Source organism: Cryptomeria japonica, chromosome 11 (genome assembly GCF_030272615.1).
Source record: "Cryptomeria japonica chromosome 11, Sugi_1.0, whole genome shotgun sequence".
In the NCBI taxonomy this organism is placed as follows: domain Eukaryota; kingdom Viridiplantae; phylum Streptophyta; class Pinopsida; order Cupressales; family Cupressaceae; genus Cryptomeria; species Cryptomeria japonica.
Window position 1 is genome coordinate 516053459 of NC_081415.1, and position 72089 is coordinate 516125547.

A 72089-nucleotide genomic window follows, 5' to 3' on the forward strand; every position below is an offset into this window, starting at 1 on the left:
GTGAACTGGTGTTAGGGTTTCACTGTGTGACTACTAGTTGATAGTCTCAGCTCTAGGGTTTCCAGTTTGGCAATCTCACTTGTGCGATCCAACCAATGACATTTTGTGATGAGTTAGCTAAGAGATGAAGATGAGATCATGATGCCACATCATCTTTGTGCACATGAAGGATTTCCTTCAGGATCCTGCATGTGAAGATTGATTGCATTAAATGTCTACCTCGGGAATGAACATTCTTCTTAGCAGTATAAGAAGAAAGAGTGATGAGTTACTAATTTCTATGTGCAGTGAACAATGGACAATGCAGATTGTCTTGTGATCTGTTTGAAATTGTATTGCTCTATGCAAAGTGTTTGGACGGTCAAGATTGGACCGCTTGTATTGTAAACCTAAAATGCTTAGGGTTTAGGGTTTATGCTACCAACCTAATTGTTGTCTATAAGGTCGATGATGTTTGTTATTGTAGTTGTTGGAAAATGTTGTGTGTGTATCCAAGTGATGAGATACTTGCTAGACTAGAGAGAAAAAACCTGCAGAGTGAGATTACAGAGTAGAGGAAGTGAAAAGGATCTGCCTTAGCATATAGTGTTGTTATCAGATCAAAGCTTTACCTATTTTCTTCTAACCATTTCAACAGAAGGAAAATCCCTTTGTTAGGTAGCTTTAACAGGATTACTATAAATCCTCTAACTAGGTGACTCAAGTTTATTGAGTTCTTTAATTCCTCTAGCAAGGTAACCTTTAACAGGGTATATAGCCATCCCTTAATCGGGTGATCTTTAATAGAATCGGGTCCTAGCAGAACCTTATTGTAAAGTCTTTAACCAGACTAGGCTCCTAACAGAGCGGGCTTCAAAAGACTTCAAAAACAAGCTTGTGGGTATTCATCCCCATCATGGTTTTTCCCATTTGGGTTTCCACATGAAAAATTTGTGTGTCATGAGTTGTGCATTTTTTTTATGATTAAGTATTCTTTGTTTAAGTGATTATGCATGCAGAGCTAATGGTTATGGTATTGTTGACACACCACATGCATATGTTTATGGGTGAAGTAGTTATCAAGTATTGAATGTATCTGAAGGGTTTAGTTTTACCGGTTTATGTTGTCTAAGATCTTACTGTGTTTAATCGGTATTGTTATGGTTAAGTTCAGTAATGAAGACAACTAGTTAGCCTTGTTTTAACTTGATAAGTTGGAAAGAAGTTTTTGAATGTACTAATTCACCCCCCCCCCCTCTCAATACTAGTTAGGGTATCTGTTGTTCATCATTATTCATCAATTGGTATCAAAGCAACTCCGGGTCCTTAGTGATATAAGCTTAACTGCTTGAGGTAAAAGATCATGCCTTAATGATGAAGAGGGAAGGTCCTAAGTTCAATAGAGATAACTTCAAAATATGGAAGGATAGAATGAAGATCTACATCAAGAGTTTGGGTGCTCAACACTGGAGCTATGTTGAGAATGTCTATGTAATTCCTAGTGGCACTTTAACCGATGATCAGAAAAGAGAGATTCAAGAAAATGGGCAAGTCATGGAAGCCCTTATTAGCAGTTTGTCTGATATGGAGTTCATTGATGTACAAGATAAGAACACTCCTAAAGATGTATGAGACACATTGGAAACTATTTATGGTGGTGATGAGCATGTAAAGCAAGCTAAGGAAGAGAGCCTTAGAGGAAAATTTGAGGACATGAGGATGGTTGAAGGTGAGACCATTTAGCAATATGGCATAAGAATCAAGATTGTTGTTGGAGATATCAAGAGCACTGGTGGAACAATTGATGATGCCACCATTGTCAATAAAGTCTTGAGATCATTGTTGTCGGTCTATGAAATCAGAGTTGCTTCTATTCAGGAACTAAGGTCTATTGACAAAACCAAGGTATCCTTAGACTCTATCATTGCAAAGTTAACTGCATATGAGTTGAATAGCTATGATGGCAATGTTCAGAAGACTGGGTCAGCTTTTAGAGCATTTGTTGCAACAACCAGAAAAGGAAAAGAAGCAAGTACCAGTTATGAATCCATGCAAAGTAGAGGTATGGATGATGAAGAGATTCTAATCTATTTTGAAGCTCTTCTTGCCAAAAGACTTCCAAAAGGTACTAGAAAATACAGAGGTAAGCTTCCTTTAAAATGTTTTTCCTACAATAAGATAAGACATATAGTTGTTAAATGTCCTAACAATGAGAATAAGGATAAACCAAAGAGGTTTAGAAAATATAAAGGAGGAAATAGAAGAAATTGTCTTGTTGCAGTGGATGAAGGTGTTACTGATGAAGAATTTGAGGATGAAGAGAATGAGGACATAGTGTTTGTAGCTGTAAAGGAAGAAGTGTCTGACAAGAAATAACTTATCTCTCACATTGACAACTCTAATGAGTGGATAATTGATAGTAGTTGTTCTCACAACATGATTGGTGATCGGAAAAAGTTTTTGTCTCTAGAAGAATATGATGGAGGTGTTGTTAGGTTTGGGAATGATGCACCATGCTTGGTAAAAGGAAAAGGGATCCATCTCACTGAATGGAAAGAGTAGTGTGGATGATGTCTACTGGGTAGAAGGTCTTAAGCATAACCTGTTGAGTGTTGCTCAGCTAAATGACAAAGGACTCATTCTAGAGTTCAAAGGTGGAGTCTACAGTATAATTGGAAAAGGTGGAAAACTTATTGCTACCGGTAAGAAGCCCAGAGGTAACTTGTTTCAGTTGAATGCCAAGATAATTCGATGTCTGATGGCAAAATTTGATCACAGTTGGATATGGCATAGGAGACTTTATCATATGAACTTTGATAATATTGTAAAGGCTAGTAAGATCAAGGTAGTAAGAAGATTGCCCTTGCTGAACAAACCAAAGAACTCTTTGTGCAGAGAATGTCAACTTGGGAAGATGTCTTCCTCAACTTTCAAAGGTAAGTCTTTTTCAGCAGAAAACTTGCTTGATCTTGTGCATACTAATTTGTGTGGTCCTATGAAAACTAGAAGTATTCAGGGAAATAGGTATTTCATGATTCTTGTTGATGATTGCTCAAGAATGATGTGGGTCACATTTTTGAAAGACAAGTCTGAGGTGTTTGGAAAGTTCAAAGCCTTTAGAGCATTAGTAGAGAAGGAAAGTGGTCAAAAGATAAAATGCCTAAGAACTGATCAAGGAGGTGAATTCACTTCTGCTGAATTTTGTTAGGATTCCCAAAGATACTCAGAGGTGGGGGTGAATCGGTATCTGACCGATTGATGAATTTTCTGAACTTATTATATGAAAAGCGTTCCAAAATTGTGTACCGGTAAACCAAAATTAATGTAGTAAATAAGAACAATAAGCACAACATGAAAGACACACCATAACACAATATTTTTAATGAGGAAACCCGGTGTGGGAAAAACCTCAGTGGGATTTGTGACCCACAATATTCGCTTACTGGCCAATAAGAGAATATTATTCTTACAATAGGGGCCTGCACATGCAGGAAGGCCAAGTGCCTAGAGCTCACTGCTCAGTTACAAAAGAAGTCTCACTAACTTACAAAAATGGATTATACAAATCCAATGTCATATACTACTTTAGATCAACATCTGCTATGCTAGGTTCAGTATCAGTTTAAGCTTTGTAATAATCATAAACCCTTATCCAAAATCTACCTTACAATTCGCACAATAGATCTGCAATAATCTAACCATATCCACTTTCTAAATGATCTACAAGATCTCATACTTATATGAGCCTTATTACAATCTGCCATGTCAGCTTACAAAAAGATTTCTACAATCAAATACAAAATATAATTAAACCAAATTCTTGTCGGTCATGGTGCCAGTAATCAATCTTTTCAATGTCGGTGAACTGTATGTCGGTGTAGAGTCTGTCGATGTCGGTGCCTATCGGTATCATATGATTGTAAGGTTTCCATCAATGATAATGCCTTCAATCACCTACAATTTCTCATTGGAGTGTGCATTTTCCAACAACCTCCCCCTTTGGCATTGATGGCAACACTCATGAGAAAAATCCAAAAAGTGTCCAAAAAAGAATCTGCCAAAACTTGTCAAAACTGTGTTACCAAAATGTGTGCTCCCCCTGAGTTGATGATGTCTTTTTTCTGATCATTTTTCTCATCTGGTTGTCATTCACTATTAGTGGAGTGTAGTTCCTACCTAGATCCTTGTAACCAATGGGTTACAATCTGATAGATGCCCGCCAATGCAAAATTTAGACTATCATTGAACTTCTCATTGTCCTTTAATGTCGCTTCTATTCTCTGAATTGTATCGATGAGTATGTGCATTTTCTCTTCTAGTGTCTTAAGTCCTAGAACCAAAGCCTCTAAAATTTCTTTTCTCAAATAAATGAGGTAATCCAGTTTAAGGCCTAGTTTGCATTTTAAATCCTTTGCCTTAAACTTTAACTTTTCTTTATCTTTTTCTAACTTTTCAATTTTCTCCTCAAGAACTGCAATATTCTTTTCAACTTCCAAAAATGAATCTGATGTTCCTATTAAATTGTCAGCAATATTGTTGATTTCTTTTTGTTCTTTGTTGATCTCTGAATCTATGTCTTCTGTCAAAATGTCAGTTTTGCAGGTATCTCTATACAGTTTCTTGAAATCCAAAATTGTTTCTCCTAGTACCGGTAATAAGGTTTCCATTTGTTCCTTGTTCTTCTTCACTATTTCCTCAAAGAATTTTTCTTTCTCCTTATTCATTTTCTCTTTGAATGTATCTTCATTTATCTAGTCTAGTGTTATTAGGTTGTCGGTTATATACTTAGACAATGTGTCTAATTGGCTCAAAGAATCTTTATTTTCTATGCTAGATTTTGGAGCTATGATCTTCAAAATTGGTATTGTCTCATCTATAGCCTTATAAGCTTGTGCATTACACTTTGTTATTTTCTTTATTGAATCCAAGAGTACATCTGTTACATTTGTTGGCCTAAATTCAGTCATTGATGTGCCAGATGACTATCCAACTGACTTTAAATCTGTAGTCCATCGGTTGTAGTGATAGCTTTGTTTTCCTCTTTCTCTAGAGGATCTGTTTGAGTTTGCATTTCTACTACCAAAGGCTTGGGATTTTTAGATGTAGTCGATGACACTGTCTGACAAGGAGCCTGTTACTCTACCTGTTTCTCTGTTTGTGCTTTAGATGATTTCATTGTAGTGTTCACTGCCGATTTTTCTTTGTTTACCTCTATGTTGTCTACTGCCGGTGACTCAGTTGGTTTTTTAGTTTCAGTAGTTGTCGGTGGCTCAATAGATGCATTAGTATGCACATCTGTGGTTTTTTCCTTTCTAGTGTCCGGGGGTTCATTTGATCCTTTAGTTTGTTGTTGTTCCCCAATTCCAATGTTTTCAGTTCCAATATTTCCTGTCGGTGGCTCTGTTGCCACATCTGTCTTCTCAGTTGATTCCTTATCCACCACAATATTGACTTTCTGTGTGTCAATGTTCATTGTGTACAACACATGAGGAATCAAGATTAGTATCCTCATGTGGTGTTTCCATACTCTCTATTTCTGGTTGTGTGTCAGCAGTTTGTACCAGTGGAGTATCTAAAGGAGGTGGGGGAAAGTTATCAGTTATCTTTAGACTTGGAGGACCACCTACTTTACCTTTCCCCTTATCCTTATCTTTTTGGTAGACTCTGATAGTCTTTGGTCTTTTGAGCTCTTCTTGTTTTTATTTTTCAACAAAAAATATATCCCACAGATTAGCAGTCTCTTCTGATATTTCATTTATTCTGCCTGCCATTAGTACTATATGTCGGTGACCGGTTAAAAATACTGTCTGGTTGACCTCACTGATTAATTCATCTATCTCTTATGTGGCGTTCATTGGGTGAACTGCAAGTAATTTCTCTATTTTTATCTTTTTACCTAGTTCTACAATAGCTACCCTTCTAGCTTCTAGCCTTCTATATAAGTCATTTGGTATGTCATCTACAATCTCCATCAAAAATTTCTTGTATATGTCTAAGTGTAAAATTTCACTATTTTCTATGCTTTCTTTATCATCATTGGAAAGTGTGTTATACAACTTGCTAATATTTTTCAATTTTCCATCCTCAGTTATTTCATTCAGAAGTTTGTCTAGTGGAGCAATAGCTTGTTTTTCTTTTCTTTTCTTGGGTGTTAATTTCTTAGCCGGAGGCCTAACTGCCTGTTGCTTTTTTCTTGCCTTCTTTGGTGTAGGAGAGGGTGCCAGTGATGGTTTTCTTTTCCTTTCTACCCTTTTGAATACCATCGGTATATCACTGTCAGAAGAAGTTGCAACCGATGAAAGATGTGTTTCCGGTTGAAGTCCTTCTAGTTCACTTTCCTTAATACCAGTTTTCTTTAATACATTTTTTATTTCTTTTGTTTGTCTTTTACCTTTCCTCACTATCTATTCAATTTTCTTAACTCTTTTCTAAGATTGAATGCCACTTTCAATTGTTTCAGCATTTCCAAATACTTTTTCTGTCGGTTCCTTAGGGGCTTCTAAGAGGGATTTTGCATAAGTTTCAATTATGTTGTCATCTATCTCATATCCCATCTCGGTGACCCAAATAGTCCTAGGGACAACTGCCTCCATCCAGATTTCATCTTTCTTGATCATAAAGCATATCTCCTTTTGATACTTATCAACGATTGCTTGAGATAGCCTTATTCTTGTCTTCATTCTAGCCTTCAGTGCTTGAAAATGTTCATTTATATTTTTCTCCCTGTCATCTCCCATGTTGTTTAGTATTTCTAACAGTTGCTTTCCTACCGGTATATCAAAACCAAAGTCTTTCCTACCAATACCGGGTACTTCCTTGGTAACGTAGAGCATTAAGCACACAAGCAAGTTACCAAATCTGAAATTTCCCTTCTTATCACATTTGATTTTCTTCAAGTTGTCTATCAGTTCATCTTTAAGTCATTCACATACATCAATTCTTGCATTATCATTCACCATGTCATATGTACTTTTAATACATAAGTTGGATACTGAGTTTAATCTATTTCCATGTGTAGCCTTATAACCAAGAATCATGTTGACAAATATAACATTGATGTCCTTTACATCATTGACTCTTAGGGATCTCTTATCAAATGTTGCATCGGTTAGGGTCATCACAGTATCATTTGGAACTTTCTTAGTTCTGTCAAGCCTGCTACCGGTGGAAGGTAAGCCTGTTACTGCCCTAACTGCCTCTTTAGTGATCTTATGGATGGAATCCAACCAAAATAATTCACCATGGACTCTGCTTAGGACTATCCTTATCACACCTTTTGGAAAATCAGGGATACTAAGACTGTCCACAAAACCTAGGGTTTCCACTACCTTGTGTTCTGGTTTAACATTACCACTTTCATCACAAATTACAGTCCTATACATGTTCTTAATTTCATCATCTCCTAGTTCCTCAATAAGACAATGTATATATATTCTAGGATCCTCTACATAAACTACTCCCTTAGGTATTATCAAAAATGCTCCTAGGGTATCATCTTTCTTCGCAATTTCGGGAATAAGTTTGAACACGGGTCTAGGGTGCTTAATAACCTCAATCACAATAGGGTTTGCAATAAATTCAGGTGTAGATGAGGAAGCCATAGTTATAAATACCTTAATCTGCCTTTAGGATGAGTGCTTGGATGGTTTTCTTCACTTCCATTATGAGTGCCTTCGCTCAGGATTTTCGCGCTCTCTGGAGATTTGAATGCTCGGTGAATGAAAAAGAGCCAAAACACTTGCTTTATAATGTTATTTCCTTCAACTGCCACATTTAATGTATGTCAGTTAAGTCAAAACTTAACTCATCTATCGGTAAAGAAGTAATCCAACTTCTTACCATCAACCGAGGGTAAATTAGGATGTTTTTCAATTGGTTGCCATACCCCCAAAGGATTTTCTTCAGTTAGATGAATAATCTCCTGTCGGTAGAGTGATACTTTGTTCTGTCGGTGGAGGAGTATTCCCATCAACATTCTGATTTGAATTTCTATTCCATTTCTTTGAAAATTCTTGCTTTACCTCTTCAATTTTTTCTTTACCTTTCAAGCTGGGTCCTTTGTTATTTGTCGGTGATGTCTTACTTCTACAAAATTTAGCAATATGTCCAATCTTGTTACAAGCATAACAAGTCACATTGTTTTTCTGAATAGCTTTCCCATATCCTATGTCGGTATGTGTTCTGCATCAATTAGATAAGTGTCCAAATCTTCCACAAATATAACATCTTACATTCATTCTGCAGTTTTCTAAGTTATGACCAACTTTGTTGCATTTAGAACATTGACCAGTGGGTGCATTAGTGCTCTGATAATTTCTAGATCTACATTGATTTTCTTTATGACCATACTTATTATAGTTAAAGCAGTTCCCATTAAATTTGTAAGCATTAGGTTGTCTTACTGGTTTGTTGTGATCATGATTGTTTGCAGTACCAGAGCTTTCACCAACTTCAAAGCCAAGGCCATTTGTATCTCCATTAGGTTTCTGATTCTTCAACATGTTATCATTTATGTCATTTTGTGTATGGATCAAAGTTGTCTTCAACATATCATTTTCATGACTGAGTCATGTGTTTTCATTTCTAGTATCATTTAGTCTTCTAACCAAGTCATCTTCATTCTTCTTCCTATCTTCAATGTCTTTATAAAACCTCATAGTCATATCTTGCATCTCATTCTTCATTCTACTATTTTCTTGTCTCAGTTTGTTCACAAGGTCATTAAGTGTTTCTTTCTCGTCATCATTACTCTGCATCTTTTTAGAAAGTTCTCTTCTTTTTTTCCTTGCAAGTGTGAGATTTTATTGAAGTCCTTGAATGATTTCTTGTGCAACCTTTAGATCATCTTCAAGTTTGATATTCTTCAACTTTTTTGCATCATAGTCTGAAAGAGTTGTTTCCAATTGCTTTCTCAAGTTTTCCATCTCTACCGGTGTCAGAATCTTCCTCAAGTTTTTAGGCTTTTGAAAATAGAAGACCAGGCTCTAATACCAATTGTTAAGATTCCCAAAGATACTGAGAGGGGGGGGTGAATCAGTATCTAACCGGTTGATGAATTTTCTGAACCTATTATATGAAAAGCATTCCAAAACTGTGTACCAGTAAACCAAAATTAATACAGTAAATAAGAACAATAAGAACAACATGAAAGACACACCATAACACAATATTTTTAATGAGGAAACCCGATGTGGGAAAAAATTCGGTGGGATTTGTGACCCACAATATTCGCTTACTGGTCAATAAGAGAATATTACTATTACAATAGGGGCCTACACATGCAAGAAGGCCAAGTGCCTAGAGCTCACTACTCAGTTACAAAAGAAGTCTCACTGACTTACAAAAATGGATTATACAAAACCAATGTCATGTACTGCTTTAGACCAGCATCTGCTATGCCAGGTTCAGTACCGGTTTAAGCTCTACAATAATCATAAACCCTTATCCAAAATCTGCCTTACAATTCCCACAATAGATCTGCAATAATCTAACCATATCCACTTTCTAAATGATCTACAAGATCTCATACTTATATGAGTCTTATTACAATCCGCCATGTCGGCTTACAAAAATATTTTACAATTAAATACAAAATACAATTAAACCGAATTCCTATCAGCCATGGTGTTGGTAATCAATCTTTTCAGTGCCGGTGAACTGTATGCTGGTGTAGAGTCTGCTGGTGTTGGTGCTTGCCAGTATCATATGATTTTAAGGTTGCCATCAATGACAATACCTTCAATCACCTACAATTTCTCATTGGAGTGTGCATTTGCCAACAAATTCAACAAGTACTGTGAAGATAGCGGTATTAAGAGGCAACTGTCTACCCCAAGGACACCACAATAGAATGGCATAGCAGAAAGGAATAACAGGACTGTAGTTGAAGCAGCTAGAACAATGTTGATCCAAGGAAAGGTTGCTCACACTTTTAGGAGAGAAGCAGTGAGCACTATAGTCTATACTATGAACCGGGTACTCATCAAGAAAGGTAGAGTTAAAACCCCTTTTGAGTATTGGACCGGGAAAACTCCCATTGTGAGTTATTTTAAAGTGTTTTGTAGTAAGTGTTACATCAAGAGAGGTGAGCATCTAAGCAAGTTTGATGCTAAATGTGATGAAGGAATATTTCTAGGATATTCCACTAAGAGCAAATCTCTCAAGTGCTACAACAATAGAACACAAAAATTTGTTGAGAGTATCAATGTTAGGGTTGATGAATCCCCTAAGAAACCTAAGGAAACCTGTAGCGGGGAAGTGGAAGATGAACCGGGTATAGCCTTTTGGGAACCGGTTAAGATTGAAACAAGCACTTAGGGCATGGTATGAACGGTTACACTCTCATCTTGTGAAGATTGGATTTGAGAGAACAAGTAAAGATAGCAACATCTACCTAAAATATGAAGGTGATCAGATTTTGATCTGTGAAGTATTTGTAGATGGCATAATCTTTGGAGGAGATGATAAAATTAGTCATGCTTTTGCAAATTAAATGAAGAAATAGTTTGAGATGTGTCTAATTGGAGAGATAAAATTCTTCATTGGTTTACATATTCAGCAAATGAAAGAGGGTATCTTTATTACCCAATCCAAGTATGTCAAAGAGGTATTGAAGACCTTTGGCATGGAGGAGAGAAAACCGGTTGGTACACCGATGGTAACCGGTTGTAAACTGACTAAGGAAGATGATTCAGCATTGGTGAATGAGAAAGAGTACCGATCAATGATCGGTAAGATGCACTATATGGTGCACAGCAGACCAGATATTGCTCATGCAGTGGGCATAGTAGCTCATTTTCAGAAAAGTCCAAGAGAATCCCACTTGGTAGCTGTCAAGTGGATTCTTAGATATCTAAAAGGAACAGTTGACTATGGATTGTGGTATCCATATAATGGTGACTTTAATCTCAAAGTATATACTGATGCCAATTGGGAAGGTAATGTAGACGACGGAAAGAGCACAACCGATGGAGCATTCTTTCTTGGTGGAAGACTAGTCTCTTGGATAGGCAAGGAGAAGGGTTGTACTTCTTAGTCTACAGCTAAAGAAAAATATGTGGTAGCATTTATGAACTACACTCAAGCAATCTTGATGAAACATGTATTGGAAGGTTTCAAAGTACCTATATCTGAACCAGTGAGTATATTTTGTGACAATACTAGTGCAATAAATATTTCCAAGAATCTGGTATTGCATGCTAGAAATAAGCACATTGAGCTCAAGTACCATTTCTTGAGAGAGAAGGTTTAGAATAAGGAGGTTGTACTAGAACATGTTTCCAGTAAGGAGCAGCTAGCAGATATATTCACTAAAACCTTACCGAAGACTACATTTACCTATTTGAGAGGTGAATTAGGGATTCTGTCCATTCATGAAGTCAACTAAAGTTGTGTGCTCCACATCAGTCAGGTACTATAGTGTCAAAATCTTTCAGGATTGATGTGTTGAAGGATGATACTCCATAGGGGGAGCACCATAGTGGAGAATAGAAGCTTGCGCCTCCACTTTGGCATTGTTGTCAAAGGGGGAGAAGATATCTAATGTATGGGGAAAAGATATCTAATGTATGGGGAGAAGATATCTGATGATGCAGAATACACTGGTCTATGATGTTTATAGTTGCAATGCTACACTGAGTATTGCCATCAATGCCAAAGGGGGAGATTGTTGGCATATGATGAACCGGCATGTTGATATGATGATAATGTATGTTGTCATTGATGTCAATAAGTGCAAGTGAACCAGTATGTAGATTGGAAGAAGTTGGTGAACCGATGTCTGGGTTTCACTAAGTGGGACTATCAATTGGTAGTCTCAAATCTAGGGTTTCCGGTTTGGCAATCTCGCTTGTGCGATGCAATCGATGACATTCTGTGATGAATCGCTTGTGCACGTGAAGGATTTCCTTGAGGATCCTGCATGTGAAGATCGACTGCATTAAATGTCTACCTCGGGAATGAACATTCTTCTTCGCAGTATAAGAAGAAAGTGTGATGGGTTACTGATTTCTATGTGCGGTGAAGAATGGATGATGCAAATTGTCTTGTGATATGTTTGAAATTGTATTTCTCTATGCAAAGTGTTTGGACGGTCAGGATTGGACCGCTTGTATTGTAAACCTAAAATTATTAGGGTTTAGGTTTTATGCTACCGACCTAATTGTTGTCTATAAGGTCGATGATGTTTGTTATTGTAGTTGTTGGCAAATGTTGTGTGTGTATCCGAGTGATGAGATAATTGCCAAACCAGAGAGAGAAAAATTGCAGAGTGTGATTGCAAAGTAGAGGAATTGAAAAGGATTTACCTTAGCATATAATATTGTTATCAAATCAAAGCTTTACCTGTTGTCTTCTAACCATTTCAACAGAAGGAAAATCCCTTTATCGAGTAGCTTTCACAGGTTTACTGTAAATCCTCTAACCAGGTGACTCAAGTTTATTAAGCTCTTTAAATCCTCTAGCAAGCTAACCTTTAACAAGGTTTCAACCATTAACAGGGTATATAGCCATCCCTTAACTGGGTGATCTTTAACAGGATCAGTTCCTAGCAGAACCTTATTGTAAAGTCTTTAACTGGACTCGGCTCCTAATAGAGTGAGCTTCAAAAGAGTTCAAAAACAAGGTTGTGGGTATTCATTCCCATCGCGGCTTTTTCCCATTTGGGTTTCCACGTGAAAAATCTATGTCATGAGTTCTGCATTTTTTTTTATGATTAAGTATTCTTTGTTTAAGTGATTATGCATGCAGAGATAATGGTTATGGTATTGTTGACACACCACATGCATATGTTTATGGGTGAAGTAGTTATCAAGTATTGAATGTATCTGAAGGGTTCAATTTTACCGATTTATGTTGTCTGAGATCTTACTGTGTTTAACTGGTATTGCTATGGTTAAGTTCAGTAATGAAGACAACCGGTTAGCCTTGTTTTAACTTGATAAGTTGGAAAGAAGTTTTTGAATGTATTGATTCACCCCCCCCCTCTTAGTACCAGTTAGGGTATCTGTTGTTCATCATTATTCATCAAATATATTATATATTATATCAAATATATTATAAACTATTATATACATATTTATATAAATATTATATATTATATATTTATATATTATATAAATACACATATTATATATATAATATGATATTATATATAAATTATATATTATATAAATACACATATTATATATATAATATGATATTATACACACTCCCAAATTTTAAACAAAAGTAGCACATACGTGTTGTTTATAGTAAAAATAACGCATATGCGTTGTTTATAGTAAAGAGAGAGCGTAAGCGCTTCTTACACCATAGGTACCCCGTACGCGCTTCTTATACCATAGGTACCCTATATGCTCTTTTGACTATTTAGGCTTAGAAATAGGCCTGGATGGCAAAGCTATGGGTTGGAAGTTTGATTCTGTCACAACCCTCCTTTATCACCTTTTTTTGATTTAAAATACAAAACTTTATTTATACTCTTTGGATGAATTATTGAATGAATATTGTAAGGGAATGAATTAATAAACCACACACACATGGAAAATGCTTATATATTTTAAATTGTTATTTAATTTCCCTCACCCAAATTAAGGCACATGTTGTAGGAGGAATAAGAAGCTTCTAGAGGCTTCTCCACCTCCTTGCATGTAACTCCTCCCACTAAGCCTAATTAATTTGCATGGAGGCCAAATTGGGAGAAGAATATCTTTTTTGAATTAAAAAAATAGGTAGTGGGAAATTGTAATTTCTTTTATAAAATGGGAACAAGTTTCAAAGGAAAAGCTAGCTAATCTTGATAAGAAATTTCTGCAAGTTGAATTCTCTTTGGTAGTCCACTTCATTGGCAGCTAGGATTTTGTTGGAGGATTTTTCTTCAAATTGGAGGATCAAGGAAGACTCCACACCATCTTCAAGCATCCAGGTTCCTCCAACTTAGTTCATGCATCTCATTTTTATGGTAGATTAGATTTGATTGGATTAATTATGAGTATGAAATTTTAATTGTATTTTGTTAAAGAATTAGTTTAGATTTTGTAGAAAATGAGAATCCTGGTTTTAATAAGATTCATTGTTAAATTTCTTGATATGAATTTAGTTTTTAGATTTTGTAAAGAATGAGATTTATTGTAAAATAAGATTCATTGTTAAATTTTTAGTTTCAGATTTTAGAGAATAAAATTCATTGTTTTTGTCTTAAATTTTGTAGAATGAAATTCATTTCTTTTGAAAATAAGATACATTAGTTTCAGATTTTAGAGAATAAAATTCATTGTTTTGTCTTAGATTTTGTAGAATGAAATTCATTTCTTTTGAAAATAAGATACATTAGTTTCAGATTTTAGAGAATAAAATTCATTATTTTGTCTCAGATTTGTAGAATGAAATCCATTCTTTCTTGAAAATAAGATTCATTGTTTTAATTCTGATAAGAAATTAGTTTCAGAGTAAATGGAAATTAGATTATTATCTTCAGTTTATTTTGATAAAAATTAGATCTCCCTGTGTGTATAAATAAATCTCCTCCCTCTGTGAATGAATTTTCCCTGTGAAAAATAAAAATAAAAATGGATAACTCTCTCTGTGAATGAAATTTTTTCTTCCTGTGTAAAGGAATGAATTCCTTTCTCTGTGAATAAGTTTTCCCTGTGTAGGAAACAGAAGAAACGAAGAAAAGAAATAAACTCCCTCTATCTGTGAATGAATTTCCCTGTAGAAAACAAAGAAATGGGAAAAAAAAGGAATCCCTCTGGTTATTGCTTCATTTTGTCCCTGAGACAAACCTGCAACATTATTAATTACCTATTAATCTTCAAAATTTTTTTTAGTTATAATACTCCTGTATAAAAATGATAATATCAATACTATAACAAATATATATATATATATATATATATATATATATATATATATATATATATATATATATATATATAAGTAACCCAAAAATTAAAGAAAATTAAAAAAAAATGAAAATAAAACATTCGAACTTCACCCTCGCCCGTAACGCACGGCGTTTTGCATTGATAGTAGCCCGCATGCAGAGACGGTTACGTAGTAACCGTTGCAGGGTACGGAGGGGCCCGCGGGGTCCCCTCATCCCTGCGGACCTGCGCATGCAGGGCCGCAGGGGTGATGGGACCCGTGGTCCCCACCCCGCAACCCTCCTTATTATTATAAAACGATGCAAGCCCTTTTTGCCATTAAGTTTAGAATTTAGTTTTTTTTTATTATTATTTAAGTTTTCGAAATTTGAAATTGTAAATTGGTTATTTTTTTTATTTTTTTTTAGAAAAAAGAAAACAAAAAAAACAATAATCTAAGTTAATTTCTATTTAGTCATTTTTTTTTCTTTAGTTGATAATAATGACATTAGGAAATGATGATTTTTTTTTTTTTCCCTTAGTATAAATTTAAGGATATCGACTTTCAATTGAAAATGGGATTAATGTGTAGCAAGATTGTAATTAAACTATCCTAAATAAACTTTAAAATTGTAGACTATATTCTTCAAAAATTAAAGATCGTTAAGACACTCGATTGAGATTAACTTACCTTATTACAAGTACTTAGATTTAATCGTTATTTTGGATTCGTTAAGTCATCTTTCATCATAGATTAATTGCTTTCGTTAATGGTTCATAGCATGCGAATTTTTTTTGGATAATTATATCTTCCATGCAATTACTATTATGCAAGTTTCATTTGCTATGCAAATTACACTTCAAGTAGTTACTCCAATTATTTACGCTTTCATTTTTTTCGTTATTCGTAGTTAGATAACTAAATAAAGGAAGTTGGAAACCAAAACTAGCAGCGTTCGGTATATACGGTGCCTCTGGGTCACGCTTACGGGTAATGCCGTCGTGTTGAACTACTGCACTTAACGCCTAATAAAGCTGCATTAACGACGTCTGTGGCATCGTCCCTATAAATCGTCGAGGAGTAATAAGGGACATTGGAAGTTAAAAATCCAAGGGGCGGGTAATCCCTCTTGGATCGATAATTTAATAAGATAACTTTTAATTGAATTCCACATCCGTTGAGATAAACCATAGTAAACCCCTCTTAGGGATGGTCAAGTTAAAGGCTCTCGTGGAATTTACCTTCCTATTTATTTTACTTATTTATCTCGAAGGGATATTGGTGATTTGCAATTGGGTGACGCTCATGATAAGTATTAGGATCTAGTTATTTTGTTTAGGCCACAAGCAATAGGCCATCTTGAGCCTTCGCTTAAGTGCTACCTTCGTGGGTAGCAACCGCAGAGAAACTGTCTGGGACACTGACCCTAGAAAGGGTTGCGTACCCACAAAATCAGTTTACATCAAACCATAGATCAGAAAATAGAACTACATACTTTACGCCTTGATCCCGCGCCGAAGCGGGTATGTAGGCAGTCTTGGGACGGAGTTGTCCCTCGTACTCAGGCGTTCGTGGGTGGGGTCTAGGCTTGGTTGAGTAAGAATCCTAATCGAAAGATAAGATAATCAAACTCAATTCAATGCATACTCAGAAGGAATCCCGTATGGATTCGCTTGACTTCCCGAGGCTTTAAGCCAAATTCCGAGGCGGAATTCAAGCTTGTCTTATTTTCTTATTACTCCTAAGGACGGCGACCTCGGTGCATTCTTGTTAGAAGAATGTAGTACTTAGTGAGTGGCTCAGGACCCGAATGGTCCCGATGAGTCTAAGTCTCTGGCCAGAGCATCTCCTATCCCGTTTGGATGGATGCCTACCCCGTATGGGTAGATGCCTATCCCGTATTGGATAGATGAAATTTACGTCCCGTATGGACAATTGCCAACCCGTATGGTTAGGAGCTCATCCCGAATGGATGAATGCCCAATCCTATTTGGATGGATGCCCAGAGTATGCAATTGAATAAAACATAATAAAGAAAAAAATATATATATATATACTCAATTTTGTTGGATGAATTATGGTGGGTTGTTACAGATTCCCCTCCATTTCCCTCATTTTTCATGTGTTTTATTTATCAACTTGGTTTCTCAGCTTTGTCATCATCAAGTTTACACTTCATCAAGTGGGTATTTCTAAAATTGCAACCATATTTTCACCCATCTTCTGAGCTTTCTAACCATATAATTTTTAAAAAATTTGAACAACAATAACATATTGTTATTGAATTTTTTTTACCAGTGTCTCCATAGTTCTCACGGACATACGTGTACCATTTTTTTAATAACTTTTGATCTACTTATCGAAATTTTAAAAAAATATATATATTATTGTAGTGCACTTGATTCTTTACAATTTTAAAAAAAATGTATTTTCAATTTTTTTAGTGCAAGTTATGCTTCGAGCACGAACAGGTACCTAATTTTCAGAATGTGCTTGATTGGAAAAATCATAAAAAAAAACAAAATACTTAACAAAAATTTACAAAAAAATACACATCTTCTAGCTCTCACTCTTAACTATCTTTCTGCCAAAGGATTTGTCAAAATACTAAATCTAACTATGACTTTTTTGATGCGCATGTCAGACACTATGTTATATTTTTCAGAAAAAATCAGGGTCTATTTTTTGTGCATGAAGGATTTGACCCCCTTATTTCTATCCAATTTTGAAAAAGTTTAGTAGTTTGGAAACTAGATTCACATTAATACAATATTTTTTCTTTGATTATCTTCATATCTTGAGTGGATGACTTTCAAAATTTGCCTCCAAGTTCAAGTTCACTTGATTTCAGAAAAAAAGTGTCCACTTATACCCCCTTTTTTGACCACCATCTTTCTGCGCTTACCCATATATTGAACATCTACCTGCAAGTTCATGTTGGCAAAGTGCTCGCTTCACACAAAAACTTTATGTTACATCTAGCATGTTGTTGTGATAATCAATTAAATGATTTTGCAAACTTAAATTGTCCTATGAAGTTACCATCAAATCCAAAAGAAAACCAAATATTAGTTTAAAAAACTAAATATGTACACACACACACATACATATATATATGATATCTTTTTTTTGGCAATTGACACTCTATTGGTTGGTTTCACTATGTTGTCATTGATGGCAACATGATTTTGGGTTCCAGCTTCATATGGTGTACTGGTAGGCACTTCACAGATTCTACACCGACACTGGCACCGGCACCGGCAGGTCAAAAAGTCTTCTTTGGTCACCGGCAATGCAGGCCGACATGGTATAGCAAAGGCTATCAATATTGGAGGCTGACTTATCTTGGATACGACATCAGCAACTTGTTTTAATGTTTATTCATTTATGTTATATGGCCGACGTGTATTCTGATATTGTGTGTATCTTTGTAAGCCGACATAAGGCATAAATTTGTATAGGGTATATAGGGTAGATTGATTAGATCATTTAGAAAATGAAGGATAGGAATATGGTGATGGATATGCGAATGTAATTATTCAGAGAGATTATGTATGTGAGGAATTTATTGTAAGGGTTATTTTGAAAAAGGGGTTTAGGGTTTCAACCAGAACAGACAGAACTTAAACCGGAACTATATTCTGGCATAAGAAGATGCTATCTTAGAAGTTCACACTTCTCCAGATTGTTATCTGGAATTTTATGTAGTTAGTGAGGCTCCTATTGTGATTGAGCAGTGTGCTCTAGGCTATAAGCCTTCCTACAAGTGCAAGCCCATTATATATTGTAATCTCTCTTCATATGGCTAGTGGATTGATATTGTGGGTCACAAATCCCACCGCGGTTTTTCCTCATTGAGGTTTTCCACATATAAATTTGTGTGTTATGATTCTCATTTATGTGTTTGGCTTATTGTTTTCTTTACTTCTTTCAATTTTGTTTATACCAGTATGCAGGTTGGTGCATGAATGTTTTGTTAAGGCTAAAGTCTACTATTCTGGTATAACACGGATTCACCCCTCCCCCTCTCAGTGTTATTGGTTTCCAACACTTTTGATGTGTCAAACTTGTTTCTTTGATAGCAAAACAATGTATTAAATTGCAATATTTTGAATAATTTATCCTATTTTGTATCATATCTTCAAAAAATATTCCAAAACAATGGGCCGCATAGCTCCTATCATGATGTGTATTATCACTGATATAAAAATGAACCTCCTTGATGATAATGCATTCATTTGTGCCACTCTATACACCATCCAAATGAAACATGGCATGACTATCGCAAACTTGTACAAATATTGCAACCTACTCTGAATGATAATATTGACTTTGAGTCTCTATGTGAGGACTAAATGGATAGTTCTCAAAGAAATGTACAATTGAAAGAATGCAACCTAGTGGAAAACATTTTTTTGAATCATGAAATTGTTTAGCTTGCCATCTTGCACCATGACAATTTTGAATATGTGGATCTATGATATTCTAAAATCTATGCATAAACTCATTGCAAGGAAATTTACTCTCTTTCAACACAATTATTTTGGATTCAACTCTTGACTTTGTTTGGTATTTCTCATATTCAAATCTTTTCTACATAACTTGCATTGAAAGATCAATATACTCAATTTGTAAAAATTTCTTCAAATATCCACAATCATTGCATGCATTTTTTATACACTTTATATTGAACTCATCTAAATCTTTTGATTTTTCATATAAAACAAACTTCACAAATTGTGTTGTACTTCTGGGGATGGCTACATTTGGATTAGTTATTGTCATGGATTTTTATATGATTGTAGGTGCAAATGAAATTCAACATGATTTCAGCAACAAAAAGTTTCACGTACCTTACTTCTATGTACAAAACATGGCCGTAATCTCAAACATCCTATGACAAATCTTCACATCTAAAAAGTCTTGATTGAATGCTTCAAAAAGTTCACTTTGTGTTGTATCTATAAAAAAATTTGAATATGCAATTTTTATACGATCTTCATTTGTGATTTGTATAGTATCTCTTCTATTGGAAGAAACATGAGAGTGGTTGGTCTAGTATTCAATTATCAGTCTTTTTATATCTTCTAAAATTATGTCTTTTCTAGGAACCCTACATATATTTACCCATTTTTTTTAAATATTTTCATCTAACATGTTTTCCTTCCTGATATATATTTGAACAATTCTCCTATATACATTTAATAACTGGGAAATTGCATGAACCTGTCTTCTATGGGATAATTTCTTACTAGAAATCATATTCATCAATGCTCTATGTGTAGCACTTAAATCAATACCTCAACTTGTGCTCTCAATAGAGTTCAATGCTTCTTGCAATTTTTCAATGATTGTTTGTTTTACTAATTTATCTGATGTTTTTTTTTCTTATTATCAACACCCAACAACTCCAAAACAAGAGTCATTTCTCTTCTCCTAAATAACTTTGTACATATTTGTGCTCTTCCAATTAGAGATTTATTCTAAAAAATTAATCCCAATTTTTTTTACAGTGTAATTTTAATGTGCTTTTAGGTATCATATCTTGAGCTAAAATCTCATTGAAAAGTGAATCTTCATCCATTTCCATCAAATTTTCCATACCATAGAAAAAAATTCTAGATTGAATAGGACCAATTTCTTCTCGTACTTTAGTTGCAATAACTTTGTCATCAATGGGTTGTTCTTTAGTAGGTATTGTATATCTTTTCTTGTCTCTCTTTTCAAGTGATACAACCTTGATCTAGTCCCTTTATTCCCCATTTCACAAATTATCCTTAAAAAATAACAAAAACCCAATTAAAAATCAATAAAAATATTCAAAATCAAGATATTGCAAAAATATTGAAGCTTACCTTTTTGAAATATTATTGAAATATTGTAGATTTAATTTAAAAATAAATAAATATTTTATTTTTTTTGTAGGAGCTCAGTCAAAGTACGGTCGTTTAGGGAACCATTACCAGTCAACTAAAACATATTCGGTCAATAGGTTTCTGACCAAAAGGGTTTTGACCGAACAGGTTTCAGCCAAAAGCACTTGCGTGGCATCCTAAGTGGCAACCATGTCATCATTTTTCAGTGAATTTTGAAACTTTTCACTTCTACTATATTTTTTTGCAGTCAAAATAATATTTTTTAAAAATCTAAAAAATACCTTTTTGTAGACCTCAAAGTCAAGAATCTAGACATATGATTTTTTTTAATGTTTTTATTAATTTTAATATGTTTTATTTTTTAAATATTCCAAGTAGGTTGTTCAAATTTGAGAAGAGGTTGATTCAAAATTAAAAGAAAAATATTCAATCACATTCAAATATTTTACAAAATATATAGTTCATCAGAGGAGAGAACCTTCTCCAAAAGGATATAATTTTTTTTTTGATAAAGATAATTTAAATAGACAAAAAGTGATGGCAAATTAAAACTATCAAATTCAACAATGTTGAACTTTAAAATGTTACTACAAGGAAATTATACATCAAAAATTAATTTATTTTTTTCCATGCACTGCATATGTATGTCGTCAGCTTGCACTCGATAGTTGCTAGCCCTACCCCCGGCCGAATTGTAGGGGCTTGACTGGAGCTAGCCCTATCCCCTTATAAATAGTAGGGGCTTGAATGGGACTAGCATGAGTAGTCCATAGAATTTAAGGGCGAGCAACCCTCGATAAATTAATTAACCTGCTAGAGTAAGGGCCATCCCTCCAGCCAAATTGTAGGGGAGTGTATTCTAGCATATTCTAGCAGGTTTATTAATTTTGAATTAATTAATAGCATTCTAAAGGGCTAGCATATTCTAGCTTCATCTAGCAAGCACATTAATCTATTTGGAAAATTGAAATCAGGAAAAAAAAAAGTTCATTTTCATTGTTTTTGGTGACAACAACTAGAACCCCTAATTTTTCAGTATTTTCCAGCAATAAATATTCTACTTTTAAATATATATACAAAAAAATCAAGTGTTTTTAAAAAAATTTAAAAAAACAGGCATAAAATTCATGAATATTTCTACATTTCATCAATTTACATCATTATGAAATTCAAAATAGAAATGTCACTTTTATGCAGTCAAAGTTGAACAGTTTTTGTTGTGTTGGCCATTTCTTTTATCAAAGTGTGACATAGGTTTGTACTTTTACAATAGGATAGGGCAGCCTTATTTTCCTCCAAAAATGGCAAAAAGCATAAGACCAAGATGCATTTTCTATTATCATTCCTCGATTTATCTTTTCCTTTTGTGTTTCTATAGACTATTTTGTCATAGCATAGACTATCTTGTGATGCTTGGATTAGACTATTGTGGGATTACATGTGATTTAGATGCCTTATCATGGATTTTGGACATATTATATTACATTTGACATATAATTACTATTTCATGCGGATGATGACATTATGGATTGCTATATGGGTTATTTTGATGGTAGGTGCTTATTTGATGACTTATATGTACCCATTCTATGTGTTGTTTATACTCTCTTATGATGATTTGAGGATAATTTATGATGTACTAACCCTAATACATGATGTGAGATCTATTATGATATTGCTTGATTGTATGCAAGTGTCTTCTACTATCTTCATGATAGGGACAATTTCACATCACTCACTATGAGCGCGATGTGCCATTGTGATTCTCTATCACTTGCTTGTATTATATATTATATATGTCGTATCGTGGCTTTGTGGATGCAGGAGTTGCAGGTACCAGACACCGATTCCACCTGGCTTCATAGGTCTAAGCGTGTCTTATCCCAATGGCAAGTTGATCGGAGATGACATGAAAACCCATTCTACACTCTAGGTTTAAGATTGATTACCCTCATCAGTCCTTGTGCGAGTTGTAGTTCAATGTTGACTGATCTCTTGAGTTGTCTCTTGGTTGTGTGCTTGGAGTGTTGTATGTATTGACTGATTTAATTATTAATTTATTAAGTAATTTATATAGTTTAATAATGTTAAATTAAATTAATAGATTAGATAGTTTATAATTGTAGACATATAAAAATGACCATATTCCTAAATGAATATTTTATGTTTATTTCTCTATTTGATTAAATCCAATTTAATTAAATTATCCACATTCTTCTATTTTATTAAGTAAATTACTCAATTTATTTAAATAAAATTTACTATATTCATTTAATGAATAAATCATTTTATTCAATTAAATCCCCCCTGTCCACTTTTAATTAAATTCAAATTTAATTAAATAGTTATCCTAAAATTGAATAAATCTAATTTATTTAATTTCCCCAAATTGCAACCAAATTGAATTAAAATACTTTATTTCAATTAAATCCTATTATCCCTCCATCCACTTGCAAAATCCTAAACCCCTTTCTAATCCCTTCTAGAATCTTCTAATCGCTTCTAATTAACCTAACCCCTCCTCTAAACTTTGTCACATTCCTAAGCAAAGGGAAGTCACTTCTCAAAACCTCAAAGTCTTTGATAACCATTAAAGGCTTCAAGTCTTCAACCACTTAATTCCTCAAAGTCTTTGATAATCATTAAAGGCTTCCAACTTTCAACCACTTAATCCCCCAAAGTCTCCAATAACCATTAATGGTTAACTCAAACCCTCCTACATGGTTAAATTATTTGTTTTAACTCAACCTTTACCCAACCCAAGGGTCTCATCAGGCCTTTAATGTTTTGAACATGATTATCTCTTAATCATTTGCACAAAGGTTTATCCTTGGATTAACTCTTAATCTAGTGGGTAATCCTAACTTAAGCTTGACCCTTACCCTCTAGATAACCATGAGGTCTTCTCAGGCATTTAATGTTTCCAACCCCTTCTCTCAACCCAACCCTATGTTGACACTTGTCACCATTTCATTGGTGCCAATTACAAACATGGATCCCCAACTTTCAAACTCAACCATTGATTAAACCATTCAATCTTGACCATCCATTTCCCTATTCTTGCTATAAATAGAGCTCTCATTCCTCCATAACAATCATCCTCCAAAATTTGTAGCATCACACTTATGCTCAAATACATTCAAGCTTTCATTTCATATATGCTCATCATTTTAGCCTCTTTGAAATCAGGAATTAGTCTAAATATGCATGTTTAGAATATTTTCTTTATCATTTAGCTCAATCATAGACTAAATATATCATGTTAGGATAGTATTCATACTAACCTTGTCATCTTATCATCTAGTTTATTGCATTTCTAGAATCATACATAGCTTATAACACATCTCATACTAAAATCTATAAAAGCATCCCTCGTTCTTGCATTTGCCATCCCTAAACCATTTTGCTCAGTGATCTGAGAGCAAAAACATTGGTTTGAGGGACATTGTGAGATAGAGAACCATGGGACCTACCTTGGGAAGCTGAGTAATACGTCGTTACTTCATAGCTTGCATCAAGAAGTCATATGTGTGTGTGTGTGGACAAATCATTTAGCAATATTTTCACATATTGAATTCTATCATCCCACTTTTCCCGCATACATTCCATGAGACCCACCTTGGGAAGCTGAGTAATACGTCGTTACTCCATAGCTTGCATCAAGAAGTCTTGTGTGTGTGTGTGGACAAGTCATTTAGCAATATTTTCACATATTGAATTCTATCAGCCCACTTTTCCCGCATACATTTTTGGCGCCCACCGTGGGGCCTGACCCCAAATATCATATCAGTTTTTGAAACTAACCTCTTTTGCAGGCACGCGGGAAAAATTAATTAGCGCATTCAAATCACTGTTTAGTGCATCCAGTAACCAGAGTAGCGCATCCAGCCCACTGTTCAGCACGTGGGGTCTCTAATCTAGCGCGTAAAGTCCATTCTTTAGCGCATAACACACACAAAAACTTTTCCTGTAGGTCTCAGCGCGGACGAAAAATAGAGTAGCGCTTGTGAAAAATATATTGGCGCTTCGGGTCTGTCAGATAGCGCATCTAGCTAACAATATAGCGCTTAAAGCCCATCATCCAACGCATGAAGGCCATATTTTAGCGCATCAAATCAGCATTTTTTCTGCAAGTCTCAACGCTGGAGGAAAAAAGCAGAGCAGCGCTTTCAACGCACTATTTAGCACATCCAGCAAACAGTTTAGCGCTTTTCGACATAATTTTAGCGCATCTAAGTTGTAGTGTAGCGCATACAGTCCTTTCTGTAGCGCATCACAGACAGAGAGCAAAAATTTAAAATTGTAACCGAACTAAAATTTAGACTTGTAGAAGTCCGCCAAAATCTAGATTTTCTAACTATTCCATTGACTTTTGGCAGGACTCTAACAATTTTCTTGCAGGTGGAGCAGGCCATTTTCTTTTAAGCGATTTCTTTTGTTGACCAAAACATCGAATTTATTTTGCTGACCAAATTTATTTTCATAGATCAGAAAATTATTGCTTTGAAATGATAAAATAAACACCATGTTTTTGTGGAGCAACATCTCCACATAGATTTTAGCAAATCACTGAATTGAAAGGATAAAATAAACCAACTTGATTGCTGTCTCAAAAGTAGAAGGAATATGCTCTCCCCTTAACTGGGTGATCAAAAATTCAGACCACTCTTACAGCTTTCTTTACTTCAAGCAATAAAACCTTTAGCAGGCCTACCTTCCCGAGGAGTTGGAATCAACTCTTAAAATCATTTATGGCCGGTGTGAAGGGAACAACCTAAGTGGGGAACGGATTTGATGCCAAGAATTCCAACCCACTATAATCAAATGTGGAAAATGACGAAAGTCTTTTTCAACGGTTGCGCGCAGTGATTAGCCTTCCCTCAATATCCTTGAGATATGTAAAGCCTTTGTTCTAAAGGTTGGGAAGCCTCCTAAGGGATTTTATCACTGACAGCCGAACAGGAAGCCTGATTACGAACCATAGAAATAGAAACTTTGAGTCGAGTCAGTAACCGAAAATTTATAACATCATAGTGCAAGGGTGGGGAAGAATCCGCCCCCAAGATTACTCACCATATATCTCCCAAGATAACTACTCAACTGTGAAGCAATTCACTTTGAGTTAATTTCTGGCAAAAGGCAAAAAAACGGGCACCCTCTAGGGGGTGACATGGTTGTTTGAGCTGACAGAGTATCGAGACTAGTGGTTTATGATGTTATTTATGACCCTTCACTAAAGAGTCTTTCTGAAGTGTATTATTTGTATCCAAACCTGTTAAAACATTGGGGATTTGAACACATCCTCGTAGAACATACACTTTTTCTTAGATTAGGCAAAATGGTTGTACTTTTTGTGCCGTGTTTACCTTTATTACTTCAGAAAATCATTCATCGAACTTGAAAAATTCGCAACAAAAATTCAAAATTCACAAAAACCAAACCAAAGAAAAAATCAGGGCAGTTTAGCACATAAGAGCAACTTCTTAGCGCGTAGGGTACTTCTGTTAGCGCATCCAAACCTCAAGTTAGCGCATTGGTTCCAAACAATAGCGTTTTATCCCAAGACAAATCAGTGTTGAAACGTTTTAGTGCATCAAAAAAACAAACTAGCGCATGGAAGCAACAGCTTAGCGCATGGAAACCAAACATTAGCGCATAAAGTCCAAAAGATAGCGCGTGACAGACCCAGAATAGCGCATAGGTTTTTCAACTGTTAGACAACAATTTTTTAAACAGTCAAAACTTTAGCGCGTGTGGTTATTATTTTAGCGCATAGAGGAATTTCAGTAGCGCATGTAGACTCTGTTCTAGCGCGTGATCCAAAACAGAAAAACAGAGAGCAAAACCGGGAAGATTTTTGAAATTCTCAAAAATATTTTTAGAAGCCTTTTTCTATCAACACCATTTTTCATCAAAACAGAGTGACAAACAAACCATTAAAACTATTTCTTGAGCTAAATTTGTGTCAAAACGAACGTTGCCAGAATCCTAAACGAATCGCGTGATAGAGGATGTCTCTCCTATCATAATCCGGAAACTTCATCATTAGTATCAACAGAATCCTTTACCACCTTATGGATTTTTATCTCAAAACACTTGTTTAAAATTTTTAAATTGTCAAATCAAGTTTCCATATCGGGAGGCTTTTATCCATATCATTTGACATGCTTTGTCATGAAGGGACATCTAAACCTTCACTTTGATAGAGTAAGATTTGAAATTTTCAAAAACAAGAATCAACTGAAGCCAAACCAATCAAAGGAAACCATTGATCACTCATGCATGACTAATCCCCTTATTCTGAGAAGAAAGAACCTTTATCGTAACATCACGTTGAAGAAACAACAACCTAGTTTTTCCAAATTCATCAAGAGAAATAAGTTTTTATACATCAATCGTCAACTCTTCAAATCTCATCGGGTATTCCTTCATCACGTCAAACGTTATATCCAAAACAAATCTAGCGAATTTGACAAAGAACCTTTGAAAACAAGAGCATACTGTCAAAAGTCTGCTTTTAATCAAACCATAAACCGCGGAGGAAAGATCAATCCAGCATTCTTGCCCGACGACTGCATCACATATAACACATCTCGACCAGAACCAGCAACACCCAAGCAACATATCAACGAGGCTTTTGTCCCCTTCATCACTGAAAGTTTCTACTAAAATGCGTGTTACTCACTCTCAAAGAGACAAACAAAGTGAGGCACACGCTGAGTCCAGTATGAATCGAAGATTATCAAATCCTTTTGAGGTTCCACCCTTAGAAGAACCTAAAATTACTGAAGCACTTCTTCGGGAATGTCAGGAAAACCCTTCATTCCAAAAGCTTGTAGAAAAGCTCATGGAAAATGATAAGGAAAAATATTTGCTCATGCTTACAAGCAAAGGAGTTAAACTTCCTGAAGATTTAGACCCAAACATCTTTAAAACTGGATCTCGACAATATGCATATCAAAAACAACAAAGAGAAGAAGAAACCTGTAACTTTGAACAACATATACCTGAGCAACACATTCCAGAACAACGCATACCAAAAATGCATATACCTGAGCTAGAAACACCAGAACAAAATATACCATTTACTACACCTTTTCAACTGAGAACCAATACAAGGCAAGAACTTTTCCCTCGACAAGACAATATACCTTTGGCAGCCCTTACTCAACAAATGCAAATGTTGCAAAGGCAAAAACAGGATATGCAACAAAGGACGACAGTGCGGTACTCTTTAAACGAAATCTGTCCTTATCCATTCGATAGAAGATTGAACATGGTGCCTTTTCCTCCAAACTCAGACATTCCCAAATTTGATAAATATGATGGAAAAAGTGATCCCCGAGATCATGTTCGAGAATTTTGCACACTAAGCCTTGAATTTGCTCATGATGACACCTATTTGATGAGGTTATTCCCCAGAAGCTTGGGAGGGCAAACCATGGAATGGTTATCCAAAATTTCACCACCTGTCAGATCATTTGATGAATTGGTTAACAAATTCATAACCCACTATTCCTACAACATCCAACATGCCATAACCATGCTAAATGTTTGCAACACCAAACAAAAGAACAACGAAACATTCATGGTGTTCCTTCAACGTTGGCGATGCATGGTATCACGATATCCTTGAGATATTCCCGAAAAGGAGAAAAAGGAAATCTTCATTGATAACTTGAATGGCGAAATGAGTTACAGACTAAAACTTCAATGCATACCATCTTTTGCTAAATTGATTGAAAATGGCATTCAAGTAGAAGAAGCATGTGTCAAAAAGGGAACACTCAAATTCTACAAGGAAGGAACAAACTCATCAAACTACAATAACCAAAACAACACCAACCTTGACAAATCTCGATTTTGGACTCTAAACAAAAACGAAGGCAACAATGAATCATATGATCCCAAATCTAAGCAACCAGTGCTTGCATTATCCAGAAATCCTCAAAATACGAAAAATCCTAAAAATGCTACTCCCAGTGCTAACACATATGCACCAAACACCGATCAAGGACAACTCAACACAAACAACACCAATGGTACTCAAAGCAAAAACATGAATCCGGGACCTAACAACAATTCACGCAACAACACGAACAATTTCCAAAAGCGTATCTTCACACCACTGGGATAATCATTAGAATCCACATTGAGAGAACTTTTGGCAAACAAGATTCTTTCTTTGCCTCCAATCAACAACTATGAACCCCCAATCAAACCACCTTGGTGGAATGATTCACACTATTGTTATTTCCATCGCAACAAGGGTCATAGAACAAACGAGTGCATGAGATTGAAACACATAGTACAGGACATGATTGATCGAGGTGATTTAACGGTGGATGGTCTTAAAACAAATGGTGATCACGGAGCCTTCAAAAATCCTCTCCCAAATTACAACAAAGATGGAGCATCAACTTGAGATGATACGCGCGGAGCTCGTATTAATCACATCTACAACAACACCATCAACCACATCTCAGCTGAAGATCATCAAGTCAATGTCATCACCATTCGAGATCGGCATGATCATGAATCTGTCAATGTAACAACCCGAACTCAGAAATATGTCTTGAAGGGACATACTGCACCTACAACTACCACACCAAAAATCCAATATGACTTGGTTAGCCAACTACGCAAGACTCCAGCTCAGATATCTATCCTGGAATTATTGAAACTATCACCAAAGCACAAAGACATATTGGAGCAAGCGCTATTGGAAACAAATGTACCTCAAAATCTGGATACAGACAGATTTCAAGCCATGGTCACCCATATGACAGGAGCTCATAACCTTACCTTCTCAAAGCATGACAATACTTCCTTGAGTCATCCACATAATACTCCTCTCCACATTGAGGTCATTGTTTGCAAACACCGAGTAAAAAGAGTCTTAATAGATGGAGGAGCTGGACTTAATATATGTACTTTAAAGCTTATCTGTGCATTAGGCTTCTCAGAAGAATCTATTGATCCTTGCAAGAAGATTACCATAAAAGCATATGATGATGAGGAAAGGTCCTCTAAAGGAACAGTGATATTACCTATTCAAGTAGGACCAGTACAAAAGGATACTATATGTCAAGTCTTAGACATAGATCTCACCTACAATATTTTGTTAGGAGGACCTTGGATACATGAAATGCAAGCAGTACCTTCCACATATCACCAGTGTGTCAAGTTTCCTTATGATGGACAAGAAATCTCCATATCAGCTGATCACAATCCATTTCAACATTGCAATGCAATGGGGGCAGCCAAAGATAGTTTGGTTCCTCATAATAGAGAAAAGCAGCAATCTTCAACATCAGATCCACCAACAGCAGAATCAAACTCCTTATGGGGAGACTTCAAACAGAAAATGCAAATCAAAGACCAAGGCATGGGAGAATACTCTTTGGAACCGTTATGTTTGGCCAAATTGCCAACATCACCTAGATTGCATGGTTTGCCTACTACATCAACACATCTGGCCACTCAGCCCATCACTAAATTTGATGGTACCTTCATCCAATTAGGTACTCTCGCACATGAATCAGAAGACAAAGATGTTCTTAGCTGGTTATACAAAGATGAGGAAGAAGATCATAGAGCAGCTGCTCTGGACATTGTTCTACCAACACACCTGTATGGAAAAGGCTACTTAATCATGAAGCAAATGGGATATGGCGGTAAAGGACCTATTGGGAAATGCAAAGAAGAAGTCACTGAACCTATAGATCTTCCTTCACAACCTAGTACAAACAAAGCAGGATTGGGTTCTAAACTCACATTCCTATTGAAAAGGTTGCCACACACAACTACAAAAGCTCAATGGAAGGTGAAGAAGAAGTACAAAGAAGAATCCTGGCAGGAAGCACTCTTTGAATCAGCAGAAACAATCTGCAAGGCACGAGAACGTCAAGATCAGAAGTTGCATCAGGGAAAGCTTCTAAGTCATAAGAAGGCCCTATCTGCAGCAGTAGCTCATATTCAAACACCAATGTCTCAAAAACAAATCATGTCATCTCCAGATACCATTATTCCTCCCCAAGGAAATACAGTCTATGAACAAATCCAGAAAGTAGAAGACAGATTTGATACAGAATAAACAAAAACCATCAAAATGGTATCCATTATCAAAGATTTATTTTCACCATACAACATACCTGTTTGCAGCACCGATAAAATCTGGGATGATGCCTATGAGACAGATTCCAATGAATATGAATGGGGAACCTGCTCCAATGCTACTACAGATATCCCTAATGATACTGATTCTATATCCCTTTCTCAAGAAGAACATAATGCAGAAGATAAACCTCTTGAATTTGGACCACAAAATATTTATGACGCCAAGGAAAGCGAACAGAAACATTATGAACAAGTCTATGTGGAAGATAATACCATCGAGGACCTCAATGAAATCCTAGACTTCTTTAAAACCAAGGTCCATCATAATGAAAACTCCGTCCTAACACTCACAGTAGCCAAACTTGATCCACCTAACGATTCCTTACCACTTGTCTTTCCTGACCTCATCGACTGGGATGAACCTGAAATCCATGATATACCAATTTTCCCAGATGATGAATCCATTATCCATTACCTATGTACCGTAAATCCAGAAACGGGCTCTACCAGTGAACAAAATAACGATGTCTATCAATCAGGGAGTGCCAAGTCTCTCAGTCGCAAAAATACACTAAATAAAGGATTTGATGCTGAAAACCAGTCAATGGCAGCTCTAGATCACAAAAAAGTAAAAATAAAGGACGCATCTGAGGGTGAAAACCTTTTTAAGGCACCTAACGATGGGAGACTTGACACTCTTCCTAAACACTTTCATGAGCGATCACCCATGTTGATTGAGCCCACTCAATCCATCAACATTAGTACCACAGAAGCAACCAGAAACATACACCTTGCAGAATCTCTGACACAGGAAGAAAGATCGGCATTCATCATCTTCTTTAAAGGATAGCAAATCAACTTTGCTTGGTCATATGCTGATACGCTTGGAGTAGATCCACACTTAATCATGCATCACTTGTCCATTTCTACAGGAGTTAAGCCAGTCAAGCAAAAGCTACAAAAGATGAATCCACAGGTGGCACTCATGGTCAAAATTGAACTAAAGAAACTATTAGATGTCGGATTCATCCGACCCATTGACTATGCAGAATGGATTTCCAACATCATTCCAGTATCAAAACCAGATGGTAGTATCAGATTCTGCACTGACTTTAGAGACGTCAACAAAGCTTGTCCAAAGGACGACTTTCCTCTACCTAGTATCGACATAATTGTAGATCTCACAGCAGGCCATGCAATACTCTCACTAATGGATGGTTTCTCGGGCTATAATCAAATCAAAATAGCTCCTGAAGATCAAGATAAAATAGTGTTCACCTGTCCTTGGGGAATGTATTGCTGGAATGTTATGCCTTTTGGCTTAAAGAATGCAGGGGCCACTTATCAAAGAGCAATGACAACAATCTTCCATGACATGATGCACACATTTATGGAAGACTATGTGGATGATTTACTCGCTAAATCCTTCACCAGAGCCGAACATCTCAGCATCCTAACAAAGATTTTTGATCGATTGGAGAAATTCCAAGTCAGGCTCAACCCTAAGAAATGTGTCTTCGGGGTTACATCAGGCAAGTTACTAGGCTACATAGTCTCAGCTAAAGGTATTGAAGTAGATCTAGCAAAGGTACAAGCCATTATGGACATACCACCACCAAATAATATCAGTCAACTCAGATCTCTACAAGGACGACTTCAATCAATCAGGCGATTCATCGCTCAGCTAGCAGATAAAAGTCTACCATTTAACCATTTACTACACAAAAATGTACCATTCAAATGGGAGGTCAAGTGTGCAGAATTTTTTTACCAAATCAAACAGTACCTGATGAATCCACCAGTCGCAGGAAAGCCACTTATCTTATATATCTCAACAACAGATATATCACTAGGGGCACTATTGGCACAAGAAGATCAACAAGGGAAGGAACGCGCCATATATTATATCAGTAGGACATTGAATGGCTATGAACTCAACTATACATTCATTGAAAAGGCTTGCCTAACAGTGGTCTTTGCATCTCAAAAGTTCCGACATTATATGCTAGCACATACCATTAAGCTAGTAGCAAAAATTGATCCTCTCAAATATCTACTCAGCAAGGCCACTCTTATAGGCCGATTGGCTAAATGGGTCATGATTCTCAGTGAATTTGACATCCAATACACAGAAAGACGAGCCATCAAGGGACAAGAAATTGCAGATCAGTTGGCTGAAGCACCACTCCCCGGCAAACACACCATGGAGATTGAATTTCCAGACAGGGATGTTCTTGCTCTTTCTACTAAACAATGGACCCTATACTTTGACGGATCCTATACACAACATGGTTCCAGTGCTGGCATTTTGTTCATCACTCCTAAGGGACACACTATACCAAGATCATATAGGCTTATGTTTCCATGCACAAATAATGTGGCTGAATATGAGGCATTGGTTATAGGCATCAAAATGGCCGTAGAATGGAAAATCACAGAGTTAAAAGTCTATGGAGACTCACAACTAGTTGTCCATCAAATCAACAACAACTATCAAACAAAGGATGACAAGCTACTACCCTACAAATGAATGGTGGATGACTTCAAACAGTATTTTGTGCACATCACCTTCTAGCAAATACCAAGATTGAACAACAAAGCAGTCGATGCAATGGCTACAATTGCTTCATTACTACAAATTCCAGAACAATAGAGTCGTTACGAGTTCCTGGTAGAGCAACTGTTCTCCCCCGCCTATGACCACTCTGAATCCCAGGTTATCTATGCCTTGACTAGTTCAGATTCTCCGTTATATGGACCAATATATGACTACCTCAAGCACAATATCTTACCTATTGACCAATCCCGTAACCAAAAACATAACTTTATCTGACAAGCTGCCCGTTACACCCTTACCGTCGATACTTTATATTGTCGAGGTCTCGATGGTACTCTTCTTCATTACCTTGATCGTAATGATTTCGATTCTGCTTTACACGAGCTTCATGAAGGTATTTGTGGCACACATTCAAGTGGCACTACTCTTGCTAAAAAGCTTCTACGGATGGGATACTACTGGCCTACCATGGAAAAGGACTCATATCACTTCGCCAAGAAATGTCCTAAATGCCAAATCCATGGTAATCTCATACATGCACCAGCACAGGAACTACAGCCATTTACAACATCCTGGCCCTTTTGTCAGTGGGGACTAGACTTGGTTGGCAAAATTCATCCTTCATCTTCAAATGGACACAAGTTCATTATAACAGCCACGGAATATTTTACCAAATGGATAGAAGCAGTTCCCATGACCACAGTGACAGGGAAACAAATTGCCTCTTTTATCCTAAATTATTTGATCTGCAGATATGGTATTCCAAGTTCAATCATCATAGATAATGGATGGCCCTTCAAGAATCAAGATGTCCAAGAACTATGTGAAAAATTCAAAATCCAACATAGGTTCTCTACACCATACTACCCGCAGGGAAATGGTCAAGCGGAAGCATCTAACAAAACAATCTTGAAAATCCTAAAGAAAAAAGTGAATGATGCAGGAAAAGATTGGCACGTACAACTCAATCCAGCACTTTGGGCATACAGGACCAGCATCCGCACACCTACAGGAGCAACACCATACTCATTGGTATATGGATCAGAAGCTATTTTACCCCTAAAGGTAGAAATCCCATCTCTCAGAGTCTCTTTGAAAGGTTTAATCCCAGATGAAGAGTATCGAGTTAACCAACTGCAAGAACTTGAACTATTAGATGAAAGACGTCAACATGCTTACACTCATCTCAAAGCATATCAACAACGCATGTGCAGGAGCTACAATCACAAGGTCATTCCCTGCAACTTCAAGGTTGGTGACCTAGTCCTCAAAGAAAATCCAAGAAATCAGCAAGATCGAGAAAAGAAAGGGAAATTTGAACCTAACTGGTTGGGTCCCTATGTTATCATATCAGTCTATGGATCAGGTGCCTATTAGCTAACAAATTTTGAAGGAGATGTGCTCGACGAACAAACTAACAGCATCCATCTAAAGAGGCACTACACTTAAGTGACCTAGTGCACGGAAAAAGCCAAAATAAGCAAAAAAAAATCAAAAAATCAAAAAAATCAAAAAAATCCAGAAAAAGCAAAAACAAAGTACAATAAAAACAAATGGTGAAAACCTGGTAAACAAGCGCTCTTGTGAAAGAATGGCTCATCTATCTATCTCCATACCATTTTATCCATACAAACACTATCGGCCATCGCCCAACACTTAGCACATATCCATTCAGGACATACTTAGCGTAGTCACTATCATGATTTGTCTATATATATTCTCTTACCACATCCCACCATGGCTTGGAAATCATTATACATGATCATATCAAGAGGCACTCAGCTAAGGGCATTCACTTGTTCAAAAACTTGCAAACATTCAAGACATCACAACTATTGCAAAAACTCAGACGCATGACATCCAACAAACCAAAACTACGCTTCATCACAAAAACCAATACAAAAAAATTCACAAAAATACCAAGTATGGATGATTTTCTGAAGTACTAAATGTTGCATTCTTGCATAAAATATTGACTAGTTTTGCATTTTGAACTTTTTGAATTTTTGGATTCTCTTCCTTGTCTCACTAAATGCTTCACAGCTAGAGGTCAAGGGGAACTTCCAATATTTTCTTAGTCTTATGTCTGGGAGGCGATCACTTGTACTGTATGAATACATGCCTCGTGATGTGATACATCGAATATCACTGAAGGCCTGATTCCACTTCACGCATACAAATGATCTAATCTTGTCTGTTTACGCAATACACACTCAGGTCGTCCTGGTTCAATTATACCTTGACGCTTGTGCTATCTTGCAAAATCAAACATCATGTAAATTTTTCTCAGGTCATTATGGTTCAATTATACCATTATGCTTGTATAAATTTTTAACATATCCTAAATAAATCAATGCTCAATGATGATATCTACAAAGAAAGCAAACGAATGGCTATATCGGATGGCAAATACAGAATGAGGGATGCTCCAACAACATTAGTTGCATATCATTTTACAATTACTTGCATATCATTTTACAATTAGTTGCATATCATTTTAACATCATTGCATATCATTTTAAACATCATTGCATATCATTTTACATTTAGTTGCAAATCAAATCATCTATGTCATTTTAAGATACATCACACTGCATATCCAATCATACATCTCATTTTCAAGATACATCCCACAGCATATAAAAGCATACATCCTACATCATACATTACATCATATATTTAAACATTGCATCATCATAAAGTAACGAAATAGGCCACATGACATGCATCCATATAAACACCCCACATGATCAACAAAAATGGTGCCGAATATATATATATATCTCTCAAAATGATCCAAATGTACAAAATGTGTCAAAACACTATGTCCATTACAAAGAATACAATGCTCCAAAATACAACAAAGACCATGTCTCTCAAGTATGACTATCCCCTGACGGAGATGGTCTAGCTCCAGATGCGCCCGCCCCGGGATCTCCCGGAGGGTCCTGTCTCGGTGGCCCCGTAACACCTCGACTCTTAGACCGTGACCCAGTAGCTCGAGATCGACTAGATCTCGACTGTGCAAAACTCTGTACTCGGCGATCCCTAGGTACTGCAGCCTCATAGTGCCGCCGATAATACTCTGCCTCCTTGGCTCTCAGCACCAACTCTCTCAGGGTGTCTCTCATTGGACCACCCACCGCTACTCTCTGCATACTAGACACCACCTCCTCCGCTCGTCCCCACCGCTCTATCTCAGTATCTCTCTTAGTGGTCAACTGAGAAATCTACCACTGATAGGTCAAAATCTGTGCCTGCAGCTGCTGTACAGTAATCTGTAGAGTCCGTATCTAAGCATCCTCCATATGACTTGGGACCCGAACCTATAGTGGTACCTATGCTGGAGGAACCCCTCCCACTCGGCCTATCCTCGGTGTTGGAGGTAGGAGCACATCTGTCCTCCTCCTCTGAGTTGCTCGCATAGCCTCCTCTGTACCACCCACTGCAGCTAGCACCTCCCCCACTCTCCCCTCTCCACCAGCTCTGATAGCCAATCCACCTCTCCCCCTATCTATCCTCCCCTGTCTCACCGCTCTATCCACACCTCTATTCCCTCTCCTCCCTCTATCTCCCCACCTCCCTCTGGCTCCTCTCCCTCATCCTCCTCCTCCATCCTCCCCATCATCTCCGTCGTCTCCCCCGTCTCCCTCCTCCTCATCTGAATCAAAGGCTAGCCTCATCTCCTCAGGATCAGATATCCTGGCCACCGCCCGTGCCGCAAACAATCGAGAAAACTCATCCGTCATGCCCGCATCCTGAATCTCAGGGGCATAATCCCATATCTGCCTAGCCAACCCCACAAACTCCTCCACCGCCACTGCACTATCAATGGTCGGCCCCCAATCTGCTACATCCTGCTGCCGCCGTGCATATAGGCACGCTCCCTAAGGAATACCCTGCTGGCACCCAAACTGCCTCAAAACTCGGGTAACCACAAACCTCTCTATAATGAACGGGGTCCTCCCGATCAGGTACCTGGTCATAAATACAAAGGGCATCTCCAGCCCATCCTCGGCCCACACCTCACATCCTGTATACGGTCGCCATATCTATGTCATCCAGTACTCTCCTCCAATGCTCTAGTTTGCCCAGCTTATGCTGGACAACTAGACCCCTGTATCCATAGGCATATGCACATCCTACGGGCCTGTCCATTTCTGCTAGTGGCTTCGCTGCTGGAATGTGCTCCCAACACCATACCTATAATAATGTCACGCCAGCTGACAAACTGCTGTAACCGAGGTATACTACCTCATGCAGACCCCTGTATAAATGGGCCAACATAGCTGACCCCCATGCAAACCTCCGGCCTTGAGTGACCATCTCCTCCAAAACCAGCCCCCATCCCACCGAGAATCCCTTTGACCTACGATCAGGACAAAGGAATCCACCAATGAACCCTGCTAGTACGGATGGCAGCGGTGCATAATCTAGGTCCAAAAACTCCTACCATGGGATCTCATAGCCGCAGACGGTATCATCCTAAAAAATATGGCACAGTGCCTCTATGCCACCCTCCTCCGACTGCTCATATGGTAGTAGTGCCCCTACTACAGGGATGCGCAGAATCCGGTAACAGTCCTCTAGTGTGACTGTCATCTCTCCAGTGGCAAAATGGAAGGTGTTCGTATCACTGTGCCACCTCTCCGCAAGTGCTGTCAATAGCCCCCGGTTCACAGTGAATCGAGGCATATCTAAGAGGGAAGTCAACCCACATCTCTCGATAATATCGAGATCAGCCTGCGACAACCACGGTATCAATGTCCACGGTCTGGGAAATCTCTCCCACGACTGAACCACACCCAATCGCTCCTGTCAACAAGCAAAACAAATCCAATATTAGTTTCCACATCAAAACAAAGATATCAAAATCAAACTTATATCAACAACATGAAACAATTTTCTCATCTACATCAAGTTCAAAATCCTATCATTTCATATCAACTTGTAACACAACTCAAGTTCTCAAAAACCATATCAAAACTTGTAACACAACTCAAGTCTCCAAAATCACATAAACTTGTAAAACAACTCAAGTTTCCCACCCATATTAGCTTGTAACACAACTCAAGTTTTCAACCCATATCAGCTTGTAACACAACTCAAGCTTCACACATTGAACTTGAAACAGAACACACAAATAAATCATATTTTGATCAACACAACACATTGATATCTATACATAACTTGGAAAATCACAAATCAAAACAAGTTATATCAACACTCATATTGGACAAAAGCATAAAATCATGACAGACAGACCAAAACAAATTTTCAAATTGGCTCATCTCGCAAAAATTTTCCTGATGCGCTAAAACAGATACCCAATGCGCTAAAAAACCCCCACGCGCTAAGCTGCTTTTCCTACGCACTAATATATTTACCCTATGCGCTAGACTGACTCTACGCGCTAAAATTTTCCCCCAATGCGCCACCTAACCTACCCTATGCGCTAGACTGACTCTATGCGCTAATCTACACCTCCTAGGCGCTACCCGTTTGGCCCTATGCGTTAGGTTATCCCTACGCGCTAAACCCCCTTACCTATGCGAACCCCTGCGACCCCTATGCGCTAGGTCTACCCTACGCGCTAACCTATTGACCTGACGCGCTACCTGACGGTTTCCATTCGCTATTCTACCTATATGCGCTAACCTATTTCTTTTATGCGCTATCCTCTCTATTTCAGACGCGACCCCTAAAATTTGACTCGATGCGCTACTTCAAACTTCGTATGCGCTAATCTATGCCCTAGACGCACTAAACCATTAAACCCGAACTTTGAAAACCAAAAAATGCCTAAAAACGACAAAATGAAAAGTCAAAAGAGGGTCAAAAATGTTGACTTACTGGTGGTCCACGCGCTGCAGGTCTCCGGTACTTCCGAACGCACTCAAAACGGTGTCTATGATACGGAATAGGCATTTTCTTTGCAGACCAAATTCTCTTTCTCCAAAGTCAACAAAGTACAAATGAATCTAATTCAAGCCCTTTTCCCCTTTCATAGGAGGAAAATGAAATTAGGGTTAGCCAAATGGACCTGTAATATGGTCGCGGTCTCCCCTATACCATAACATTCATAACTTATCGGGAGATGAATCAATTTGCACACATTACACATGCACGAAATCATACACATCATACACAACTCATCAAATTAAATCAAAAAAAATTTCAAAATATTGATTCATCTCCCGAGAGGGCATCACCATCAACTATCGAATCTGGGGCATCACACATCAAATCAAAACCGGGGCACGGCTAGCAAATCATAAGAGCGACACAAAAATTGCATTTGATCATAAATCACAAAAACACATCATTTTCTTTGAAATAACATGTGCACACACGTCACTTCAAAGAGGGGCAAAATGTAGACGTATAAAAATGACCATATTCCTAAATGAATATTTTATGTTCATTTCTCTATTTGATTAAATCCAATTTAATTAAATTATCCACATTCTTCTATTTTATTAAGTAAATTACTCAATTTATTTAAATAAAATTCACTATAACCATTTAATGAATAAATCATTTTATTCAATTAAATCCCCCCTATCCACTTTTAATTAAATTCAAATTTAATTAAATAGTTATCCTAAAATTGAATAAATCTAATTTATTTAATTTCCCCAAATTGCAACCAAATTGAATTAAAATACTTTATTTCAATTAAATCCTATTATCCCTCCATCCACTTGCAAAATCCTAAACCCCTTTCTAATCCCTTCTAGAATCTTCTAATCGCTTCTAATTAACCTAACCCCTCCTCTAAACTTTGTCACATTCCTAAGCAAAGGGAAGTCACTTCTCAAAACCTCAAAGTCTTTGATAACCATTAAAGGCTTCAAGTCTTCAACCACTTAATTCCTCAAAGTCTTTGATAACCATTAAAGCCTTCCAACTTTCAACCACTTAATCCCCCAAAGTCTCCAATAACCATTAATGGTTAACTCAAACCCTCCTACATGGTTAAATTATTTGTTTTAACTCAACCTTTACCCAACCCAAGGGTCTCATCAGGCCTTTAATGCTTTGACCATGATTATCTCTTAATCATTTGCACAAAGGTTTATCCTTGGATTAACTCTTAATCCAGTGGGTAATCCTAACTTAAGCTTGACCCTTACCCTCTAGATAACTATGAGGTCGTCTCAGGCATTTAATGTCTCCAACCCCTTCTCTCAACCCAACCCTATGTTGACACTTGTCACCATTTCATTGGTGCCAATTACAAACATGGATCCCCAACTTTCAAACTCAACCCTTGATTAAACCATTCAATCTTGACAATCCATTGCCCTATTCTTGCTATAAATAGAGCTCTCATTCCTCCATAACAATCATCCTCCAAAATTTGTAGTATCACACTTATGCTCAAATACATTCAAGCTTTCATTTCATATATGCTCATCATTTTAGCCTCTTTGAAATCAGGAATTAGTCTAAATATGCATGTTTAGAATATTTTCTTTATCATTTAGCTCAATCATAGACTAAATATATCATGTTAGGATAGTATTCATACTAACCTTGTCATCTTATCATCTAGTTTATTGCATTTCTAGAATCATACATAGCTTATAACACATCTCATACTAAAATCTATAAAAGCATCCCTCGTTCTTGCATTTGCCATCCCTAAACCATTTTGCTTAGTGATCTGAGAGCAAAAACATTGGTTTGAGGGACATTGTGAGATAGAGAACCATGGGACCCACCTTGGGAAGCTGAGTAATACGTTGTTACTCCATATCTTGCATCAAGAAGTCCTGTGTGTATGTGTGGACAAGTCATTTAGCAATATTTTCACATATTCAATTCTATCAGCCCACTTTTCCCGCATACATTCCATGGGACCCACCTTGGGAAGCTGAGTAATACGTCGTTACTCCATAGCTTTCATCAAGAAGTCCTGTGTGTGTGTGTGGACAAGTCATTTAGCAATATTTTCACATATTGAATTCTATCAGCTCACTTTCCCCGCATACAATAATAATAAAAGAAATAAATATAGTTGGCAATAATAAAATAGATAAATATTTGGTAAATGATTTTATAGTCATTGGATGTCATTATTTGTTATTTATGGGCTCGAAATTATTATTGATATTATTATTAATAATGTTTTGTAATAATAAGGCTTAGGTATTTAATTAATTAAATAGCCTTTGATTATATTTTATAGTGGTTTTAATTTATGGCCCTTGGTCTATTATATTTAATTATTTGTTGGGCTTTATAGTTAATTGTGCTCATGAGTATTATATTATTGATAGATTTATTATTTACCTTCTTGGGTTCATTAAATATTATTCTACCTACCCTTTTGTATGATTGGTCGAGTTGTTAGGTAAGTAAATTAACTATTATTTTATTTATATTTACCTCGGGTTTTGATATTGGTTGGTAAAAAATATTATTTTTGCTATTATTTCGATTGGCTGACATATTCTATGGTTTTGGCTTGGTTTTCTATTTATTTCCTTTCCTAAGTTTTCACGAGGCTTGGCTCCGGAATTATTTTCTACGATTTTGGGACTTGGATTGCTTGGAGGAATTTGGATTATGACTTGTCAGATCTTCTTCAGCAAATTCAGCTTTCATTAGGTCGGAGGATTTCTTGCTCTTGCATTTTCAGTTTTGAAAAGATTGTCTTCTCTGTGTATTCTTAAGAGCTTTGGGAAGTAACATTTTAATTATATGGTTTAATATAGTTTTATAGTTTTATTCATGAAATTATTATATAGTTAAAACTTTGGTTTGGGGAAGATACATTTTACTGTGAATCTGGTTATGATCATGAATGGCCAGTACTGTGAGTGTTGAATCTATGATTGTTGGCTCTCTGTGTGATTGATTCTTACATAAGTTCTCAGGTCCAGTTCTTGGTTATAATCTCTTTATTGTAACATTGAAAGTTGGGAGTCTTTGTTTATGTTTCTATGTATTTACCTCACCGGACATTGCCAGCAATTTAATATTTCAGAGTCATGTATGTGCCTATATGTTTATTATCATGCTTGGGACTCTATTCTGGAATTTTGTATTGCATTTGTGTCGTTGTTGATTATATTTTTGAGTATTTTGGTTAAGCCTTTGATTTTATATTGTCGTCGTAAGTTATTTATTTTTGTCTAACTTTTTTAGTATTTGTGCTATATCTACATATGTGTTGTTTTCCTTCTTATTTGCATTGTTCTATTTTTCATATGTGTTGTTTTGTGTCTTATATGTGTTGCATAATAATTGGAATGCACTAGAACATTATATATGTGTTATTAGTCTAGTTGAATGCATTGTAGGGAATTACATATGTGTTGTTTGTTATAATATAAGCATTGCAGGATCTTTTATAAGCATTGCTTTATTAGGTAAATGAGCTATTCTAGTATTTTTATGTGTTTTGAGTCATTTTTCCTAATTTATGAGTTTTAGTTTGGGTTTTGTTGATTTCTCAGTTGTTCCAGTAATCTGTCTAGAGGTTGTGCTATGTTCTTGAGTGCTCTTGGATGTCTAAATTAATGATTGATGTGTTATTTGATTATTTCTAGTGTTGCAAGAGGAGTAGTACCTTGCTATGTTAATGGATTATTTTCTCTATTATGTTGTGTTGTTTATGTTACCTATGTGGTATATGTTATTGGTTCATGTGCATTTATGATTTGCTATCTTGGTTAGCCAGATTGTATTTTGTGTGCTTTATTGTTTTAATTTCGTGTGTTTGTTAAGGCCTAGGTGCATGATTAGGGAGAGTGGGCTTCCATGTTTCTGTCAAAGTCACTAGGAATAGACTGCTAGGATTCTTGAGTAATAGAGTCAGGGTCTAGACCGTTTGGATAGCTCATTGGAGGTTTTCCATTGTAATTGACAAGTGATAACATAATAATTAATATTAGGTGGATTGTGTAGAGTAACTGGTGCAATCACCTGTTAGGAGGGACCTCAAAGAGATCAATCTGGATCGGTCAGCAAGAGTAAACACAATGGAAATAAAAGGATATGATGGAGGCAATATAGAAAAAACTCAATTATATCATGAAAACCATTTACAATCAACCAGTAACATTTGGGTTACAGAAACTGGCTCACTGGCCTACTAAAACATGCTTAATTACAAAATAGGTCACAACCGAGACCTCAAATCTTAAAATCTATCTTCTATGTTCTATATCTTAACTAATCTTCATTCTAATTCTTAATTACAATGATTTATAGTATCCAAGGGATCTGGTCAGCCCAAAAAGGGATCAAATGCTGAAGAACAAGACCTAACGTGTAAAAACAACAAGGTCGGGCTCCCCCAAAGAAATTCGTTTGGAAAATCCAAAGGATTAAGTGCGGATCAAAGGGAAGGTTAGCCTCCCCAAAGAAATTCCTTTGGAAAATCCAAAGGATGAAGTGTGGATCAAAGGGAAGTTCGGCCACACACCAAGGAACATCAGAATCAATGCTCAGGGCTCCACAAGCTACGGAAGGGATCCGGTAGATCACTAATACGAATGGGTCCAAGCAATGCACATTCATAGGGGATTCTAGTTGTGTCGTGGAATTTTTGGTCCGATACGGGACTATTATGCCCTATTTCCTCCATAAGGTGGTCCTCATCGGTGGAAGCCTACTATGTAACAAATTTTGGATAAGTTGTTCCTACCAAAAAATTATCTCGGAAACCAATAGTGATAATGTGCTGAAAAATGATCCAAATGCTTCACGGTTTAGGAATAAGGTAGATAATCAAGTCCTCAAGCAAAAATCCAACTCCTCAGGATCTGGTGAGCCAATGCCAAAAAATTCATAATGAAATGTTGAAACTGTAAAACAAAAATCAAAACCAGAAAGGAAATATTTTTTGTTGATGAAAGATTGCCAAGAACCGAGGATGCTCCTGCATCAGACACCCAGGTTTGTTGAAAAAGTTATTCTCTCAATTTGTTGGGGTCAAAGGAAAACCAAGGTGGTCTACCTCTGCCTAAGAAATCCAACATGAATCTTCAATTGGTTTTCCTTTCCACTTCATAAGATACTCCTTATACTGACTGCTTTGGGTACTATGCCCAATCCAACTATCCAAAATGTCTTCAATCTAATCCGGTTCCTTCCGGGGTAACTAATTTCCCAAGTCTACAATACCATCCTCACTAAATTCTGGTTCATGATACTGATGTAGATCTGCAATGTTGAATATAGGTGAAATACTTAGACTATCTGGTAACTCCACTTCATATGCATTTCCGGAACTAAACTTTCTCAAAATCTTACAAGGTCTAAACTTTCTTATTTGCAACTTGTTATAAGTTCCAATAGAAAATATTTATTTTCTCAGATACACCATCACTTCATCACCAACTTTAAATTCCTTATGTCTCCTCTTCTCATCTGCTTTATCCTTATACTTGTTGTTAATGTCCTCCAAATGTTGCTTAACTTGAATATGTAAGTCATTTATGTGATCTGCAAATTCCTCTACTTCTAACTTCTCTGGTCTTCACTGCTAATATGTAATGCCCTGCCAAGAAACCCTAAAGGGATAAAGCTAAAGCACAAGAATAGAGTGCAAATATTTTTTTTTAAGTTAAAACAAAATCAAAGATACATTAAGTTAACATTAAGTTCATATTACACAACGAAAGACTTAAATAACACCTAAAGAGTTTCCCAACATGATTACTTGATTCAACACTTCACTTAACTCGTGCTAATTAATCTAATCAAGTTGATTAACTTAATGACATGATAACACTTTAAACAAAGGATAAATTCACACGATAGATTAAAAATATAGATAACAAGATTAAATTCATCCATTTAAATTTAACCACACATTACGTCCAATCTTAAATTTAAAATATAAGTCATGCATCTAATTTCATTACATACTTTAATTGAATTGAAAACTAATGAATACTTTCCATTATACCAACCTACATTCTTCATGATCCATATTACTGCATTTAATAAGATAACTATATGCATGCATTTAAGATTAACATCATCCAATCCGCATTATACATTTTAACCATAATGCCATTCATACATGCTAAATAAAGAGGAAACAGAAAAACACAAACACCACATAGCACAAAAATGATATCGAAGTTCACCCCTAGTGGGCTACATCTCCGGGTCTACTCAACTGCAAGACCCCTCTAATAATAATAGGGTGAAGAATACATAAGGCTCACATCATTTACATCCTTCCATCAAGGCGTACATAAACCAATAATACATACGACCACATCGATCCAATAGATACATGAATGATCCCAAAGAAAGGAAAAGGATCCAACTGGACATGATAAGAAGAAATTACAAAAGATCAACTGGAGCACCCACGAAACTAAGTCCTCGCAACCCATCATAAGAAACCCATGCTCTAACATGAATATCAAGTTATCACAATGGCATAAACAACCAGATATGACTCCACAATAGTGCTTCTAGGAAAAACAACACAAACTGCACACTAGTGAACATAAGGGACAAGTGTCATCACATAACTTGGTATAGTTACCCTGGCAGGCCTCCATAGGTTCTGACCACATCTACTGGCTTACCCTAGCAACCTTTCCCAAACCTCAAGCCCATCCAAGTCTCATGTGGACCCAACACATCCTTTCGTGAAGACAAGGTTGTTGGTTTGCCATTTCAGGCCTTCTCACTGCATGTCGAGTCTATACTAGCCCTCATCCCATGCGTGAGGAAAAATTATCTTACGTAGTGTTTTTAATAACTAAAATCTCTAATATGCTATTAGGTTATCACTTATTTAGACACACTTTTGGTGGGTTACCCTGCAACCACTTTGGGCATGGCCCCCACTCGAAAGCCACTCTCCCATATGACACAAGACCACAATCAAATGAACTCTTAAACCAAGGAATACACCAGGACAAACATACAAAGTTCAATACGGTAGGAATACCCACTTGGCCAAACAAGTCTTCATACGAGGTGCACTGACTGACGATACTCTAACTACAGACATGACCAGCTACAGTCAACAACATAACAACACTCAACACTCGCATAAAGGACATGACCAAATACAAACAATGACATGAAAAAAATTGATACTCGAGATCAAGGACATAAACGGATTCCAAAATAAACATACGATAATATCCAACAATCACAATCAAGGACTTGCCATTTCTTAATCAAATGCAAATATAGAAAATTAAACATACATGGCATAAATCTGAAAATGACAATCTTTTTCCATATTGTTTAAACATTACAATCGATCCAATTTTCTAATAGATCTAATTTGATTGTGATTTGTCTACCTTGTCTAGGTACATGTCGCTCATGGTTTACTAACTCACTATAATTCATTAGGCATCATAAAATAATATAAATACCTTGTCATGAATTTTCAGACCAAATCACATTAATATAATTAAATAAACATTAATCAACTAAAATATGATATTTATTTTTCAAAATAAAACATCATTTCCATACTTTTTCCAAACAATTTATCTAAACTTATCTTTTACAAAACCGAGATACACTTTCCAAAATATGGAAATATACATTAAAAAGAAACTAAGATAGATAATCATTTCCCAATGAAGTAAAATTTAATCTCAGAAATTTCCAACTAAAATATTATTTTAATTTCCAAGAATTTAACAAATAATATAATATTTATTTTTCCAATATTTTCCAAATAATATAAATATTATTTCATTTATCTAAAATTTACTAAAACATATATTAATTTTACTTCCAAAATTTACCAAAACATAAATCATTTTACTTTTACGAGCTATATTTAAAATATACCAATTTAATATCAATTTAATATCAATTTAAATATATTTTAAATTAAAATTAAAAATATATACTAAAATATCTTTTTTTTATAACCACGTTGTTGACATGGACCAAGTTATATGGTGGTCTAATATTATACCAGTGAAAAAAGAGAAAGGGCTTAGCGGAGGGCTGCTACCAAATGGTAGCAGGTCACTACCTTGGGTAGCGCTACTACCATATGGTAGCAATCTGCTACCCTCGGTAGCACTGCTACCATCCCACGTGGTGGGGTTTTCCCTGCCATGTGGGGGGTAGTTAAATTATATATTTTTATAAGAAAAAAAAATTAAAAATAGAAACCCACCCTCCAATTGAATGAATAGTCTCATATTGAGACCAAAATTAAATAAATTTTCAGAATACAATGGCTCCCAAAATATTTAAATTTTCTAAATAACCAGTCCCAGAATAGATAAAGCTAGGCAAATTTCTCCATCTAAATACCATATTTGGGCAAATAGAATTGATTTACACACATTTATCCAACCAATTTGCCAAACACAAACTAATTTCCCAATTTAAAACTCGAATTTGAAAACATTCATTGGAGTTTTAACAAAAAATTATTATGATCAGCCAACCCCAATTTTTTTTAATTTAAAATCAATTCGAGCAACCAAAATTTGATCTGGAGGTTGGGAAAGAAAGCAATGACGGTTTGAATATGAGATTTAACTACAACTCTTCCTTATTCCACAAAATATATGAGAACTTCAACAAGCACAACCAAATTTCTTCAAAATCAAAATAATCTATTTTAAACAATAAAACCAAAGAGATAAACAAGAATCCAACCTTATTCATCAATCCTGGGAATGGTTTGATAAAGAGCCCAACCTACAAGCTCAAGAAAATCCTTCTCCCCCAAATGCCCAAAATTTTCATTCCAAAAATATCTCTCCAAAAATATTTTCAAAACCTAGATTAAAAGGAAAATTGTTTGACAAAAAATCTTATTTTTGGATTTAAAATATTTTCCTCCAAATAAAAATGAAAATTATTTTTCCCAAACAATTCAAATATGCAAAAACTTGCTTTTCTTCTAAAATTGATTTTCTTAATTTAATTAAAACTAATATTTCTATTTCAAAATGCCAAAGAGGGTAAAATATTTCTATTTTCAAATACTATTTAACCTTTCCTTCCAAAATGCATAAACTTAATTAATTCATCATTTAAAAATAACCATTTAATCAAATTTGCTACAAACATGAATTGTGAAATTCTAATTATTGATTAATCACACAAAAAGGGTCCTATTTAATTTAGTCCCTTAATTTACTAATGTGTAAAAGAACACATTTAATCAAATTAAATACTTAGGACTAGATACTCAATTTTACCACACGCAAAACACGCAACCCAAGAAAGCCAACTAGATAAATGACCTGCATACCCAACCAAAGGGGAAACTGACGGACGATTGATGATGCTCACTTGAGCACGACTAGGGTAAAATGAGGGTCTTACGACTACCTAATCCAATTCCTTAGGACCAATAAGGTACGCTCAAACTTGTGAATCCACATGGAGACAAACCTTGTACCTATGCGGTACTATACATGCAATCACCTGCAACCATGAGCCACACATGCATACATATATATTTAATGAAAGTGTTAGCCCGAGATTAATAACACGAATCAAGAGAACAAATAAACTTACATAAGAATCGATGTGAAAACACATTTACAGGTATGCACAATAATCATAATATCTGACTATAACATTACAACATGGTAAATCAACCATCCAAGAAGGCCACTTAAAAGTCAACCAAGGTCAAACTGGGTTTATAAAAATCTGATCAGGGCAGGGGTACTACATCCTCCCCCCTAGGTTCTGACTTACTCCTGGAATTCATAAGGCTAGAAGGAAAACATGCAGCATGCATTAGCCCTGAAATTTATTTAACCAAAAATCAAATTGCACATATGAATCTTTTCACAAATAAATGAAACATTATTGCTAAATCCTCTACGAATGCCATTATCCATTGGTAAAATACCTTCAAATCCATACATTTCTTAAAACATCCTAGGAACTATCTATAATCATAGCAAAGAAACAAGAATTTTCTTCCTTTAATCACACCATATTAATGCATTAGTAGAGGTAAACAACAATTATCATACTCATCTACCAAATATGACAAGAAAACATGCAATCATGATCAATTTCTTTTACCAATCCATCCTCTTCATAAAATTTTATCACATAGAACTAGCTTCAAATTTCAAATTCTACAACCAAGTTAACTTTCATGGAGTAAGAGCAACATATAGATCACAATTGTTTACACTTGTCAGGTATATAAAAACCTTTCCAATGACTATGTCCCATAACATAGTGACAAGATAACACAATTTACTCCATGATTACACATAGTAACCATCCACATAACTGGAATGTACAACTCAAAAGGCCACATGTGAGCATGTCTAATGCTCAGTCATAGATAATATGCATGATTAGCATCTCTATGCCTGATCTCATAACACAATAACAATCATGATCATAAATATCCAGCATCTCACTCAAGGGCTTCATGGTGCTAGGGCACACCATAGCGGTGCTACCTTCCATACAAGGCCCTCGTGACCATCCCTTGTTGAGTAAGGTGGTTAGCCTCCAAGAGATAGTCACCACACATAGGTAGGTAGTGGATCCTAGTTGTATTACAACCTCACATACCCCCATCCTCAAGGTTCCCTATGTCTACTTCCTCGTATACACTCAACCAAGACCGTCTCATACATCCTTGGAGAGGGATTCACATTTCAACACAAGAACAGCATACGAAAACAATAAGGATAAACCAATTTAGCCACCAAATATAAATGAATAAAGATGATAAATCATCAATTCCAACAGTAAGGCAAGAAAATTCTGGAATCGCAACACCAAATCAAGTAAGAAAAAGATCGCAAAATCGTGGCTAAACCTTCAAAGTCAAAATAGAATAAATTGTCGGTCCACAAATAAATATATAAGAATATCATGTTTTCCCATAACTATTAGACACAGTGCACCACTAATAGCGGGGGGGGGGGGGGGGTGAATTAATGGTTCTCAAATATTTTCTTTTACTAATCCTATGTGAGCATAGATCTACCTCAATGCAGACTGGCCGGTTAGTGGAGAGACCAACACAAATACAATCACACAAGGGACATCACATAGCACTAGCATATACGAGGAAAACCCAAGATGGGAAAAACCTCGGTGAGCAATGTTGTTGGAGTCTACTGCTCCAATCGAACCTCACAATGAAAACACAGTTACAAAGTTTAGGCCACCAACCCAAGGAGCACCAACCCCTGACTTTAGGGCACCAAACCAAGGAGCTACAACCCCTACCTGATTTATGGGCAACAACCCAAAGGAGCTACAACCCCTACTTTTAGGGCATCTACCCAAGGAGCACCAACCCCTGTACTGACCTACAACTCAGTGTTCACAATATAAACATCAAATACATAAGTAGTTATCTTGTTACAAGTGAATCTTGCAACCTTATCATATGTCTTACTCTGTCGGTCAGATACCTTCTCTGCTACACCGACTCACTCTTCTGCAAATACTTGATGGGAATGTGTGTGCATAGGTCTATCATGTCTAAAGACCGGTTTGAGGGTTACACTTGTAGATCAAGCAAGGTCATCACAAGAAGGATACTTGGTAGGGTGTCATAAGCCAGTATGGTTTTCTTATTGGTAGATGGATCCAGTTGATTGAATGTTCAGTGACTAGGCATGAACCAATAGAATAGTGTGATGAGGTGGATACCAATAGTGATGCCAAGAAAGGATGAAATGGCAAACGTGCATGAGGTGGTGAACCTGTATCAGACAAAGATAGAATGTACATCTGGAGTAGGTGTAGAGTTGATTGATTGTGATAAAAGGTCCCACAAATCATGGGACATGTTGCAAATTATTGTAGGGGTTTGTGGCTCAAGGTCTGAAGGAAAACCACGAGCCAGCTAAGGGTGATTGAGGAGTTCAAGGAAATGAAGGTAACATCATGATGGATCTTGTGTGTTTTGACCAAGAGATCTATTGTTAGGATAAAAACTAGATCACCAGAGATGGAAGGCGTGATCTAGGAGGTACGTAAATGGCAGAGTTGTGCAAACAGGTTGTCTAAAAGATCAGATCGAACAAGATCTGATTGGATTTGTTTTTTCCTCAAGGGTGGTGAAGAAACCCTAACTGCCTAATTTTGAAATGGTCTTTTGGCAGGAAACTAGTCTATAAAGATAAAGGCAAAATACATTGTAATGTGTTTTTATAGTAGAAGAATGTGGTGCTATTGCGAAGTATGATACTTCTGTAGGCAAGAGCAAATCAGCCAAGTGCTTGATGAGCATCTGAGAAATGAGTGAGAGTGAGGGAGAACCTAGCTGAAGTGTTCAACTGGTAGGAGAGAAGAGTCTGTAGTGTCCATACCAGCAGAACAACAGAAGTAAAGGAGGTTGTTGAGAAGGAAGACAAAGATCTAGAAAAGTGTTATACCGGTGGAGAGAAGAGAGTAAGGGGGAGATTCAGTGGAGTTAAAGAAGAAGATAAGTATACCGGCAGATTCATTAGCAGTGTTATACCGGAAGACAAAGAACTAGAAAAGTGTTAGACCGGTGGAGAGAAGAGAGTAAGGGGGAGATTCAGTGGAGTTAAAGAAGAAGATAAGTATACCGGCAGATTCATTAGCAGTCAAGCAGCAGGAGAGAGCAGTAGAAGAGTGAGTTAGTGTAGCAGAGAAGGTATCTCACCGATAGAGTAAGACATATGATAAGGTTGCAAGATTCACTTGTAACAAGATAACTACTTATGTATTTTATGTTTATATTGTGAACACTGAGTTGTAGCTCGGTGCAGGGGTTGGTGCTCCTTGGGTAGATTCCCTAAAAGTAGGGGTTGTAGCTCCTTTGGGTTGTAGCCCATAAATCAGGTAGGGTTTGTAGCTCCTTTGGTTGGTGCCCTAAAGTCAGGGGTTGGTGCTCCTTGGGTTGGTGCCCTAAACTTTGTAACTATGTTTTCATTGTGAGGTTGGAGTGACACCTTGCCTTTTGTATCCTACAATGCTCTTCATGTGACTTACTTGTTTGTGCAGCATCTTTTCAAATAGGCACATGTGATCTAAAGTGAGCACATTCACTATCAGTCATTGCTTCTCATGATGACTGCAACTTCATCCGATGAGAGTCTCGTTGTTCTACAGCCTCACATTATATCATTGGCCTGTTCATTCTTCTCCTCCAGTGTTGATGTGATTTAGGTAATATTATTATCTCTTCATCACAAACAACCACTCAAACACTCCTCTATCTCATCACACAAGTCAAGCACTAACTTGTGTATCGATGACTCCACTGGCCACTTGTTCTTTCCTTCCTGGTTTACCGGTTTTCTACAACACAAGGTGATATCAAAGATATCACATCTTGTACTCCTTTATAGAAGTGTTGCACATCCATCTCTACTACCAGTGGTCATCTCATACCGATTGACATCAATGAAAACACAATATCAACAATAACATCACTATGTGATTAGAATCTAGCCACCAACAAGGAAGGAGAGAACAATCCTCTAGCTATCACAGTAGCTCATCATGTGGTGTGGCCTAGTCACACATCCACATGGCATGGCAGTGTGCACCTCGACATCACCCCACATTACATCATCACATGGCATGGCTCTACCCTAAACAAGTTGGTAGACTACATGGTAATGCCTACTACATCTGGCATCATGTCTTAGCATGATATGGCAATACTCCAAGCAGAAAAGGCACGCAATGGACATATCCCACATGGTAGTGTACCTCACGAAAAAAGGCACACGTAGGTCACACCTCGCAAAGTGATGTACCTCTTAGGATACTCATCATAAGCCAATGGTACACATGGCTAAGGTCCACCCACATGTCTACCAATGCCTGCTAACTGGAAGCTTATGTGGAAATTGTTAGGATTCCCAAAGATACTGAGAGGCGGGGTGAATCAGTATCTAACTGGTTTGTTAATTTACTTGATTTGAAACATGTAAAGCATATCAATACTGTGTACTAGTAAACCAAAAATAGTGTAGTGAACAAGAATAATAACAACCACATGAAAAGAACACCATAACATAGTAGTTTAAGGAGGAAACCTGGTGTGGGAAAAACCTCGGTGGGATTTGTGACCCACAATATTCGCTTACTAGCCAATAAGGGAATGTTACTATTTTACAAGAGGGGCCTGCATATGCAGGAAGGCCAAGTGCCTAGAGATCACTGCTCAATTACAAAGGAAGTCACACTGACTTACAAAATGGATTATACAAATCCAATGTCATGTAATGCTTCAAATTAGCATATGCTATGCCAGATCCAGTACCGGTTTTAGCTCTGCTTCATATATAAACCCTTAACTTATAATTTGCATATTAGGACTGCATAATTTCACCTATCACATTATTTCTAAATGTTCTACAATGATCTCATACATATATGAGTCATATTACAACTCACCATGTCGGCTTACAATGATTTTACAATTAATTACAAAATATATTATCAACAAAATTCCTGTCAGCCAGGGTGCCAGTATCCATCCTTTCACTGTCGGTGTTCTGTGTGCCGGTGTAGAGTTTGTCATTGCCGGTGCCGATATATTTGTCTTACCAGTATAATATGATTGCAACATTGCCATTAATGACAAAACCTTCAATCACCTACAATTTCTTATTGGAGTGTGCATTTGCCAACAATCTCCCCCTTTGGCATTGATGGCAACACTAATGAGAAAAATTTTAATTGTGTATCCAAAATTGAGGTCCAAAAGTCTTTCCAAAAATTGTGCCTGCTCCCCTTGAGTGGATGATCTCTGCTTCTGGATTTTTCTCATCACACTACTCCCCCTTTGACATCAATGAAAAAGGTTGTCATTCGCTGTCAGTGGAGTCCTGCCGGAATTCTTGTAACCGGTGGGTTACAATCAAAAAAATGTCAGTCAAAATTAAATTTATGTTGTTGCTGAATGTTTTACTGTCTTTTATAGCCTCTTGGGTTCTTTGCACTGTACCGGTGAGTATGTACATTTTCTCTTCCGGTGTCTTTAGTCCGGGAACCAGAGCCTTAGATATTTCTTTTCTCAAAGAAATAAGATACTCTAGTCTTGGACCAAGTCTACATTTTAAGTCCTTTGCCTTGTCCTTTATTCCCTATTTGTTATTTTCTAATTTCTTGATTTTCTCTTCCTACTCTGCAATTTTCTTCTCTAATTCCAAAATTGAGTCTGATGTTCCAATTAGATTATCAACAATGTTGTTTATCTTTTCTTGTGCTTTATTGATTCTTTGTCAACATCCTCTGTTAATACATCCATTTTGCATGTATCCATGTACAATTTCTTGAAGTCAAAAATGATTTCACTGAGTTCCGGTAAAAGAGTATCCATTTCCTCTCTGTTCTTATTCACAATTTCCACAAGGAATTTCTCTTTTTCTTTTATCATTATTTCCTTAAATGTATCCTCATTTATTTTGTCTAGTGTTATTAGGTTGTTGGTTATATATTTAGACAATGTGTCTAATTGGCTCAAAGAATCTTTGTTGTCTATGTTACACTTTGGAGCTATCATCTTCAAAATTGGTAAAGTGTCATCTATAGCCTTATAGGCTTGTACATTGCAATCCGTGATCTTCTTTATTGATTCTAATAAGACCTCAGTAACATTAGTAGGTCTGAATTTTGTCATGGTTGTACCGAATGTTTGTCCAACAATTTTTACAATAGCCATGCTGCTGGTTGTGGTTATTTTCTTGCTCGGTTTGACCTCTGGTAGGTCAGTCTGAGTTTGCATTTCCATAAACAAAGTTTTAGGCTTTTCAGTTTGGACCGGTGGCACTATCTCTGTCTGTACCCGTGCTTCAACCTGTACCTGTGAAGGATCCTATTGCTCTACCTATTCCTATGTGGTGTCCACTGCCAGTTTTTCTTTGTTTACCTTTGTGCTGCCTAGTGTCGGTGGCTCAATTGATTTCTCAGTTTCAGTATTTGTCGGTGGCTCAGTAGATGCATCAGTATGCACATCTGTGGTCTTTTCCTTTTTAGTGTCTGGGGGTTCACTTGATCCTTCAGTTTGTTTTAGTTCCCAATTTCAATGTTTTCTACTGCAATATTTCCTACCGGTGGCTTTGTTGCCGCATCTGATTTCTCAGTTGATTCCTTATCCACCACAATATTGACTTCTCGAGTGTCAATGTTAATTGTATATAACACCTCAGAATCAGGATTTGTATCCTCATGTGGTGTGTCCATACTCTCATTTTCTGGTTGATTGTCAGTAGTGTCTACCAGTGGAGTATCTAGAGGCGGTGGGGGTAAGTTGTCTATTATCTTTATATTGGGAGGTCCACCTACCTTACCTTTTCCTTTGTCTCTATCCTTATGATATACCTTTAAGGTTTAAGGTTTTTGATACTCTTCTTGTTTCTCTTTTTCTACCAGGAATACGTCCCATACATCTGTTGTTTCCATTGTTACCTGATTCACTCTTCCTACCATCAATGCTACATGTTGGTGAGCAGTTGAGAATACTAACTGGTTAGCCTCAGAGATTAATTGATCTATCTCATCAGGTGAGTTAACAGGGTGCACTGCAAGTAGTTTTTCAAACTTTATTTTCTTATCTAGCTCAATAATAGCCACTCTTCTAGATTCTAGTCTATTATATAGATCTGTTGGTATTTCATCAACAACTTGCATCAAAAATTTCTTGAAAATATCTAAGTGTAAGATTACACTGTTCTCTACTTTCTCTTTGTCATCGGCTGATAGTGTGTCATGTTGTTTGTTGATGTTCATCAACTTACCATCCTCTGTGATTTCATTAAGAAGTTTGTCTAGTGGTGTAATGACTTGTTTTGTCTTTTTCTTCTTAGGAGTCATTTTCTTTGTCGGAGGCCTTCCTGCATGTTGCTTCTATCTTGTTCTTTTGGTGTAGGAGAGGGTGCCGGTGAAGGTTTTGTTTTTCTCTCAACTCTCTTGAATGCAGTAGGTATGTCACTTTCAGAAGAGGTTCCAACCGGTGAAATATGAGTTTCCGGTTGAGGAGCTGCCAGCTCACTTTCACTTATACCAGTTCATTTTAACACATCTTCCTTGATTGCTTTTTCCTATCGAGTACCTTTTCTTACAGTTGCCTCTGCCTTCTTAACCCTTTTCTTAGATTGAATTTGACTTTCTATTGTTTCAGCATTACCAAATACTTTCTCTTTTGGTTCCTTAGGAGCTTCAAGGAGGGCTTTTGCATAAGTTTCAATAATGTTGTCATCTGTCTCATACCCCATTTCAGTAACCCAAATGGTTCTAGGGATAACTGCCTCCATCCAAATTTCATCTTTCTTTATCACAAAATAGATTTCCTTTGGTACTTATCCACAATAGGTTGTGATAACCTTACTCTTGTTTTCATTCGAGCCTTTAATGCTTGAAAGTGCTCATTTATGTTCTTCTCCCTGTTCTCTCCCATATTGTTCAGAAGTTCTGATAGTTGTTTTCCTACCGGTATATCAAAACCAAAATTTCTAGCACCAATACTGGGTACTTGTTTGCTTAAATATAGCATTAGACAAACAAGTAAGTTTCCAAATCTGAATGTACCTTTCTTATCCTTTTTTATCTTTCCTAGATTGTCTATTAGCTCATCTTTAAGCCATTCACATATGTCTATCCTTGCATTATCATTTACCATATCATAGGCACTCTTAATACATAGGCTAGAAAATGAGTTTAACCTATTTGTATGTGTAGTCTTGTAGCCTAAGATCATACTAATAAATCTGATATTTGTATCCTTCACATTGTTTACCCTTAAAGATCTCTTATCAAATGTTGCACCGGTTAGGCTTGTCACTAGATCATTTGAGACCTTCTTAGTTTTGTCAGTTTTGTTGCTGGTGGAGGGTAGCCCTGTTACTACCCTTACCGATTCTTTTGTGATTTTATGAACTGAGTCCAACCAGAAAAATTCACCATGTACCCTGCTTAACACAATTCTTATGATATCCTTGGGGAAATCTGGGATACTAATAATTTCAGTGAAACCTACAATTTCTACTATCTTATGTTCAGGTTTGATATTTCTAGATTCATCACAAATTACAGACTTATACATCTTCTTAATTTCCTCATCACCTAGTTCATCAATATGACAATGTATATACATCCTAGGGTCTTCAGCATATACTACTCCTTTAGGGATTTGAGAGAATGTACCTATGCTATTATCTTTCTTAGAAATTTTGGGAACAAGCTGAAAAATGGGTCTAGGTCGCTTAACAACTTCAACAATAGTAGGTTTTGCAATAAATTCAGGAGTGGATGAAGATGTCATAGCTATAAATACCTTGATCTGCCTTAAGGATGAATGATTTGATAGATTGCTTTGCTTCTTTTCTTGGAATTCCTTCGCTCAGGAATTTTTGCACTCTCAAAGATTTGAATGCTCGGTGAATGAAAAATGGAGCCAAAATACTTGCTTTATAATGTTATTTTTGCCAACCACCACATTTAATGCTTGTCAGTTAAGTTACAACTTAACTTATCTGTCGGTATAGAAGTAATCTCAACTTTTCACCATCAACCGAGGGAATAATAGCATGTATTTCATTTGTTGCTAAACCCTCAAAGGAATTTTCTTCAGTTAGATGAAGAGTCTCCTACTGGTGGAGGAGTATTCCCATCAAGATTTTGATCTGACTTTCTGATCCATTGTTTTGAGAATTCTTGTTTTACCTCTTCAACCTTTTCTTTACCCTTCAAACTAGGACCATTATTATTTGTTGGTGGTGCCTTACTTCTACAAAATTTTGCAATATGTCCAATCTTGTTACAAGCATAACAAGTCACATTGTTCTTCTGAATAGCTTTCCCATATCCTATGCCAGTTTTTGTTCTGCATTGATTAGATAAGTGTCCAAATCTCCCACAAACATAACATCTTACATTCATTCTGCAATTTTTTGAGTTATGACCGACTTTGTTGCATTTAGAGCACTGACCAGTGGGTGTATTAGTGTTTTGATAGTTTCTAGATCTACATTGATTTTCTCTATGACCATACTTGTTACAGTTAAAGCATTTTCCATTAAATTTGCAAGCATTAGGTTGTCTTACCGGTTTGCTATGATCATGATTGTTTGCAGTGCCGGAGCTTTCACCAACTTCAAAGCCAAGGCCATTTGTATCACCATTAGGTTTCTGATTCTTTAGCATGTCACCAAGTTCTTCTGAGCTTTTCTTGAATTTCTCCTTGTGTTGATTTGCAGTAGCCAGTTCTCTTTCCAAGATTCCTTTCTATCTCATGAGTTCATTTGAGTCATTTTGTGTATGCATCAGATCTATCTATAATATATCATTTTCATAAATAAGTCTTGTGTTTTCATTTGCAGCATCATTCAGTCTTCTAGTCAAGTCTTCTTCATTTTTCTTTCTATCTTCATTCTCTTTACAAAATCTAATAGTCATATCCTACATTTCATTCTTCATTGTAGTGTTTTCTTGTCTCAACTTGTTCACAAGATCATTAAGAGTTTCCTTTTCATCTTCATTATTCTACATCTTTTCACAAAGTTCTCTTCTCTTGTTTCTTGCAACAGTAAAAATTTCTTCAAGTGCTTGAATAATATCATGTGCAGCCTTTAGATCATCTTCAAGTTTGATATTCTTTACTTTCTTTACATCATAGTCTGAAAGAGTTGTTTCCAATTGCTTCATCAAGTTTTCCATCTCTACCGGTGTCAAGATCTTCCTCAAGCTGTTAGGCTTCTAAAAATAGAGGATCGAGCTCTGATACCAATTGTTAGGATTCCCAAAGATACTGAGAGGGGGGGTGAATCAGTATCTAACCGGTTTGTTAATTTACTTGATTTAAAACATGTAAAGCATATCAATACTGTGTACCGGTAAACCAAAAATAGTACAGTGAACAAGAATAATAACAACCACATGAAAAGAACACCATAACACAGTAGTTTAACGAGGAAACCCGGTGTGGGAAAAACCTCGGTGGGATTTGTGACCCACAATATTCACTTACTGGCCAATAAGGGAATATTACTATTTTACAAGAGGGGCATGCACATGTAGGAAGGCCAAGTGCCTAGAGCTCACTTCTCAATTACAAAGGAAGTCACACTAACTTACAAAATGGATTATACAAATCCAATGTCTTGTACTGCTTCAAATTAGCATCTGTTATGCCAGATCCAGTACCGGTTTTAGCTGTACTTCATACATAAACCCTTAACCTATAATTCACATATTAGGACTGCATAATTTCGCCTATCACATTATTGCTAAATGTTCTACAATGATCTCATACATATATGAGTCATATTACAACTCGTCATGTCAGCTTACAATGATTTTACAATTAATTACAAAATATATTATCAACAAAATTCCTATCGGCCAGGGTGCCGGTATCCATCCTTTCACTATCGGTGTTTTGTGTGCACGTGTAGAGTTTATCGTTGTCGGTGTCAGTATATTGGTCTTGCCGGTATCATATGATTGCAAGGTTGCCATCAATGACAAAACCTTCAATCACCTACAATTTCTCACTGGAGTGTGCATTTGCCAACAGAAATAACATACCTTTCATGAAGACAAGGAAAAAAAATCCTCCAAGATACACCATCACTATGCTCAAGAACTGCCATCAATATGCTCAAATAAAAGAGGGGAATAGGTTGGCACACATAAACCTTATAAATTGGTTCATCAAAAAGGGAAAGTATTGAGTACACCTTTAATACAATTTCATAATATAACTATATTTTTCCTCGAAATAGAGAAGCTAAAGTCACTTCGTGCTGACATTGTTCGTACGCTGATCCATACTACTCGAGGAATGGTGACTTCTAATACTACCCCTTTACATACTAAATTACCAACAACCTGCGGGTTGGCACTCAGTAGGGTAACAAATAAGCAATATCACATAAACAGTATGGTTTCCCATACTCATAAGTAAACATATCTTCCATGGATGATTACTTCACCATCCCATGGGCACATAAGCAAGCACTAGTTTCTTACAATACACAATGAAAGCACCAGTACTAGTTTATTCACATTTATGGGGAGTACTTTTCAGTAACACTATCATCTACTAAAGGAAGTTCTTAATTATGCTTCCCACATGAATAACTGAATAGAATTTATTTCTAGATACAAGTACTGTAATTCTTTCTAGTTCAAATAAAATAAGGAAATAGCATCATTCCTATATGTTTCCCTAATGCCACTCAGCATTCATATTCTCATTACTAACCATGCAAATTTTCTTTCCAAAGTGTAAGACTTCCATCTTTCAATATGAAGCCAAAATTGAAAATTACAATTTTATATGCTTTATATACATTCTATTTAAATCAATGCATTCTTTAGTAGCATTTATAAAAGATCTTATAACTAGGTAAAGAGAAGGGGAAGAGAGTTTGATAGTCAACCCATTTCATACATATGCACAAAATTGACAAGATCACACAACATGCTTAAATTTTCTCTATATATGCCTATCATCTTAATTATACAGTTTTCATTTCACTACCATTTTAGAAGAATGCCAATAGACCTAACATGACATTTCCAAATACTATGGTTGCAAACACTTACTTCTCTAAATTAATACGACAGATGTCATAATCTGCAACCTTTCATCGAAAATCAAAGTATGATAAGAAGGTGAAAGAGGATCTATTAACTAAGTAATACATAATTATACATGCACATCAAACATGTTTTTCATTTGCACTTTATATTCATACTAAGTCAATTATATATATCCAAAAGCAAGTTCAATGTAGCATTGTTCAAATAGGTCCTCAATTGAGTTGGTATTATGAAACACATAAAGAAATCTTTCATGAAAAAATAGCATTACACTCCTAGCCACTATAACATGTTCCCTTCACAAAACTTATTACAAACAAGGCAGTTTCTCATATCAGCTATTCGCACATTATTGCACATTACCTAAGGTAGAAATTCCATTGTGTTACTCCTACAACACACATGGAGAATTTTTTTTTATGAAAACATACAATTTCCTCCCAATAACCATCATGATCCTTTAAACCCATATCCCTCTTATTTATCTAAATACAAAGTAGAATCATTAGGCTCACACAAGGGTTCAAGAAGTCACAACCATTATCTTGCAATTAGAAAAATTACATAAGTGATAAATACGCATATAACAAACATTGTAATTTCTATAGAGAAAGAGGAGGAAGGATGATAAACATTCAATTCTCTACATATAAGCACTCAACATCTACCATACAAGTCCTTCAAGTTCATAACACTAAGCTAGATCATAATCTTAATACAAGCACATTCCATACTTTCAGATTCAATACAAGCACTGACCAACCCAAATGGGTTAGTCTAAAGAGTACAACAATCAATAAGGGAGGTACATATGACTCTCTCTGCAATAAGAGTAATCATAGACCAATATATCTAATAAGCAAATAGAGCACATTTATTCACTCAAAAGCACCAACATCAAGAAGGTGAAAGCAAGGTGTGAACACACATGTTACACACAATTAAGGTTTGCTTGAAAGAATACAGAAAAGAACAGAGCACGAGTCCTTAAGATATTCAAGATCCTATGCCTCAATCACACACATATAATAGGAGGACAAGCATACAACATAAGGTCTATACACCCCACACCAACTAAGGGCACAAGCGACACCACAGATCCCAATGTTTTCAACATTGGCTCTGATACCAAATATAATGCCCCGCGAGGAAACACCGAAGGGATAAAGCTAAAACACAAGAATAGAATGCAAATATTATTTTTTTTAAAGTTAAAACAAAATCAAAGATACATTGAGTTAACATTAAGTTCATATTACACAACAGAAGAATTAAATAACACCTAAAGAGTTTACCAACATGATTACTTGATTCAACACTTAACTCAACTCACGCTAATTAATCTAATTAAGTTGATTAACTTAATGACATGATAACACTTTAAACAAAGGATAAATTCGCTTGGTAGATTAAAAATATAGATAAAAAGATTAAGTTCATCCATTACAATTTAACCACACATTACGTCCAATCTTACATTTAAAACATATGTCATGCATCTAATTTCCTTACATACTTTAATTGCATTAAAAACTAATGAATACTTTCCATTATACCAACCTACATTATTCATGATCCATATTATTGCATTTAATAAGATAACTACATACATGCATTAAAGATTAACATCATCTAATCTACATTATAAATTTTAACCATAATGTCATCCATACATGCTAAATAAAGAGGAAACAAAAGAACACAAACACCACATAACACCAAAATGATATCGAAGTTCACCTCTAGTGGGCTACATCTCTGAGTCTTCTCAACTACAAGACCCCTCTAATAATAATAGGGTGAAGAATACACAAGGTTCACATCATTTACATCCTGCCATCAAGGCGTACATAAACCAATAATACATACGACCACATCGGTCCAATAGATACATGAATGATCCCAAAGAAAGGAAAAGGATCCAACTGGACATGATAAGAAGCAATTACAAAAGATCAACTGGAGCACCCATGAAACTAAGTCCTCGCAACCCATCATAAGCAACCCATGGTCTAACATGAATATCAACGTCTCACAAGGGCATAAACAACCAGATATGACTCCACAATAGTGCTCCTAGCAAAAACAACACAAACTGCACACTAGAGAATATAAGAGACAAGTGTCATCACATAACTTGGTATGGTTACTTTGGCAAGCCTCCATAGGTTCCGGACCCATCTACTGGGTTACCCTGGCAACCTTTCCCGAACCTCTGACCCATCCAAGTCTCATATGGACCCAACACATCCTTTCGTGAAGACAAGGTTATTTGTTTGCCATTTCAGGCCTTCTCACTGCATGTCGGGTTTGTACTAGCCCTCATCCCATGCGTGAGGCACAATTATCTTACTTAGTTTTTCAAAAACTAAACTCTCTAATATACTATTAGGTTATCACTTATTTAGACACACTTTCGATGGGTTACCCTGCAACCACTTTGGGCACAGCCCCCACTTGAAAGCCACTCTCCCATATGACACAAGACCATAATCAAATGAACTCCTAAACCAAGGAATACACCAGGACAAGAATACGGAGTTCAATACGGTCAGAATAACCACTTGGCCAAACAAGTCTTCATACGAGGTGCACTGACTAGCGGAACTCTGACTAGAGACATGACCAGCTATAGTCATAACAACACCCAATACTTGCATAAAGGACATGACTAGATACAAACAATGATATGAAAACAATCAATACTCAAGATTAAGGACATAAGAGGATTTAAAAATAAACATACGACAATATCCAACAATCACAATCAAGGACTTGTCATTTCTTAATCAAATGTGAATACAAAAAATTAAACATGCATAGGCATAAATATGAAAATGACAATCTTTTTCGATATTGTTTAAACATTACAATCAATCTAGTTTTCTAATATATCTAATTTGATTGTGATTTGTCTACCTTGTCTAGGTACATGTCGCTCATGGTTTACTAACTCACTATAATTCATTTTGCATCATAAAACAATATAAATACCTCATCATGAGTTTTCAAACCAAATCACATTAATATAATTAAATAAACATTAATCAACTAAAATATGATATTTATTTTTCAAAATAAAACATCATTTCCATACTTGTTCCAAACAATTTATCTAAACTTATCTTTTCCAAAACCAAGATACACTTTCGAGAATATGGAAATATACATTAAAAAGAAACTAAGATAGATAATCATTTAACAATGAAATAAAATTTAATCTCAGAAATTTGCAACTAAAATATTATTTTAATTTCCAAGAATTTGACAAATAATATAATATTTATTTTTCCAATATTTTCCAAATAATATAAATATTATTTCATTTAGCTAAAATTTACTAAAACATATATTAATTTTACTTCCAAAATTTACCAAAACATAAATCATTTTACTTTTACGAGCTATATTTAAAATATACCAATTTAATATCAATTTAAATATATTTTAAATTAAAATTAAAAATATATATTAAAATGTCTCTTTTTTTAAAAACCACGTTGTTGACGTGGACCAAGTTATACGGTGGTCTAATATTATACCACTAAAAAAGGAGAAAGGGCTTAGCAGAGGGCTGCTACCAAATGGTAGTAGTCTGCTACCATTGGTAGCACTGCTACCAAATTGTAACAGTCGCTACCTTTGGTAGCACTGCTACCATATGGTAGCAGTCACTACCTTATGGTAGCAGGCCTCTACCATATGGTAGAAGACTGCTACCTTCGATAGTACTGCTACCATCCCACGTGGTGGGGTTTTCCCTGCCACATAGGGGGGTGAATGCACAGTCTCATACTGAGACCAAAATTAAATAAATTTCTAGAATACAATGGTTCCCAAAATATTTAAATTTTTTGAATAACCAGTCCTAGAATAGATAAAACTAGGCAAATTTCTCCATCGAAATACCATATTTGGGCAAATAGAATTGATTTACACATTTATCCAACCAATTTGCCAAACACAAACTAATTTCCCAATTTAAAACGTGAATCTGAAAACATTCATTGGAGTTTTGACAAAATTTTATTATGAACAGCCAACCCCAATTTTTTTTTATTTTAAAATCAATTTGAGCAACCAAAATTTGATCTGGAGGTTGGGAAAGAAAGCAAGGAGGGTTTGAATATGAGATTTAACTACAACTCTTCCTTATTCCACAAAATATATGAGAGTTTCAACAAGCACAACTAGATTTCTTCAAAATCAAATAATCTCTTTTAAACAATAAAACTAAAGAGATAAACAAGAATCCAACCTTATTCAGCAATCCTCATAATGGTTTGATGAAGAGCCCAACCTGCAAGGTCAAGAAAATCCTTCTCCCCCAAATGCCCAAAATTTTCATTCCAAAAATAACTCTCCAAAAATATTTTCAAAACCTAGGTTAAAAGGAAAATTGTTTGACCAAAAATCTTTTTTTTGGATTTAAAATATTTTCCTCCAAATAAAAATGAAAATTATTTTTCCCAAACAATTCAAATATGCAAAAACTTGCTTTTCTTCTAAAATTGATTTTCTTAATTTAATTAAAACTAACATTTCTATTTCAAAATGTCAAAGAGGATTAAATATTTATATTTTCAAATACTATTTAACCTTTCCATCCAAAATGCATAAACTTAATTAATTCATCATTTAAAAATAACCATTTAATCAAACTTGCTACAAACATGAATTGAGAAATTCTAATTATTGATTAATCACACAAAAAGGGTCCTATTTAATTTAGTCCCTTAATTTACTAATGTGTAAAAGAACACATTTAATCAAATTAAATACTTAGGATTAAATACTCAATTTTACCACATGCAAAACACGCAATCCAAGAAAGCCAACCAGATACATGACCCGCATACCCAACCAAAGGGGAAACTGATGGATGACTGATGACGCTCACTTGAGCACGACTAGGGTAAAATGAGGGTCTTACGACTACCTAATCCAATTCCTTAGGACCAATAAGGTACACTCAAACCTATGAATCCAGGTGGAGACGAACCTCGTACCTATGCAATACTGTACCTGCAATCTCCTGCAACCATGAGCCACACATGCATACATATATATTTAATGAAAGTGTTAGCCCAAGATTAACAATACGAATTAGAAGAACAAATAAACTTACACAAGAATCTATGCGAAAACACATTTACAGGTACGCACAATAATCATAATATCTGACTATAACATTACAACATGGTAAATCAACCATCCAAGAAGGCCACTTAAAAGTCAACCAAGGTCAAACCAGGTTTATAAAAATCTAGTTAGGGCAGGGGTACTACATGATATCTCTTAATTCTAATATACCTCTAGGGTGTGCTTTGGTAACAATCTCAAAAGGTGTCCTTTTGGTACTCTTGTTAACTGAATTATTGTAGGCAAACTCTTCTTGTGCAAGAATCAAATCCCAACTTCCAGTTTTGTCTCCAACTAAGCATCATAACAAATTTCCCAAGCTCCGGTTAACTACTTATGTCTATCCATGAGTCTGTGGGTGAAAAGTAGAACTAAACTTCAAATCTATCTTCATCTTCTTCCAAAGTGTACTCCAAAAAAACCAATAAACTTAGTATCTTTGTCTAAAACTATGCTCTTAAGGAATCCATGCAATCTCACCACTTCCTTGAAAAATAGGTCAGCTATATGCACTGCATCTAATATTTTCTTACTAGGTACGAAATGAGCCATCTTCGAGAATCTAACCACTACCAAAAATATAGAATCATTTCCTCTTTGGGTTTTAGGAAATCCAAGTATGAAATCCATGCTTATATCCTCCCAATGTCTCTCTAGTACTATCAGAGCTTTATACAATCCCACATTATGACTACTACCCTTTGCAACTTGACAAACTTTACAACTTTGCATATATTTCCTAAAATCCTTATGAATTCGGGCCAAAAGTAAAGCTCACTCACCAATGCTAATATTTTATCAACACCAAAGTGTTTGGATAATCCTCCACTATGTTTCTCCTTTATCAGATTCTCCCTCATAGAACTCTTAGGTATACACAACTGAACTCCTCTGAACAACATCCCATCCTGAATGAAGTAATCCAACCACTTGCTTCTATCTACCGTAACCAGCTCTCTACATGCTCTCCAAGTTCTGCAAAATCTGGGTCATCATCATACAAGGTCTTCAACGCCTCAAATCCTAATACTGTCACTCTCATCTTTGTCAGCAAATTCATTTTTCTACTCAATGCATCAGCAACTTTGTTAGATTTCCCATTTCTATGCTTCAACACAAAGGTGTAACTCTACAAAAATTTGACCCATCTCATATGTCTTTGATTCAACTTACTATGACTATTCAAAAACTACAAAGCTTGATGATCAGTATACAACACACACTCCTTAGGAAACAAGTAATGTCTCCACTTCTTCAAGGCTTGAAATATGGCATAAAATTATTGATCATACACTAAATATCTTCTCCAGGTATCATTCAATTTTTCACTGAAATAAGCTACTTATCTCTCTTCCTGACTCAAGACTGCTCCTATTTTTTATCCACTTGCATCACAATCCACTTGAAATACTTTATTGAAGTCCAGTAAAGCTAACACAGGTTGCTCAGTCACTTTCTGCTTTAGTAATTTAAAACGTTTGTTTTCTCTTGTGGTCCACTTGAGTTCCTTCCTATCTGCCCTCATTGTCTCAATCATAGGGTTACAAACAAAACTAAAATTTCTGATAAACTTATGGTACAAACTAGCCAATCCATGAAATTATCTTACCTCTCCAATGCTTTTCGGTGTAGGCCATTCAACAAATGCTTGTCCTTTCTTAGGGTATATATTCAAACCATCTTCAGATATCACAAATCCCAAATAAACTAACTCTACCTTCATTAAAGTACACTTCGTAAGGTTTATCAACAACTTTTCTTCTCTAAACCTCTTCAAAACTTATCTTAAATGCAACAAATGCTCATCTTTTTTCTTACTGAAAAATCAGAATATCATCCAAATATACAATAACAAACCTACCCAATAATTTCTCCAATACCTCATTCATCAGCCTCATGAAAGTACTCAGTGCATTAGTCAAACCAAAAGGCATCATCAACCATTCATATAGTCCTTCATTTGTCTTGAACATTGTCTTCCACTCATCTCCTGCTCTGATTTTGATCTGATTATATACACTCTTCAAGTCTGTCTTTGTAAAGTATTTGGCTCCACTCAAATAGTCCATTATGTCATCCATCCTAGGCAAAGGAAACTGATATTTCACTGTGATCTTATTTATTGCTCTAGAATCGGTACACATCCTCCATTATCCATCCTTCTTAGGTGCTAATACTGTTGGTACTGTACAAGAACTCAGACTTTCTCTAATCAAACTTTTCTTCAACAGCTCTTGCACTTGTCTATTCAACTCTCTGTTCTTTGTTGGTGTCACTCGGTGTGCAGCTTTCTTAGGTAAACTAGCTCCGAGAACCAGATCCATGTAATGACTGATACTTCTCATAGGTGGTAATCCATCAAACACATTATCTAAAATGATATATTCATACTTTGTCAACAACTCTTTTATCTCTTCTAGGTTGTTCTTTTTTATGCTTTGGATTCTCAGTCTTCTTAGGAACTAAGGCAAAACACACATTCTCAATGTCTCATTCCATACATGAATTTCCTTCCATCCACCAAACAGATTCTAGCATTCATACAGACTTCACTCTTCAAAGGCTCCTCTAAGGGCAACAAGATTTGCTTCATCCCATTGGCCACAATAGTATATATATTCTTTCTCCCATCATGTATTTCATGTCTATCAAACTGCCAAAGTCTACCCAACAAAAGGTGACAAATATCCATAAGCATAATATCATGCAAGACTTCATCATGATAGTTCTCAATTTTCAATTTCACCAAACATTACTCACTTACTAACAACTTATGATCATCCTGAATCCATGTTATCTGATAAGGCTTAGGGTGTTTCAATCTTTCCAAATTCAACTTATTCACCATCTCTTCTGAAAAAAGGTTATCTAGACTACCACTATCAATAACAACTTTACAACACTTACCAAATACCTTACATCAGGTCTTGAACAAATTTCTCCTCTGCAAGGGCTCTTCATCTCCTCCGATATGACACAAAGCTCTCCTCATCATCGACAGTTCTCCATCTTCTGGTTTATTAACTAGTCAGGTGGTGCTTTCTTCCAGCATTGTTGTTCTCCTAGTGTTCTCTGCCTTCTTACACTCGAAAGCATGATTTCCTTCTCCTCCACACTTAAAGCAGGTTCCTCTAAACACTCTCTTGTCTTGTCTTCTATCATCTTTTCCAAAATTCTCATTCTGGTAGCCATCAAGTTCTCTCCTCTAGTAGAAATTTCTATCATCCTTCTAATATCAATTACCTTCTTTTCTCACTTCCTTGTCCTTGTTCTAATCCGTACAGGTTCCTCTTCCTCCACTATATCCTCTTCCTTCTTGAAATCTTCCTTCAGAAAACCTTCCACCTCTACCTCTCTGTCTTTGCTCATGTCTTTTGTTTAGATTCGCTTCTTCTTTCAAGGCATACTGATAAGCCTCTTCAACACTCTGCAATTTGATCAAACTAAGTTCATCTTGTATAGACATCCTCAATCCATTCAAATATCTTACAACTTGTTCAACCTCATCATCAACATGTCTAGATTTGATATTCAACTTGTAAAATGCTTCGGTGTACTCCTTCACACTAGATTCCTTATGCTTCAAATTCTACAACTTAATTCAGAACAAACTCACTTGGTAGTCATCTGGCATAAATTTTGATTTTAACTTAGCAACCATCTGATCTCATGTCTTGATCTTCTCTTTACCTCTTCTTTTTCTATCAACCTACAAATGATCCCACCAAAGAGATGCATGTCCTTTCAACTAGGTACATGCATATTTCACCTTCCTTTCCTCTATAATGTTCTTAAAATCAGAATATTTCTCTATCTCCGAGATCCAATCCATCAATTCATCTGAATCTGACTTTCCATCATATTACAGTGGGGTAAAATGTGATTTAGTATTCGCCCTACTCAAAACCCTCAAAAACCTCTCTTCATCTAGATCAATCAACGTTGGGTTTACTTGTTCTATCAAGGCTTCTTCTCCTTCATCTTCACTCACATCTTCAATATGTCGACCTCTTCTTTGTGTTGTCTCAATGACTTCCAATTGGGCTGCAATTCCTTGCAAAATTTTCATCACAGTGGGGTTCTCATTCCCATGCGCTCCACCATTCCTATTTCCTCTTCATGCTAGTCCTCTATAGTTCCAAGTCGGATCCACAATCTGCCACCCTACAACAAAATTTCTCAGGAAAACACAATCTCCAAAATGAAAGCTCGCTCTAATGCCACTTGGTGCAATCACCGGTTAAGAGGGACCTCAAAGAGATCAATCTGGACCGGTCAACAAGACTAAACACAACATGCACACAAGGATATGATGGAGGCAATGCAGAATTGAATGAATTATATCATGAAAACTATTTACAATCAACCGGTAACATCTGAGTTACAAAAACCGACTCACTGGCCTACTAAAACATGCTTAATTATAGAACGGGTCACAACCGGGACCTCAAATCTTAAGATTTATCTTCTATGTTCTATATCTTAACTAATATACATTCTAATGCTTAATTACAATGATTTATACGATCCAAGGGATCCGGTCGGTCGAAAAAGGGATCAAATGCCAAAAAACAAGACCTAACGTGTCAAAATAACAAGGTTGGCCTCTACCAAAGAAATTCTTCCAGAAAATCCAAAGGATGAAGTACGGATCAAAGGGAAGGTTGGCCACATGCCAAGGAACATCGGAATCAATTCTCAAGGCTCTACAACCTATGGAAGAGATCCGGTAGATCACTAATGCAAATAGGTCCAAGCAAGTGGTACCAAAAAACTGTCTCAAAAACTGGTAGCAATAACTTGCCGGAAAATGATCCAAATGCTCTGTGGTTTAGGAATAAGGTAGATGATCAAGTCCTCAAGAAAAAATCCAAATCCTCAAGATCTAGTGAGCCAATGCCATAAAATACAAAATGAAATACTGAAACTATAAAACAGAAAGCAAAACAAAAAGGAAATATTTTTGGTTGATGCAAGATTGCCAAGAATCGGGGATTCTCCTACATCAATAACTTAGCTAAGCAAGATAATAAATGTATTTCGAAATAACCATCTCATGGAATAGAGACCGGAGTGAGGTGGTAGATCTCGCAACTAGATAAACTGAACTCCCTTGATTTCCTCAAATGTTGAGATGGTTCTGCATGTGTATCCTATGTGGTAGCATGTGATGACACTCTTTCCCTACATGTTGATCCTAGTTCCTTATGTCTTCTTGTTGAAGTCACCTCTAGAGGTTTCTTGATTGTTTGGTATATTTTCCTTGGTTTGTGTTAGTGTTGTTCCTCTTTGGTTGATAGGTGTTAGCTTAGATCTAGAGTGTGTGTGGGATCTTGTGTCATCTCCTAGCATGGGGGGCGGTTCCTTTGGTTCCACATGGTCAGGTGGTTGGTGCCTTTCTTCCATTGGGATCCTTTTCTTGGATTCCTTGTGTGGATGTGGATCTCTTATCTCTTCAATTCGTGGATGGATATTCATAGCAGATTAATGTATATGATTCATTTGATGTGTATATGTAATTTTATTTGAGAACTATGCTCATTGTTGTAAAAGACATTGTATTCATGTATCTACTGTCGTGCCTGTGAAGTGTGATACCTGTAGCTACAACACAAACACTCAATAGATAATTACAAGCATAGTTAGCAAATAAGAATAAAATGAAATATGAACCATGACAAAGTGATCTATCACCTCCTAAGAGATGCGAGTATAGATTTTCTCTCACATTTGGATAAGAAATCCCAGTGACTTGACTACACCTAGATGGAGGATTTCAAATGATAATAATATGCAAAGATGATATTGCTTATGCTAGATTGATCCAAGAGACTAATTAAGCTAAAGATATGCATGATTAAGCTATGATGATGATGCAATTATGCTAGAAAAGATATTGATTAAGCTACATGATTCAACAATTATACTAGAAAATGATCAAATTAAGCTAAATCTAAGATGCAATTGCCTATAACAACAATGCTCAAATGATAATGCCTATAGTAAAATGCCTAAATTGATAATGAGATGGGATCCTTTGTGCTCCAAAATGG